Here is a 72,089-nt window from a genome sequence, read left to right as displayed (position 1 = left end):
TTTGCACATCCTGTATAGATTAAAACTAAGAATTCTGTGTATATTTGGCAACGTTACAGACTGGTATTTTACTTACAATTTTGTGTGAAAACTGGATTGAAAATAACAGAGAAACATCATATTTACAGAGAATATAGGTATATGTAGGTGTAACTTGATATCTTGTTATGATCTCCGGCAAATGCCATATGAAGATACACCCAAATTATTGTGTCTGCCACCGGTATAAAAACAAAATAAAGAATTCAGGGAGTAAATAATTAACATAGGGTGGAGAAAAAACCTTAATTATATAGATCGTAAAATTTTATAGAAAATAAATTTCGGAGGTTTTATTTAACCGTGTTTTTTTGTTGACGGTAGCAAAGTCAAAATAAGAATGAGGAATTTATTAGATTTTCCTGAATGTGTTTAAGAAAAACACACCTGGCTGTTTTAAATTTAGTTACCTATATAAAACTGGAAGAAGTCTTTTTTATGATCTTTGCTCTTTTTTTATTAAAAACTAATAATCTGTGGACTATTCTACCGGAAGAAACCCAATTAGAGCGCTGTCAAACGGTGTTATGTCAGAAAATGTACCGACCGGAACAGGTGGGGCCCCCAGAAGCCCTACGCCGACCCTGTGCACCCGACTGGAAGACCAGATGAAGCTTGGGTGGTTTGCCTTTTGGCAGGTTTCTTCATATATCGAGTTGCTAACGTTTTGTGCGGGGTTTACCAACAATATCCTCTATTGTTTTCAAAATGTAGTTGCGTAACTAGTTTGTCATATTTCATTCATAAAAGTACTTCAAGTAAAGTGCATGACCAGGCGATCCGTTATTCAGACAAGATGTTCGTCACCAAGATTTGTCCGTCATTCAGCATCGTCCGTTCAAATGTCCGTCAACTGAAATAATTCAATTCAAACAAATCAAAATTATATTATCTTAGAAAAAAATAATGAGTGGAAGTTTAAAATGATACTATAATAGATATAAAATGGGTGGAGGTTTTTCAGTATTTTTCTTTGGAAGTATTTCCTATTTCCTACTTTGGTGACTAAAGACTAAAGGCGGAATTACATTACTATCACGTCACGTAAATTCACGTGAACATACATGAGCAGTAAATTTGATGAAACCGATGTTTTGCATTTTATTTTATTAATCAACACATCAAGTGTGAACACATTATTGTCACTTGGGGGAGTCATGTGAAATCACGTGATATTGCGAGTTGTTTCGCGCTCAAATATTCCGTTTTAACATCAATTTCGTGAGGCGTGAAAACGTGAGGGTTGGAAAATGGAAGAAATTCTAATAGAAAAAGTGCGTTTACACGAGGTGCTTTACAATAACCGATCAACAAATTACTCTCTTTTCAAATTAATGTCATGAACCCATTGCCTAATTTTAATATTATCAGCAACCACAAGTAAACCACATGCGTTTTCTAAATCTTCTTCAAACTCAGAAGATGAAGATGAAGAACTATTTATTTGATTCATTATTACGTTATGTATAGGACCTAAGTTGTTAAACTTGAGAAGAACGCTGAACGAATGAGAAATGACTTTCGGTTTATAATAAAATGCGCATAATATGAAAGAACGACGTGATACTAATGTGATTCCTTTAAACCACAGGTGAACTCACTTTTACTGTAGTAGCATGTGAACTCACGTGACGTGACAGTAATGTAATTCCGCCTTAATGCTCATAGTCCAGGAGGCAGTGAATGAAGAGGAGGAAATAATTTTCGTTACTTATTTTCCCAGCAATTTTCAGCAAACACCGGTAGTATTATGCGGTATCTTATTATAAGCAAATTTCATATACCGGGTGCGTGTCAAAAGTGGCTCACCCCTATAACTTTTTTATTTTTTCAGTTAAAAAAACGGGATTTGGTATGTCAGTATATGAGTATATGGCCTAAATTAGGACTGATTGACGTATTCAAATGTTTTCAGTAACTTTCTGTTTCACTGGAAATTAAACAACTTTTGATTTTTAAATGGCACCCTCGGTATTTTTTTACTTTATTTGATAGAAAATAACACTCTGAATAGAATGACATATCATATATCAACTTTTGACATTTTGGCATATGGTTTATTTGAAATTATAGCATGCGATTGATAACGAAAATTTGACTCGAGATATCAAGTGCGTGGTATCAAATTATTCGTAAAAGATGCTTTTTTCAAATATGCCCATGAGGACCTCGTTCCATTTGAAAAAATTGAAATATGCTTAAAAATAGGATTTGCGGGCACCATTTAACTGGCCAGTACAAGACACTACAAACATTAGACGATCAATCCTATTTTTCAAGGCTCAAGGCTTCTTGATTAAAAATTACACTCTAGATTCAAATTTAAAAAACGATTTTCTATAAAGCGATAATGTCGAAAGTTGTTGATATGTCATTCTATTCAGAATGTCATTTTCTATCGAATAAAGTAAAAAAATAGCAAGGGTGCCATTTAAAAATCAAAAGTTGTAGTAATTTCCGGTGAAACAGGAAGTGATAAAAAACAATTGAATACGTCAATCAATCCTAATTTATGTCATATACTAACCCAAATATAAAAAGATAAACAACAAAAGATACCAAATCTCATTTTTTTTATCTGAAAAAATAAAAAAAGTTATAGGGATGAGCCACTTTTGAGACACACCCGGTATATGAAGGGGGGTTCCCATGGGTTGAGGCGGAAAATGCGTCCGTCATCTAAATACTTCATTCGTTAATAACTTTGTAATTATCAAAGATATATGAAAGGTGTATTAATAAATGTTAAGTATATGTTGTAGGAAATAACCAAATAACACACCGGTGTCAATTTTTGAAGGTAAAAATTACTATAAGTTGTTTCGAATTTTGAAGGTAAAAGTTACTATAAGTGCGACAAATTTTAATGTAGTAACTTGTGTCAACATATTCACCAGGGACGTACCATATGGGTTTCGATATATTTTTTTAAAAAAATCCTGTGCACTACTGATATTTTTCTCTTGTTAGCAAAATTGTGTAGACCGTTTAATGCCGATTAAAAGTAGTCCCTTGATATTATGTCAATTTTGGTCTCCTTGATGAGATAAACGCATTTTTATTAATTTGACATTTGATCTTAATCCAAGTCTAAAAGCAACCTTTAAAACTTTTTAATGTCATTAAATGGCCAAATTGTTAAATAAGTACTGATTGATTCCTCATTAAAAAATATTAAAAATAGTTTATATACATAACCGGGTGCGTCTCAAAAGTGTAGGCAGTCCGTAAAATCATTTTTCTTTTTTTTTTCAGATATAAAAACGAGATTTGGTATGTTAGTATATGACATAAATTAGGATTGATTTATGTATTCAATTGATTTTGGTCACTTCCTGTTTCACCGGCAATGACTACAACTTTTGATTTTTAAATGGCACCCTCGGTATTTTAAAATTTATAAAAAAAAGTTATATGTCAACTTTTGACATATTCTCTTAATAAAAAATCGTATTTTAAAATTGAATCTAGAGTGCCATTGCTATGTTAAAAACACTAATTCTTAATCAAGGAGCCTTGGAAAAATAGATTTGATCGTCTAATGTTTTTAGTATCTTGTCCTGGCCAGTTAGAAAATTCTCAAATCGTATTTTTAATCATATCTCAATTTTTTCAAATGGAACGAGGGTTTTTAGAGACAGTGTGGTCTCTTTATAGATATACATTATTAATAAACTAATTTATTAATAAAATAGAGATCCGTTATCAAGCAGGGCGCGCGATGAAGTGAAGTCTTGACATCTCAAGACAGCATCCATCCTTGAACCTGCGCAGATCTTGACTACTGTTGGCGCGTTAAGCGAATTTTATAAATTATATAGGGTAGGTGCTAACACGGCCATTCTGCATTTGAGACGTGCTCGGCTCAACACAAATTCAAATGATTGATTGTTCAGGTAATTGATAAGTCAATACACTTATACAATAATAATATTTAATATATATCTATTAACATTATAAGCATACAAACAGTGGTTAATGCGAAGGTTATACGATCCAAATATAAAATCCACATATATACGATGCCACCTCTCGAAGTTTTTCATTGATACGTCATATCCAATATACCCTTCATACTCCATACCCAATGGAAGATTATGTCAAATGGAATAACAAACAATGGACAAATCCCTTATTGTTTTCGAGATAAAAAATAAATTATGTGTAAAATTGATAGAAAAAATAATTTTGAATAAGCATTGGTAAAATCATGAATGTTGAAATTTGAGTTATAACGAAAGTCGGAAACAGAAGTAGTTAGAAAACTAGAATTAATCAATTTGATATTAGGTATCTTACTTTATACAATAATTCAAAGTTGATGAATGATGAATTAATGCTAGTCAAACTTCTTAAATATTATTTTGAATGTAAAAAAAACAGAATATATTACCCTAAAAATAATAGGAGGATAACCTACAAAAAGAAATGAGATCCCATTAAAAACATACAATGCAACAAATGTCGTCCAAACCACAATCCAAACCAAGTCTGGCAACCCAATTCTTCCTCTATAAAAAGTTGTGAGATCTCATGTAAATCCAAGTCAGTTTATTTTATTTTTATTTTGTTTCTTTTTGAGCACATATTCAACAGTTACAAATTGCTAGTATCAATCTTAGCAATTATTTCTGTAATAATTATATGACTTGGCAATTGCACACCACCATAAATACAGGGTGTCCCAGAAATAACTGCAATTATTTTAAGGGGTGGTAGATCTCGATAAAAAGTAAAGTAAAGAAAGTAAAGATATCAGTTAACGTCTCGTTTTTGCTACCAGAGCTAATCTGGACGGGTCTACTTTGTTTACACGGAATCCGAACCGCGGTCGTCGGCCATATCATGGTCAATGGCCTACCGACTTGGCAAGTGTCTAAATCGACTCTTAGGGTACGAACATAGTGGAGGCAGGTTTCTGCTTTCCGGCAACCAGCGCCGTCTCTGGGGACCTATTCTTGACCACATATCGCTCACATCTCGCATCTCCGAAAAAGCCATATAACAATACACGTGATGCGTAACTTTGCGTATATGCCGTGTATTGTTTCGGAAGTAGTTAATTAAGAGGAAATTTACCTGATTAACTAACCTAACCTAACCTAACCATATCCAAACGCCGCTCCCGCCGCGCCGGCCCCGCACATAGGGGTATTTGGTCTATAAACCTGGCCAAAAGTGAAATATTTTTATTTTCATTTTTTATCTTAACTGAATACAAATCTATAAATACTAAATGTAAGCGCGTTTATTAGCTTTTTTTAAGTCGTAAGTTGACTATCAAATAAATAATATATTTCAATTATAAGTATGAATTATCTTGAGTGTATTCTGAAAATTTCTAAGATAATAAAATAGTGGAATTGTTTGTAGTGCTTTTTTTGCAAATTGTTTATAATAACTGTCATGATGGATACAGAGCCAGCTGGCAAGTACTGTTTTATGCCATATTTTTATTTTGAAACGTTTCCTTCTATTCTATTTCTTTATAATGTTTTATATTTAAAAAATCAGAGGCATTTTTATAAGGTGTAAGACTATTCGGCAATATTCCGCATGGAAATTAGTATCCGTTCAGTGCTTAAAGTCTCCAGCTTTGGAATATGTACAAAAATCTTGCCAATATTTGCCACTGCCAAAAAAAAACATTGATTTAAATAGATTCTTAAACGAAATAGTCTTTACCCTATAACACCCATCCTCGCTCAAATATCGTCTATAATATACAAATTACTTTCTTGTTCTAGCCATGTTCTAGCATCCTCATCCAATTGCTTGGTTTTGCACAGAATGGCCCTATTTGATCGGTGGAAAAGGTTTCAGAGTAGAGGAAAAAATATTGTGTAGGAAAAACAAAATGGGGTTCCATATTAGCACCCTCTCCTCTAATAATTAATATTACTAGCAAAAAAGCAAAAAAATCATAAAACATAATTTTGGCCAACTTTTAGTTCTTAATACCCTCTGTGCGCCGTCGGCGCCTGCAAAAGCAGAAATAAATAAATTTTCGTTCGGGTAAAAGCGAGAACGCCGATGAACGCTGGTTGACGGCTCCTACCTGCTTTCACTGTGAACTAGCCGATTTGATAACACGCTTTAATTTTTCAAGGTTATAAGCGCGAGGCGGCGCGGCGCGGCGCTACTATATAACCATATACAGGGTGTCCCAGAAATACGTGCAAGTATTTTAACTTAACTGGTAGTATAGTTCAACCCCAGAAACACGTCTATGAGGTTTTTTTCTAAATATTTTTTTTTGAAAATTCGGAATTTTTTGAAAATATTTTTGGAATTTTTTTGGAATTTTTTTGGAATTTTTTTGGAATTTTTTTGGAATTTTTTTGCAATTTTTTTTAGTTTTTATTTAAAAAAATAATTTTTTGATAATATGGCAACATAGGTAGTAGATTAAATTTATAAGAAAGAAAATCCAGAAAAGATCCAGTGGTTCTCAAACAAATCTCGAAGTATTGGAAAGAATATGTAAGGACCAAGAACTATTGACTACAATAAAACGACGGAAAGCAGCATATTTTGGTCATATTTTTCGAAATAACAAATATAGTTTCCTACAGCTGATCGTTGAGGGAAAGACTAAAGGATGACGAGGCATCGGACGTAAAGGGTTTTCCTGCATGCGGAATTTGCGCCAGTGGTTTAATATAGGAGAGGCAAGTGCAATTATCCGTTTGGCTCAAGACAGGGAGGAATTCCAATTGATGGTCGCCAACCTCAGATGAGGAGAAGGCACATAAAGAAGGTTCTCAAAATTTGAGCAAAAAATCATTTTTTTGGAAATTTTCAAAGTAAAATAACTCCGTTATTTTGGACTTATTTGAAAAACGATAAAGAGAAAATATGTTTCTTTTATCGAGATCTACCACCCTTTAAAATACTTGCACTTATTTCTGGGATACCCTGTTTATAACAATACACGTGATGCGTATACGCAAAGTTGCGAACGATGTCAAGAATAGGTACCCAGATTGGCGCTGGCTACCAGTAAGCGGCAAACCTGCTTGCACTGTGTTCGCACACTTAATCACAAGATATCCGATCTCATCCAGCCTCGAACCGGCATGAATGAGCAGTGTGTGTCAATAGATTTTACACTTTTGCCTTTTTTTTGGACAACAGCATCACGATACAGAGTTTCGAACCGGTCACCCGTCCATCCACTAGTATCGCCTTACATCGCTTAACTTCGGTGTTCTAATGGGAACCGGTGTTTCGACGTATATAGCTGGGCCGTTGCCCTCTCGATAAAAAAACATATTTTCCCTTTATCGTTTTTCAAATAAGTCCAAAATAACGGTGTTATTTTACTTTGAAAATTTCCAAAAAAAAAAAGATTTTTTGCTTATATTTTAAAAAAAAAATTTTGGAATTTTTTTTCGTTTTTAGTTAGAAAACATAATTTACATAATTTCTTGATAATATGGTAACATAGGTAGTAGATTATATTTACAAGAAAATCCAGAAAAGAACCAGTAGTTCTCAAAATTTAAGCAAAAAATCATTTTTTTATTAATTTTCCAAAAAATTGTTTCGCGAAAAAAAATTTATAGGCGTATTTCTGGGGTTGAACTATAAACTATACTACCAGTTAAAATACTTGCACTTATTTCTGGGACACTCTATATACACGTATAAAAGAATAATCTACCATTTCGATTACCTACAAGTAAATCTAAACAGTGCTCTTAAAAATAAAGTTTTTTAATTAGTATAGACTATCATATCGTCTTTGATATCGTCATAAGTCATTATAATTATTACAAAAATAAAGATGACTACTATTGATACTAACAATTTGTAACAAAATTGTTAAATATGTGCTCAAAGAGAAATCTAAATAAAATTTGGTTTTATATGATATCTCCCAACTTTTTGTAGTGGAAGAATTGTGATGCGAAACTTGGCATTTATTTTAAATTCTATGTTTTTGATGGGATTAAAATTACTCAGAACTTTTACTAGGGATACACCCTGTTACATATACGTAAAATAATAAATTAGATACCTAAACAAAACCTTTAAACTTTTTATTGAACTTTTATTTCAGCAACAATCTCTTTGCAACCGTCATCAGTCTGAAATTGATTTCCTTCGCGTTCATACCGCATTTCCACTTCTCCCCCGCCCCACTCCCCCAACAGCAGCAACCCCGTTTCACCGAGGTGGAGGATAATGAAATTTGTCACCGGATCCGTCCGGAATTATACATTCCGGACCAATTGGATTCCGGGAAACGCGACACCGCCCCCAAGAGGGCTTTAATGAAATTTCTGGGCCCTGGGATGACGTAGGGGTTGGGGGGTGAAACGGTTTGAAGTGGGAGGAAGTTGGAGAACGATAGAAAAGCGAGTTCTAGAAGGAGAAACGACAATGTATAGGAGGAATTCACTGAAGATCGTTATAAACTGAATCAAAATCAAATGTGTAACAAATTACAGGCACTTAGAAGTTTTACTTATACCTTATATGTATATGTAGTTACTAAATTTACTTTAGTTACGTAGTTACTTTTTTTATTTTTCTATGTTTTATTTATTTCTCTTATAATAGAGGTACCAGGTACCAGGTACCATATAATCGAAAAAAACGGCGTCAGCGATGGCTATGAAATTAATATCGCTGTAATTTTATATACACGGTGTCCCATTAATAAGTGCAAGTATTTTAAATGGTAGTATAGTTCAGCCCCAGAAACACGCGTATGAGGTTTTCTTTACCGAAATTTTTTTTTGAAAATTCGAAATATTTTGAAAAAATTTTTGGAATTTTTTTTAGTTTTTAGTTAAAAAACATAATTTCTTGAAAATATGGCAACATAGGTATTAGGTTAAATTTACAAGAAAGAAAATCCAGAAAAGATCCAGTTTAGAAAAAATCCAGAAAAGATATCCAGTATATCCATTTTAGCAAAAAAATCATTTTTTTGGAAATTTTCAAAGTAAAATAACTCCGTTGTTTTAGACTTACTTGAAAAACGAAAAAGAGAAAATATGTTTCTTTTATCGAGATCTACCACCTGGTGTCATCTACCATCTCGGTGTCATAAAATTATATGTGAAATGTCATAATTACTCATTTCTAAGTATACTGTATAATATTATTATTTAGTTAGTCCATAGATTATGTGAGGTGTTCTTTTAAAAGATTTTTACGTGGAATATTTCAACAATAAAGGCTGCTCCCTTGATTCCCTCGCGTAATTAACGGACGCGCCCTTTACTTTTAAATTAAAAACCAGATACAAAGTGGTTTCGTATACGGTCTTCGAACTACCTGAAATCGTCAAAAAATAGGACAAAAATTATGGTACAGATAAAAAGAGCAAAACTGTCCGTAATTTGAGACTTTCTTTCACTGAAATTTTGGAAAATTAGTGGCAGACAATGAACAAAAGAACCGTCGAGGTAGAAAATGGGGCTCCATGTGCACGGTGCATGGACCGCATGGTGTCCGGTGTCACGATTGTGATTAGCCTTTTATACATCATGAGTTGCCCACACGGACAAAAGATATTGAAAAACGTAAAATAATTGTTATTAAAAAAATTGTATTGTCTATGTATATATGTTACGGATAAGGTGCGATATTCGGTTAATATCGACATTACCCCCTGTTAATCTCGAGAATAACACACAACAAAACAACCAAAAACCTAACCAGACTCAAACATTAACCTGTTAATGTCGACATTAATCGGACATCGGACTTTAACCGTGACATATACATATACAGGGTGACGCCTCTCATACGACATGGAGGCTCCAAGGAGAACGGTAGTTTATATCGAAATGAAATTTTGGGAGCATAGATAGCATTTTATAAAAATATATAGTTATGCAGGGTGTCCCCAAAAAAAGTTACATATCAAAGTTGTGTTTTTTTAATGGAACACCCTATATATTAATTGATTTTTCGATTCTAGGAAAAAATATAGGTCAATTTTATTAAAGAACTATATGCCTAAACTGTCAGGATTTTGACATATTTCACGTTTTGTGAAAATGAAGAGTAAATTTTAAATTCCAATAACAGCTACCTAAATCTTAATTTATCCTGTATAGCCTGATATGTAATTACAATAACCATTGTATGTTAAACCAAATTAAAATTTGACCCGAAAAGTTATACAGGGTGAGACAAAATTGATATGGAACATTGGTCACTTTTAAAAGCTTTAGTTACTCCTTTATTTTAAATGGGACACCTAGTATATTATTCCGGTGTACAATTGGGAATTTATATATCTTCAAAATATTATTAAGGTTGCCTATCCCTCAGACAAAGATTTTCCTAGATATTTTAATTTTTATGATTTTGCTTCAGTAGATATTTTTTATTTGAAAAAATTTAGGGTGGCTGTGATATCTAGGATCTAGAGTAAAATACTCAACGGTAATTAAAAGATACACGTTTAAAACATATTTTAATTATTACAGAATTAGAACTAGATATAAACCTATAATTATGTGACAAAAATTGGCTAGATGAAATCAAATGCTCAAAATGCTTCCTTTCCTGTTAACTGCATAAAATGATTCCCTTTGCATTTTAAAAGGCATATGTGGAGTTCTACTTCGAAAGCAGCTACAATTATTTCTCTCGTGTTGTCGACAATAGTTGGTCAAGTTTTGTAAACACTGTCTTTAGCATATTCCCATAAAAAAAACAGACTAGATAAAACCAGGAGCAGTTAAGTATTTTATTAATTGGTGAATGCACACTGCAGTCACCATCTAATAGAATCATATGAATTTTCTCTGATGTTTTTTCAGCATTTTCAGCTAATTTCTGACAATTTTTTTTTCTTTTAACTGACGCAAAATCATCACTAGTTGTTAAAGTTGGACTAATTAAACAGCTATGTTGAAGTAACGGCAGACGATCACAGCCACCTAGATTTTATCAAATAATAAAGATATAGGTACTGACACTAAATCATAAAAATGAAAATACCTATCTAGGAAAATCTTTGTTTGAGGGGTAGGCAACCTTAATAGTATTTTGAAGAGGCATGAATTCCCCATTGAATATCAAAATAATATACTGGGCATTCCATTTAAAATAAAATAGTTACTTGCTTTTAGAGGTGACCAATGTTCAATATTAATTTTGTCTCACCTTGTATAACTTTTTGGGGCAAGTATTAATTTGATTTAAAAAATACAATAGTTATTTTAACTACATATTAGGCTATACCCGATAAATTCCAATTTAGGTAGCTTTTATCGTAATTTAAAAATTGTTCTTTATTTTTAGAAAAAGTTAAATATGTCAAAAACCTTACATTTTAGTCATATACTTCTCTAGTAAACTCAGCTTTATTTTTCTCCCAGAAGCCAAAAATCAATATAGGATGTTCCATTACAAAAAAACAACTATGATATGTAACTTTTTTGGGGACACCCTGTAGAACTAGAACTTTCTATATTTTTAAAAGTGCCCTGAATTAACCTACATATGCTCACAAAATTTCATTTCAATACAAACTGTCCTTCTCCCTGGAGCCTCGATCCGCATCGTATAAGAGGCACTAGGCACCACCCTGTACATATATAAAGAACTCTTAGACGGAAGAACTTAGAAAAATATATCTTTATCATAAGCACAGTCATAAGTTTATGTAATACCGATTGCCTTGCGTTTTAAAATCACATAAATATTCTTTTTTATTATGGCTTCATAAACTACGCAGTGTCGGGTAATAAAAAATATGACCGAAAGATTTTCTGATGATGCTTGTCTGAAATGTGGGAAAACGAAACGTCGCGCGTCGTCTGTTTATCACGTCATCGATCTAACTATAATTAATAAAACTTAGCTTGTGTTGCGTGTGGCCTATAAAATTTATGTAAAACGACACATAAGGCATAAGTTATAGGTATTGTACTTAATGATACGTACTGTTTAATCGTTATTACACTAAAAAGCGATTACTTAGGTATACAGGTTGTTATTTTTAAATATCTTAATTATTTTTTAAATATCTAATTTTATATACCGAGTGTTGCATCGTCGGACGGGACATAGGAAATCCCATGTAAATTTTAATGGGGTCAATTATTGGCTTCCCTAATTATTTTAGAGAATAATTCTATTAAGGTTTATTGAAGAGCACTAAAACCCACATTTCAAAAGAATAACTTTAGATATTTTTGATTAGCCCGTTTACGAGTTATCGCCGATTTCTTTTTAATATTTCTCCTTTCTTATGGCCCTGTATTTACTTATGAGCACCAGTCAAGGTAAAGATAACTGTCAAAAACTTGTTTCATTTATCTATGACTGTCAAATGAAGTTGTCATTTCAGAAATTTACGTATTTAGTGCTTTATTATTATTGAAAACTCATTCCTACATCGGAAATCTTATAGATGTATTTATAAATACAAATTAATATGAATTAAAGTAAAATAAAGTAATCAATTACAAGGTTAATTATAATATTATTACAATATTCAATAACTTATTAATTTAGGTACTATTAAATTGTTAGAACTTTAGGATTTAAGAAGATGTTCAAATATTCCTTCATCGACTGCTAGACAATAACCCAGGCGATCATAAAATTCTCTTCTTACATTCGCTAGTTGGTAAACTGAAATTCTATTGCATTCGGCAGAAATAGCATTTTTAACTCGTCTAGATTTGGGTATTTTTTATCCTTGTATATCCTGTTTTTTAAATGGCCCCAGAGAAAGAAATCATTTGGCGAAATATCAGGAGACCTTGCTGGCCAATTTACTGTATGATCTAGGCCAATAACGTTTCCGTTAAAACTATTGTCTAAATATTCCCGAACAGGCAGGGTACTATGTGCCGGGCAGCCATCCATTTGGTACCAAACTTCCTGATTTTCTCTAGCGGCATCATGTAAAGCAGGTAAAATATGATTTTCGAGTAGTTCCAAATAATATTTTGCATTTAAATTTCGCGTAAGAAATAATCGCCCGGTAATATTGTGTCCGAATATCCCTGCCCAAACATTTACTTTCTGTGGATATTGCGTCCTTGTTTCGACAAACCTGTGTTGGTTTTCTTTGTTCCAATATCGATAATTTTGAACATTGGGTTCATTATTTAAGGTAAACGTGCATTCGTCAGTGAAACATAAGTTTTTTAAAAATTTCCTATCCGTGTTTGCTCTTTCCATCATATCAAAACAAAACGCCTGCCGCAGTATTTCGTCCCCATCTCGTAACTTTTGGTGCTTTTCATATTTGAAGGAATAGTATTTATGTCGTTTCAAAATTCGAAACGCTGTAGTGTGATCTATTCATATTTCATCCTCAAGTTTCCTTGTGCTGATCTTTCCATCGTTCTCTTCCACGCACAATAAAACTTCCATGTCGGTATCATTTCTTGCATCTTCTCTTTGTTCCTGCCTTACTTCACATCTGCAGTTATTTATTAGGGTACCTTTGGTCTCAAATCTCTGAATATTCCTTGCGATTGTAGATTTTCCAGGTATCGGTCTATTCGGATACAAAGCAGCAAACATGCCCGACACCTTTTGATAACTATTTCCTTGATAGTACCATTTAATCCTCAATACTTTTTCTTCGGTAGTGTAATTCATGACTAATATGTTCGATGTAGGTATGAGTTTTTAATAATAATAATAAAGCACTAAATAGATAAATTTCTGAAATGACAACTTCATTTGACAGTTATCTTTTACCTTGACTGGTGCTCATAAGTTAATACAGGGCCATAAGAAAGGAGAAATATTTAAAAAGAAATCGGCGATAACTCGTAAACGGGCTAATCAAAAATATCTAAAGTTATTCTTTTGAATATGGGTGTTAGTGCTCTTCAATAAACTTAAATAGAATTATTCTCTAAAATAATTAGGGAAGCCAATAATTGACCCCATTAAATATGTCCCCTATGTCCCGCTCGACGATGCAACACCCGGTATAAAAAATGACAGCCATTTCCATTTCAAAACGAATTGTGCTGCGTTTTTTTTTCAATCGTATATCGTACTTAAGTATCGTAATATAAGTGTGAGTGACATATTATGTCAAAAATTAGCGTATAATGATTTTTATTTGCAAAAAAATTGTTGAAAATGTTACCATTTTCATAACATTTTCCGTTTTAAAATGTTGCATATTTCGACTCTCATCTTTTTATAATTTATCGAAAAGGTGAAAACTGAGAGTTTTCACTTAGAATCCAGTGGCGTAACGTAAAGCTTTTCGCTGGGAGTTGTTATTTTAGAAATATAACTCAAACCAGCTCAAACTCACAAGTATGCTTTTAAAGCCTGTATTTTTTTTATTTTTTTTTGCCTAAACCGTGTGCGTCTCAAAAGTGGCTCACCCCCTATAACTTTTTTATTTTTTCAGATAAAAAAACGAGATTTGGTATGTTAGTATATTGCATAAATTAATATTGATTGACGTCTTCAATCGTTGCGCAATATGCTTAGAACTTTTGATTTTTAAATGACACCCTCGGTATTTTTTTACTTTATTTGATAGAAAATAACACTCTAAATAGAATGACATATCATGAACTTTTGACATTTTCGAATATGGTTTATTTGAAAATGCTACACGCGGTTCATAATGAGAATTTGGCCTGAAATATCAAGTGTGTGGTGTGGTACAAAATTATTCGTAAAAAAATGCTTTTTTTTAATATGCTAATGAGCCACCTTCGTTCCCTTTGAAAAAATTGAGATATAATTAAAAATACGCTTTGGGCATCTTTTAACCGGTCAGGACAAGACACGAAAAATATTAAAGTCTAATTTTATTAAAAATTAGTGTTTTTAACACAGCCATGGCACTCTAAATTGAAATATAAAATACAATTAAACACAAACTAAAATGTCAACAGTTGACATATGATATGTTATTCTATTCAGAGTGTCATTTTCTAGCGAATAAATTTAAAAAAAAAATACCGAGGGTGCCATTTAAAAATCAAAAGTCAAAAGTTGTAGTTATTTTCAGTAAAACAGGAAGTGGCCGAAATTGAATAAGAATGAAATAGTCAATGAATCCTAATTTATGTCATATACTAACATACCAAATATCGTTTCTTCATTTGAAAAATAAAAAAGTTATAGGGTTGAGCCGCTTTTGACTTTTGAACCCGGTATCACCGAGTTTTATGTACGGTGCCGGTATATTCTATACTTATTTTGTTAGATAACACGGCTGTCAATGAGAGTTACTGATATTTTTGAGGTACATGTGCAATAATTTCACTCACAATACTAGCGTGGAATAGCCAATAACCAACCATACACCAAACTTCGCATGATCTGATAATTTATATCTAAAATGTGGAAAATATATTTTTTTGCTTTTATTTTTACATATTTTTCAATTTCTATAATGATTTTTTCGAAACTATTTATTCTTTGGAATTTCTGAAGAATTGGCTACTGTGAGTCCGACGTTATACATTTCGTCTTTTACATAGAAAAGTATTATAGAGTATTTCACCACTTCGCACCACTGTGGCACTTTGTGTCTTTGTATCGGTTTTTTAATCGCGGTGCGATCCCTTTAGACACACATTTATTAAGAATAGTAAAATTATTAATCTGTAAAACGTAATAGGGTCTAATAAAAAAATTTGAATTTGAATTTGAAATTTGAATTTGCACCGTATGTAGAATGTATGGGAGGGGGGTTAATCACCGTGACATTACAGATCTACTGGGTCCCTCTTTTTGAGTTATAACTCATCATACAGTCTCAGGGCTTTGAGAAAAGCCAGTATCTGAGACGGTTTTACAGAAGGTTGTTCTCCATCTCCGATATCAGTCGTACCAAAGTTCATGGCTCGAATAGATGTTATCTTCGCGCGCTTAGTGATTAAGTGTTCTGATGTTTGCCAATTTTCCCCAAAGAATCTGCATTCGCCATTATTACTTAGCCTCAATCTACTGAGGTGTTCGTTGAGGAGACAGGGTCCTGTTAGAAACCCCATGGCAATCCGAAGATTTTCCTTACTTAAATCAAGGAAAATCTTTGATTTGTTCAGTGATGAAGTTGATGAAGTGATGTTCTGAGAAATTTCTTCGACTGTCTTAGACCGTTGGAGTATTCCCATTCCAAGTTACGGATGGAATCTTCCAGATTCTTGAGTTTCTCTTTAAGTTGGTTTCCATTTGAGAAGCAGGACAGTTCTGGTCCACTGGAGTGTTCGATCGTTTTCTAGCTAGTTCGGTTGTTTTTTTATTGCCTTCTGACTTTTTATCCCTTGGTGGGCTGGTACCCAGAGTAGGAGGACTTTATTATCTTTGCTTACCGTAAGAAAATCTACAAAATAAAATAATTATTTTTTGTAAACACCGCTGCGTTAATCCAACGGAGATCAACTTGTCAGCTGTATTTTACTAATAAAGAAATTTCATACCACGTTTTTTTTCGATCACTTTTCCTCTGAAACGTTTTAAACAAAAACTACTATAATGAGGCACTTGTATGCTTATTGTTTCTGGTTGATTTTATTTTTTTGTGTGATATAGTAATAATAATATGTGATATAAATATCGCTCTGTATATATCGTTGTTATAAGCTGGTGTCTAATTAGAGATGAATCTAACGTGTATCAATTAAATTAATTCAATTATCTATAGGCGTAGGGTCGGTTGATGGACCCTTTGTACCCCCGTCGTCTCCAGGAGGGACGCCAGGCGTCGGCGTCGGCACGCGTCCTGGTACGGACAGGGCTCTTTAATTAGATAATTTCCCAGGTATTTTTGCAGGATTTAAACTAGTTATACATCGGATTATCCATCAAGATGTGTAAGACCATAGTCTTATTTTATGATTAAACCTACTTATATCTCCTACGTTAAAACCTCGATTTAAATTAAATATATTATCAACTTTGTCTTGTTTAGGAAAAACTTTTTATTATTGACATTTTGAGAAAAATGATGTTTACACTTTTCTAAATTTCCATATCGTTTTAGAGAAAATTAAAAAAACATACTATATACTATATAGGGGAAAGGGGGGCACTTTCGGCCATCGGGCACATTCGGCTACCCCAATTATTTCATAAACTGTTTTGAATTTAGTGTCCGTTTTGCTCGTTGAACATTGATGGTGTATAGGATGAAAGAAAATATTTTGTGAAAAAAATTGGTTTTACAAGCGATTAAGGTAAGATTTCCCCCCCCCCCTACATTTTCTCTTATAAGTTGTGCATTTTTTGTTCGATTGACGTGGTTTATAAGTCATATGTTAGTGAAGAAATCTCGTTCTTGATTTCTAGCAAAATTATAACCTCAAAACCTCTGTTTACAATTTTTTCGTGTTTAAACCTTATTTTGGTCGGGTGGGTAACATTCGGCTATGAAAGGTGGGTAACATTCGGCTATGGCCTCGGGGGTTGCTACCAGTACTACCAGTATTTATTTACCCGCGACTTAGAAATCCAGGGGAGTGTATTTAGGTGACGAATATCCCACTTCTGCGATAGCTCTTGCAAACAAAAATGGATGGATGACCGCAGAACTTTTTCCCAAAGTGCTTGAACATTTTGCTAGTCACGTAAAATGCTCCTTGGATAATAAGGTTCTCCTTATTATAGACAACCACGAATCACACATATCTGCTGACGCCATTAAAGTTTGTCGCGAGAGAGGAATTGTGCTATTAACAATTCCTCCTCACACCACACACAGATTACAGCCCCTGGATACGGGAATCCATTACTCATTGCAAAACTATCTTAGGATCGCTCAGCACGATTAGTTACTTGCAAATCCAGGAAAAGTGATAACAATTCGTCACTTGGCACGCATGGCAAAAGTTGCTTATGAAGGGGCTTTTACTATGAAAAATATTATCAGCTCTTTTAAAAATACCGGTCTCTGGCCTCCCAACCGACTTCTATTTTCTGATTCCGATTTCATGCCGAGTGAAGTAACTGACAGGAAGTTGCCCAATGATGAGCAAGCGTCGACTATTGAGCAAGCATCGATTGTTGAGCAAGTGGCGGATGAGCAAGAAATATTCATTGAACTCATTCATTTATCACCACTAATGGAAGAAGCTTCTTCGTCAAAAGGTTCAAACTTATTGACCGATATAAAACCCGTTCCAAAAAAAAAGTCGGGGCAAAGAAAACCTAAAAGACAAGGCAGATCAGTTATTTACACAGATAGGTACTCCGGAGTATGAAAAAAGGCAAAGCTTGGAAGAGGAAAAAAACGAAAACGATCTGTAAAAGAAAATAAAACAGTTAAAAGGAGCATCACTATAAGTGATAGAAAGAGGAAAATGTCATCATCCAGTGAATCCAGTGTTGATATTTATTACAATGAGTCATCCGATGACAAAGAGTTTTTTGAAAAAATAGCAGAAATATCCGAGGGGGATGATATTGTTAATGGCAATTTTGTGCTCGTGAAATTCGTGGTTTTTAAGTCTGATATTTATTATATTGGGAAAGTCCAAGGGTTACCTGGTAGTAACAAGAGGACTTTGAAGTATCATTTTTAAGAAGAAAGGGGACCTCAAATAATTTTGTGTTTCCTGATGGTGAAGACATCGCCTTGATAGGAAAAAAAGAGAGTAGAAATATTATTATCACTTATCCTTAATAATCTTGTGTTTTATGTCTATTTTGAAGCTTATTATAACAGACAAGATATTCTTTCCGAATATTAAAATATTTGTAACGTTATTTTTTTTTATTTTGTGTTATGCTTTAGACAAATATGAAACAATGCCGAATGTTCCCCACCACATAGCCGAAACTATTCCACCAGTGGGGCACATTCAGCTAAATGTCAAAGAAATTATAATCTTAAAATTTTACTTAAAATTTCTTTTTTACTTAAAACAAATTCGCAGTAGACAACACTTCCATCACTTCCAATTAGTTTTTTCTAATTTTTTACTGTTTTGCCAAATTTGTTGCCCAAAGCTAAACATGCTGAAAGTGCCCCCCTTTCCCCTAGATAATTTTTAGTTGGTAACTTCCCGTACCTTTTCTGTTCTTTTTTTGGAATAATCAGATTTTAAAGCGCTTAACAAAACGTAAGCAGACCAAATATAATTCAAACGGGAATATCGGTTCTCTATCTTAAAAAATGTTTTCATTTTTAACGACCGAACTTAAATTAATTTAAAATTTATTTATTTTTTTAAGCTTTTTATGAAGCTGATTGTCGAATATAATTTGTGATACTATCATGAAATTTCATATATTCGCCAACTAGATTATTAGCGCATATCTAATAGATTCTATGCGCCTACATAGATTGATGTGACAAGAAACATTATAAGTTCATTGGAAATAATCTACCTCTATATGAAAGTGCTTCGTTTTATTTGTCCGTTAGAAGCTGTTTAGGCATCAAACTTTACAAAAATAAAAACATTTTTTAAGATATTTTAGATATTAGGACACCCTGTATAATATTTATTATACAGTCAAAAACTCTCATATTCCGGGTTCGTCTCGAAGGTAGGTCAACCCTATATCTTTTTTATTCATTCAGATAAAACGAGATTGGGTATGTTAGTATATGACATAAATTAGGATTGATTGACGTATTCAATTGTTTTTGGTCACTTCCAAACTATTGAATTTTAAATGGCACCCTCCGTATATTTCTACTTTATTCGATAGAAAATGACACTCTAAATAGAATGGCATATCATAAATCATATGTCAACTTTTGATATTTTCGCTTAGAAACAAATCGTATTTTAAATTTCAATCTAGAGTGCCATGATTGTATTAAAACACTAATTTTTAATCAAGAAGCCTTGGAAAAATAGTTATATTGGGACACCCTGTAAGTATTATGTATTATACAGTCAAAAACTCTCATATTCCGGGTTCGTCTCGAAAGTGGCCCAACCCTATAACTTTTTTATTCATTCAGATAAAACGAGATTTGGTATGTTTAGTTGTTTAGTATATGACATAAATTAGGATTGATTAACGTATTCAATTGTTTTTGGTCACTTCCTGTTTCACCGGAAATGACTACAACTATTGATTTTTAAATGGCACCCTCGGTATATTTCTACTTTATTCGATAGAAAATGACACTCTGAATAGAATGGCATATCATAAATCATGTATGTAACTTTTGACATTTTCGGTTAAAAACAAATCGTATTTTAAATTTCGATCTAGAGTGCCATGATTGTATTAAAAACACTAATTTTTAATGAAGAAGCCTTGGAAAAATAGTTTTGATCGTCTAATGTTTTTCGTGTCTTGTCCTGGCCGGTTAAAAGATGCCCAAATCGTATTTTTAATCATATCTCAATTTTTTCAAATGGAACAAAGGTGGCTCATTAGCATATTGGAAAAAAAAACATTTTTTTGCGAATAATTTGGAACCACACACTTGGTATTTCTTGGTCAAATTGTCGTTATGAACCGCAAAGTTGATATATAATATGTTGATCTATGGCTATGGACTATTCAGAGTGTAATTTTCTATCAAATAAAGTAAAAATATACCGAGGATGTCATTTAAAAATCAAAAGTCCTAGTCATTTCCGGTGAAACAGGAAGTGGCCAAAAACAAATACGTCAATCAGTCTTAATTTATGTCATACACTAATATACCAAATCTCGTTTTTTTTTATTTGGAAAAATAAAAAAGTTATTGGGGTGAGCCACTTTTGAGGCGCATCCGGTATGTATATTTCTTACACAGTATAAAACATCGTAAGTAAAAAAATATCGGTGTCATAATTGTTTTTATAGCAAAATTAGACAAAATAAAGTGTTTTAACTCTATTAATTCTAACAAGCACCGAACTGTCATCGTCCTAACTACGATTTATTGTATAGTTGTTTTTCACGCTACCCTGTCAAATTTAATAACAAGGGAAAAGGGCATTATTTGTCCTCCCCCAGGACTGAAAATAACAAAACCTCCAGGGCATAATGCCCGGTCTCGTTATTCGCATTATGTTTTTACCCTTACCCGTTTGTAATCCCTTCTATTATCATCTTTATTAAGACGACACCAAATTGCCTTGTACCAAATTTTTTTCGCCACCCCATCAATGGCAATTACCACCCTAACGACCCTATTTCGCCTGATAATACCGTACGATCGAAAAAAAAACTGCTTCAAAGATGGCTGGGAAATGACAATCGATGATAATTTGGGCGAGGTCAAGCCTATACGTCATTCATTGGCCTTTATTCTTCTTTATTTTTTAGTGGCGCTTACTGCCAGTTGGCCTTAAGAAGGTTGTAATTTATTTTTATATTGCTAAAAATTGTTTTTAAATGGTGTAGTTTAAAACTCGAGAAAAATATTTTTTTGGAAATAGATTTGTGCCTGAAAACTTTCTATCCTTTTTTAGTAAATGGCGTTTAGAGAATGACCTTGCCAAAATTATGATCGATTGTAATTCCCCAGCCGTCTTTGACGCCGTCTTTTTCATCATAATATTGTTCTTTTATTTGTAAAGTCCAATTTACAAAGGCTGTATTCCGTTGTAAAAGCAGGTCAACCAGGCTGGAACTACGGTAAGGATCAGTTCTTGAAAAATATCGGTAAAATACAGAACAGTTTAATAATACTGTAGAAATGTCACATATCGACGTTTTTTTTAATCAATATTCTTATTATAGAAATTTAATCCTCATCAATCCTCGAATCTTTTCAATTTTCAAAGAAGTTTTAATGTTGAAAAATACTCAATAAATGAGCTGTTAAACTCGTCAGACACTTATTCTAGCGTTTTTGCAACATAAAAGAGAATTAAATAAATAAAATAGTAAATAATTATTTAATAAAATTGAATGGTAGAAAATTGACAAAAGAATAATAAATAACTTTTCTTTTATTAATAACTTATTCTTCCTCTCAATACTACCAATTTTTAAGTTTGCGTAAATAAATAGAAATAAAATAAAATTCTATGTTGTACTCCATAGTGACTCCATAGTAATAGCCTTGTAGATAAAAAAATAATAGACAAAATAGATTAATAAAAACTATACTTGTACGTTATGTCAATCATTATGTCATTACGTTGAATGGTGTTATTTTTGCTTTAGTTTTGTCCTAAATATTTTAGAGCTATGTTTTTAACCCAGAGATAACATATATTTACAAACTGGGATATAGGGTATTATGTAAATTAGTGGGAGGGGGCAAATAGACGCAACTAAAATTTTGTCGCCTACCCAGTCACACGGGTCACGAGCCGCCACTGCTGTATGATGGAAAAAACGTCGGCCAGTTCCCCCATATAATTTTACATATAAAATGACAGTGGTCTGATAATATGTTATCTGTGATAGTACTTATCTGGGACTAAGAAGGTAATAAAAAGAAACCTTTTAAGAAACAGACTGTAGAAACGCAATATAGCCAAAGAAGAGCCAAAGCAAGCCAAAGTATATTTGACGTATAGCGACGCCAGGCGGTGAAATTCGTAAAGAGCTATGCATTAATTACAGATATCTATTATCAATGTCTCAAACTCAATAAATTTAATCTTTAGTCATTGCTCAAATCCTTCTATAAAGGCCCAAATCCTTGTTTGTATATACAAGCCTACAATGCTCATACTAATTGAAATTTTTAAATAACAGAAAATTGTATTAATAGAAACTTTCTTAGTTTAATTCAAATATAATAGATGGCGCCTCAAAAGAACACTAGAATGACCTCTACCGGTGAAGTATAAAATTCTAATTAGTTACAGATTACTATACTACCATACTACTTAGATTATTATAATTTCTGGAAATTTAGTGTTAACAGTGTTATGAGATAAACACAGACTAGTTTTATCTATAGACCAGTTAATCTATGACTATGGAGGGCTATGACTAGCCTCCATATATGTGACAAAGACCATTGTCTAAATGCGCATTCACACGAATCGCGTACTTGACAAACATTTGTAATTGGTATACAGGGTATACACGGTGCGTCGGGCATCGATACAGAATTTCTAAGTTATTTATTATAGGAACTACGCCGAACTACTTTGCGTCTATAAACAAAAAAAAAACAGGATTATACGAGAGTGATTTTTGATATATAAAAAAGACGCTTTAATCGCTTTCCACGCTAAAATGCTTTACTCGCTTTCTGTGTGGCAGTCACAGATGTAGCTCATGATGTAGCCGTGGTCTAACTTAGTTAACTTTATGTCCTTCATAACAATAAATACCAAAAAAAAAACGTCCAGTTAGTTTGAAAATTATATCGTCCTATTGCTGCCAAAAGTCACTAACTAACATTTTTCCGAACAACCAAATTCAATCACGAACTATGTTTTGAATAGGAGAATCGATTGCAAAAGTCATTAACTACGATTTCTGGCTATTTATGTTTTATTTTAATACCGAATAGTTACTAACTATAACATTATCTTTATGCAACGCAATTCATCTTTAGACGCATTTTTCTCGGAAGTAATAAAAAGTTAAAAAGTAAGTTAGTGACCTTGGCAGCAATGGGACGATATGACAACATCGATGACAAATGCAGAATTATAATTTTACATATAAAAGCTTTGTTTTGGTTCGAATTTCAGGACGATTCTAGAATTGCGCAGAACAAATTGCGTACTAGTTATTATCTCGGATCGGTTCGGAATAAATTCGAAAGAGCCATAAACCAAAACACATCAAAGATTATTATTGTTGCGCATGTGCGAACTGTTAATTAGTAAACCGTCCCTACTGAGAGGCGCGAATCGTTAGGACGATTCTAGAACTGTCCAGAACCAGTCCCAGCCAGAAACCAAAACAGCTGTGTAAACATTCAGAATCAATTCCGAATGAACCAAAACATAAAACGCTTACGAGACATGTGCGAACTGTCCTAACGCGTGAACCAAAACAAAGCTAAAATAACAGCGAGCTTCATTTCAAAGCCATCGGTGCCAACGTCGTTTTTATTCAATTATGTTTTATAAATAATATTAGGGTTGATTCTCACTATACCTCCCATATCAGCTCCCTTCCGTTTACATAAAATATTGCATCATGTAAATGAATAATGAATAGGACAATGCACACTGTCCGTTCCGTTTCCCTTCCGTTCCATATATTCATTCCATACATTTTTTGGCGGAGGGACTGAAGCGTGTCGGAAACAGCTTTATCAAGTTCTTACATTTGTACCAGCTCTGTTAAAATTTTACTGATATTTATTTATTTTTTCACCTCTTAATTAAATCTATTACCTTTTGAAAAGATACAAATTTTTAAAATAAAACTTTCGTAATGATATAAATTGTACAACAAAAAGTATGGAACTAATACGGAACGGAAGCTTACGTATAGCGTCAATACAATAAAAAATACGGAACGGATATGGAACGGAAGATATATAGTGAGAATCAACCTTTAGACTCCTTTTAAAAGTCCGTATACATTGGTGTCCAACGCACAGCGCGCGCGCCGAACGTACGAATACAGGCGAATCGTGGCACGCGCGGCGATTTCGCAGCGCAGTGCGCTAATGTATACGTACTTTAATTATGAACATTCCAAAACAAAGATAGTATCAATAAGTTATATTTTTCAAACCTATTTCCTGGTTAATATTGAGGTTAAACTGTTCCTTTATGATGGTACAAAAAATACAATATATTTTTAACAAATAATATTTATTGTTTAATATTTAAAAAACAAAAACAGTAATATATATATGCGGATTTATAAAATAAATCTCTTTTTCATATTGCTCGTTTCATAACATTCAATAACTCTTCTAAAGTAGTTTTTCATTTATATAATAGACTATATAATAAAAATAGGGGTGGCGCTCTCCGAGAACCTATTCAATTAAATTAAGTTAGTTAAATAATCACATTTCAGCAGTTTTTTACCACTTTACAAAACCTGAATATTCCTTTAAAAATTATATAGAAAAAACCTAAGTTTTTTTGAGAGGTATATAAAAACCAATTAATTAAAGTCAGTATGTTTTAAAATCTATTTGTCATTCAGGAGAGAAAAAAAATCTTAATACTAGGGGAAAATGCACACAGTATACACAATAAAAGTTTTAGATATCACCATTAAATAACTGTTTGTGATTTGGTTCAAGTTTTATGAGTTTTTATATTTTTAAACAGTATGGCAATATCTAAAATTCATATTTACTGCTTATTATATTATACCTACTTAAATAATATAAAAAAAAGTTGACAAGATATGTATGTAAAAAAAGTGTGCGCCAAAAAGGGCAATTAAAAGTATCAAATATAAATTAACTCTATAAATTGTTTGATATAACAATATACAGAGCGATCAGACCTTACACAAATATGATAGTTAAGTGTTTTCTTTAATCACAAATTATAGACATAACAAATGTTTAGGATCTGATAATTCTGTATTTTTTAAGTAAAAATATACTTATTTATTTAAATAATCTAAGTCGTGCATGACTAACACATCTATATATCACTAAAAAATATATAAAAATATATTTTTATGCACATTTTATAATTATTGCACTTAACAATATACTAGACATTTTGAGCGTTTTTTTTTAATTAAATATATTTATATCTAAGGCAAGTATAGTTTTAAGCATGATTTTTCATGTATAATATCCCTAGTTTTTTCGTGCAGCCTTGTTTTAGAGAAATATCAATTCTACAGGGTGTCTAGAAAAAATAACACTCCCTCATAAATAAATTCTACTTTTTAAAAGTAATATTTTTAATATTAAAAATTACATGGAAGACTTTTGATGATATGTTGTCGATTTTTGAGCTATAGCAGCCAAAAAATATAACATCTAAAATTAATTAAATAGAAAATATATTTATATTAATTTCCTAAAAATAAATTGACTAAAGTTCCTAGTAAGAATAGTAGTAACACTCCCCGGCGCGAAAAACGGGCACCTTAAAACTTTGATGTATTTTAAAGTTTATTATACGATGGAAAACAAAATGTTGATATTTTGGTAAAAGTTTGAAACATTATCTGCCAAACCAAACCAAATCAAATAATTTAGCTACAAATTGCTTAAAAAATCATCAAAATCGGTCCACTAGAACACAATATAAATATAAAACTTCAAAATACATGAAAATTTTAAGGTGCCCGTTTTTGGTGCCGGTGAATGTATTTTTACAGTCAGTTGGCATGGCTTGATATTTGTTAGGGATTTTAATTTGTTTGTCCAAAAAGACAATATCGAAATTACGAGCCCCAAACCAGTCAAACTGGCTTTAAAAATACTATAGTTGTAACTAGGATTTGTAATATGTAGAAAAAGAAAGATGAATGTTTCTTTAAATGAGTTGTATGACTGGCCAAAACTTCATAAAAATACCAGCAGAAAAAATAAGTTAATAACAATAATAAAGCGAAGTGTAGAAAAAAAATGTCAAGATTATAAAAAATCTTACGAGTTTTTTTTAACAACTAATAGGTCTGGGAATACTTTCTAACAATCTGGCATCAATTGGTGGCAAGTTTTGTAAGGCAGCAGTTGCCATAGGCGTAGGTAGTCCCAGACATTCAGGTTGAATCTAAGAAAAATATCATTATAATATTATGGGTGATAAATCGTATTAACTTTCACAGTTAAAAAAAGCTCACAAGTACTCACGAGTTGCGGTTGTTGTTGCAGACCCTGTCCTTGATGCGGAGGCCCCAAAGGTGGTCCTGGTGGACCCTGCATATAGTATCCTGTAGGAGATACGGGAGGGCTGGGATAGAGGGGCCAGTAGAAGATTGGGGTATGCAGATACTGTCTTGGTTGCATTGTCGTTGTTGCAAAGTGCATGGGAGCGAATCCTGCCGGAGCATAGCCTAGACTAGCGGGGGGAGACAATATTGTACCACCTGTGAAAAAAAAAATATAAAATTAATGGCTTTTAGATTTTTATTACACAGGATGTCTCCTAAAAACGTTTAATATTTTAAGATGTAGCAGATCTAGACAAGCATTATTTCTATTTGTATACAGGGTGTTTCAAAAAACATGTGCCATCTCTCGTGGGGAGATTCCTTATCTAAAAATAAGATTTATTTTTCAAATCAACATAGGTCCGATTCTGCATTGTTTCGTAGCTACAGGGTGTTAAAGTCTTAATAATCTTTCGATTTATTATAATTTTCTTCCCATTACTTTTAATGATTCGATTGAATGCTTGAGGGTAAAAGTTACTGTAAGTGTTACATATTTTAATGCTAAGAAAGTGTCTAAAAAAGTGTAAGAAAGATAAATTCATCAGAGACATGCATTAACTCATCATGATTGCGTTTATCTCATCAAAGAGGCCGAAATCGACAAAATATCAACTGACAACTTTTAATCGCCTGCTTACACTATTTTGCTAACAAGATAAAAAAAATCAGTGGCGTACATGCTTTTTTTAGAAAAATATTCCAGCGATAACCCATATCCACGTCCCTGGTGAATATGTCGACACTTTTTTAGCTTCAAAATATGATGCATTTACAGTAACTTTTACCCTCAAAATTTTATTAGAAACGCTAAAAGTACTTGGAAGGAAATGATAACAAATCGAAAAAATATTAAGACTTTAATAAGCTACGAAACAAAGCAGAATCGGACCAATGTTGATATGAAAAATAAACCTTATTTTTACGTGAGGAATCTCCCCACGAGAGATGGCACATGTTTTTTGAAAGACCCTGTATATTTCAAATAATTTAATATCCGTGTTATTTAAGTTTGAAATTTTTAAAAACTTATTTTATGAACATTTTGATGCCCTGTGTTGCCTCAGGAACAAAAAATATCTAAACTCATCTTGCTTGAAAATTCTGCAATATTTCTAAAGATTTATTCGATCAACTGTAAAATGTAAAATTACTGTGTGAACTTATAAACAGACAGACAAATATGCAGGAAGTAGGTAACGTACGAGGGCGACAACAGTGCAGGTCTTCGATACACCGTCAAGAAATTTCAGAACCTGCGGTACTAAAAAGTTCTTTTAGAACTTTCCGGAAAATGTCTAGAGAAATGTAAAATTTTCATGTTAACATTTTCCTGCAAAAAACTTCATGCTTGTTTCTGTAGTGTCGAAATATACTACAAGTAAATTTAAGAGACACCCTATATAAAGTATTATTCCAGTTTCTTTTTGTAATAGGACTAAAATACAAAAAAATAGAGTAATGTGTGTTACTTAAGGCTACAAAATATAAAGGTGTAGGTATAAGATATTGAAATGGTTTTTTTAAGTTATACGATAATGGTAATTACAAGAAAAGGAAAATAAGTGTTTGTGAGAGAAATAGAATGAACACAATAACAGTACCAAAAAAGTGGGTAAAACTCAGAGATATAAGTAAACTTAGAGAATTCAGTTAAACATCAATTATTGTTAGTTTTTCATAATAGATACTTTCTAATGCTGATATTGAAATTAGCACAAACCATTGGTTATTTATATATTACAGTTTATCTATATATACCTATGTCTCTGAGGAGTAAAAATGTTAAAATAAGTAAAAAGGACTCACCACAGTGCGCTAGAATACTGAATTAAAACCACCGACTTTTTTTCCACACCAAATTTCACTGTAGCACAGACACCACCATGACAGAATCCGTAACCCCTGGATACCAAATAATCCACTAGATACCCGATATGGTGCTGATATAGTCCATTTTCCATTTGGAATTATATACGGTGCAAATAAATAAGTGTAAAAAAATCAAGAGGTCTTATTTTTTCATGCTTATTCATTTACACCTTGTATAATGTATAAAGAATATATAAAAAAAATAATACACGCAAACAAAGAAAAGAAAATGGACTAGACCAAACATCCCCTCCAAATTATAACAATAAATAATAAATGTATCGATATAAAATAAAGGAGGAGGAAATAAATAATTATAATAAACTAATAAACAACAAAACCCAAAGCATTATTGTGACATAAACATTTATTTTAATGTGTCAATCAAAATTAATCAAAAAAATATTAGAACAAATAACTTGACTAAAAGAGAAAAAAAAAACATGAGATTGTACAAGTGAACTGAAAGGGGCGGGGGTAACAGAACAGAGGCGTGACTATTATAAAACCAGTGGCGTACATAGAAAAAATCGTATTTATGTCACGAAAAAAACTTCCTCAAAAAAAGTGGGGATCTATGTAAGCCACTGTTTTTGTCCTAAATTCGCTAGATAATGAACAAGGCATTGGTGATGGTGAAATCAGCATGCTCTGATGAATGGTTAGTTCCAAAAAAGGTGTAAAAAGACTGGAAGGGATGTAGGATCATTTCTGGGATATATTTAGCCTTCAAGTAGTCGGGCACATTTATAAAAGCCTCCACTGTACTATATGTTAGTGCTTACCTTGTTTTTATTGACGTAACCTATCCCAATTTTGCTTATTTAAATCATTTAGAAACTCTCTGTATACGGTCTAAAATATTAAAGACATTCAAAATTTGTAAACTGTATTTTATAAATGTTTAAAAAACATTTTATCAAAAATTGTGTTATGCCTTCAGTATTTTAGAATATTTTAACCACATAAACTAAATTTTATATAGTAATGTTCTTTAGAACCGAATAATCCCTATTCATTATTAACACCAACTTTATAATTTATTTATTTTTTTTAAGTGTTAGTAAAAATACAATCACCAAACCCATATTCAAAATCTAGCGAAAGCAATATAGATGTAGCGATCAAAAGGCTTAAAAAATCTAAAAAAAATCTACATCTCCTCGATTTTTTGGAATTCCATTTTAAATCAATGATTATAAAATAGCAAAACCATGTTTGAAGTACCTAAATTCCAAAAAATCGAAGATATTTTTTTAAATGTATTCTAGTTTCTAGTATAACTAAAAATGTATATATATATATATCCCAATATATATATATATATATATATATAAATTAAAACAATTATTACACGCAAAAAATTTGTACAAAACATATCAAAAAAGAAAAATTTTTTTGCGTAAAAAAATATTTAAATAAACTCTTACTTACTATGTTCTTTTGTAAAACGTACCAAAAAATACAGTGTAATTCAAGTTCAACCCCCACCATTGGGATTTCCAAAACTATAGGGGATACCGAGGATGGTTAAATTAGAGCAACGCTATGCAGTAATGTGCCTACAATGCAACTGAAACATTTAAAATTCAGAGTAGTTCCGGAGATATTTGAAAATAAAAATTGAAGATTAATTAAAGTAAAAATCTAATATGGCGCCTATAAGAAAACATAAAAGTTGATGATGGTAACCAAAGCCGAAACGTCGTGTGACAAACTTGAAAACACTGTTGTGTACTTAAAAAAAATGGCAATGGAAATGTGCTTTTAGTTTTGTCAAATCATAAAATAATTAAATTAAAATATTCAATTATCGGGCTTATCTCTTGAACTACTCGGAATTTAATGTTTGTAAACGGCATATTATTAGGCACATTAATGCACAATTTTGACCTAATTTAACCATCGTTGTATCTCCTATAGTTTTCAAGATCCCAACAGTGGGGTTTGAATTTGATTACCCTTATTTATATTAAAGGGAATAGACCTATGAGAAGCAAACTTTTAGACCTCCCCCTATAAGATCCATCCTTTTTTTAACAACACCCATCTCCAATAACAAGAAACATGGACATTACTTATAAAGCCAACTTCACTATACCAAGACCATACGATTTTTTATGTAAAAATACTTTTAAACAATCAGATATTTTCGTATAACCCAGGTATTATTTATTTTAGGTCATATTTAGATGCACAGAGCGAAATATAACCTATACCAAATATAGTAAGAAAATATCTATCTAACCTAAACCCAATTAATTACAGGGTGATTCCAACGGTCGATGATACGTTAAGACATTTATGGAGAATGGGTGATTATTTCAAAAATTTGGATTTCTCACCAATTCTCTATTCATGTATAAATCACCGTCGCTGTGAATTACCCTGTAGATTTCGTTAGTCTTGTTATTGACATGAAATAAAAGCAAAAATATTGTCCAACAAAAAAAAACACTATAGAATTATGGAATGTACATTCAATCACATTTGGTTAATATAATATTGGTCCCAAAAAACCTAACCAATAGAAAAGGTATTTATTAACGCCTATGTTTCAATTATTTGTCACAAAATTATTAAATCCATACCCTTTTTACTTAAAACTACAGTAAAAACATCTCCGCAACTAGCCCCTCTGAAACGCAACTCCTGCAAATAATTCAAAAGAAATTATTTATTGAACGATTCTGGTACAATAATCTCGTCGTCATGGAAACCGAACACTACGGGGTATGATTGAAAAATTTCGCACAAAATTTCCTTAAAAGTTAAACATTATCGACTAGAGACTTAAAAATATATCGAAGTATAAAAAATAGAGCTACCATCTTCAAAGGGTAATTATAACAAGTTATTAGTATATTCTAACATATTGTCCTGTTTTTTTTTATTTTTTAAACCACTTTCATTGAGTGTTCTGTATTTTTATAAAAAATAACAATTAGCTATATTTACAAAAATAAAAAAGTATATTCTTTAAGCAGAATTCTAAAGTATATCCTGTGTATATAATACAGGAAAGCACTGAACACAAGTAAGGCACTTTAAAAGGTTTGACTTACTTTTTCTAATGGTTGTAACATAAGGCCTATAGAATTTTTATTTTAATGTTAATATCAATATCATTTTTGTCCTGTCATTATGTCCGAAATTCATTGTTGGAAAATGTACATGACTAAATGTTTTAAAATAGTTATACTTAAATAGTGTAAATTTCATAAAAAATGACTTCAAGAACGACGAGACTATTGCATATTAGGATAAAAAGGCTGATAAATCTGAGCAGGACCTGCCGCAGCCGTAGTAGGCACGTAAGCTCTCTTAGCAGAACCTGCCTGCTCCTGAAAAGCATCCCCGTAGCTTCTCTTAACGGCCACATGCTGCACCAGCGGCATTTGTGCAGCCCCTGTCAGCAAATGTGGAGCGTACGGCGCCCTGGTTTGCATCAACGGCAACCTAGCACCAGGCGGCAGCATAAAAAACTGTCCCGCACTAAGAAGTTGCGGCATCAAGTGCCCTTGAGTTTTAGCAGCCCCTGGCGATAATTGCGGCGGAGGGGCGACAGACGCCTGACCCGCGAAGGCGTGATGCGCCATCAGCAACATCTCGTTATGAGCCTGCGCAGCCGTCTGACGCGCCAGGAGGCTCTGCTGCGCGATCAGCTGCGCCTGTTGCGCTTGTTGCTGTAGTTGCAAGAGGGCGGGGTCCCAGAGGGGCGGCGGTGCGGCAGTAAGAGCGGCCGCTCCTGGCAACGGCAACATACCAGGCGGTGTCAGAAGGGCGGCAGCGGGCGGAGCGGGGGCGGGCGCTGTGGTTTTGGCGGCGGCGGTGGCGGGTGACGGCGGACCAGGAAGACCTGTAAAGGTGCGAGAAGTCTTTATTTGAACAAAGAACTTTAAGACGCCTCGAGTCGACACAACTGGGAGTATAAAAAAATTCTTAATGAAGTTTGTAATATAGGCTTGGTGCATTCTCCGCCAGTGTTGCCACCATCGGATAATATCGTAAACAATCGATATATACAAATACACAGGTTTAAATAGCGAGTATACGAAAAATTTATTATTTACATAATTATTCTAAAAGTTTTAGGAAGTATAATTTGTGAAAATTCTAATAAAAAAGTAAAGACACTTATAAAAACACTTTTTAGATGAATTCAACTATGGTAGCGAGCATAGTTTTAATCACCGGTTTTGCTAGTGGGGCTATTTTGGCTATAATGAAATTTTTTAAGGTTACATAATTATAATTTTAGAAGATGTTCATAAAACATTTAATCTAGTTGATTAAAAAAAGTATATCATTAATATTGCAAATTATATTTTATCCTCTCATAGTTTATGTCTATTTATTTTTAGCCGACCATACCAATAGACGGTAGACTATTAAGATCGGCAAAAAAAAGTATTTTTAATTTCACTCAAAATGAGTTATTTGGGTCATAAATGACCTAAATACAAAATATTTTCATGGTGTCTGTCTGTCTGTCCGTCTGTAACACGATAACTCAAAAAACGCTAAACCGATTTTAACCCAATTTGGCACAAAAATACTGTGGCATCCGAGAATCTGGCCATTAGTTTTTAGTGGGGGTGGGGGGTTGGTAAGGGGGTATGGGAGGGGGTTAAAAATTTTAAAAAATCGTAACTCCAAAATTACAGTAGCTAGCAAAACGCGGTTTTCAATTTAAGATTAGGAATATTTGCAACAAAATTTGTAATAACATCAAAATCAGTCAAAGTCGCAGGTTTTGAGATAAAAAAAATGGAAAAATTCCTTTACTTTGAAACTAAAAGAACTGCCTACCAACTTTTTATTAACATATTTTAGTGTGGGCGGCTATACGTGCCTCCCGGCGCCAATTTTTTTGATTATGTAACGAGCACTTTCTTTACTCACTTGTTTCGTCGAACTGCTTGAATCTTGAATTTATTTTTGTTTTTGATCAAATCGGTGTGAGAAACTATACCTATAAAATGTTTTTTCGGGAGAGTTGAATATATATTTTTTCGGCAATTTTATTAACATTTTTTTGTTAATAAAATTGCCGAAATTGTCACAACACAATACAACGCGACACCTAGTTCGAATTCTTTTTCATTTATTTTTTACTACCCGAAACAGCGTTACATCACACAAACCTCGTACCTGAGTGTTTTATAGTCTCAATAACTGCACTAGCAAAAAACTAAAATATTTAAATATTATGACAAAATCACGATTTCAATATTATTTTAATGCGATCAATATGACGGCGGCGTGAAGTACATAATGATAATTTCTGATTTCGGCCGTTGAAGCGCTACGGTCGAAATTTGTTGAAATCAACTGAAATGAACCAAGCCTATAGATAAAGAAGAATACTATTAATATGAAGGGCGGCTCTATTTTTACTCTACCAATTTATATTTATATTAAAGTATTAAAACTTGGACGGACCGCGCTCCACTATGATAAGAAAGTATACATGAACAAACTATGATTGTGTTAAAACACTGTAATAACGCCGAGCAAGATTGTTACCTCCCTTGTTTTTTGTTTGTGTTTCTTGTCCTATTACTACTACCTTGTTACTATTGATTATATAAATATCATTAATGCACTCACCTCCTGTCAGTACTAGACTCATATCCTCTCCAGAACATTGAAATACCTCAATGTATCTCTGTTTCTTCCCAAACACCATGTACCTATGATGCTTGTGCTGAGCTGCCGAGAACGCCGATGCTTCCGAGTCCATCTGGATAAAAGCCTCACCACTGGGCTGTCCTTGAGCATTATACACCATGTGCACTCCTTGAAACACTATACTCTTAGCATGCTCCCCCAAAAAGTCCAGAATATGTTCCACCTGAGCTTCATAGGGTAAACCACGGAGGCGTACACAGTCCTTTCGTGTTCCTGATGTTATGTAATGCTGAGGAAGTAAGGGAAACCCAGGAGATGGTAGCTGAGGAATAGGAGGCAGAGACTGGATATTAACAGCTGAAGAATTCGAAGATGGTTCCTGTAATGACCTATTTAACACTTGCTGGACTTCCGCGGTTGTTGAACGGAATAGTTCGATGTATCTCGAACCAATGACGTCTCTATGCTTTGCTAGTGCTTTAGGGGCATCAGACTCATCAGAAAATAGCACAAAAGCATCACCCGTTGCTCTACCATCTCGTTTTCTAACAAATAATACTCCTTCAGTCCCGTCAAGGACTGTACACGAGTTCTCTCCTGCGGCAAAAAAGTCTAACACTTGCTGCGCAGTGCAATCGTAAGGTAAACCGCGCATACGGACTATAACGGATGCACCTCGGCTTAGGAAGGCCAGGGCTTCCCCGCTGCTGCCTCCTGCTACTGCGAGGAAATCTTCGCCGGTTCCTCTGTAGACTTCGATGTAGCGCAGCTCCATGTGATGTTTGTGTCTGCGCAGAGCCATGTCGCGATGCTCTTGGGATTCGAATCGGACCAGGGCTTCACCGTTACGTCGGCCCATGTTTGACAGACACAAAGCTACGCCGCCTCTGCAAAGAGTTTTTGGAAAATAATGATGTTAATACTGATTATGAAAAACATTTAACCAGCGCTAGACCAAGTGATATAATTTAAGAACACTTATTTGTAATATACTTTTAAGAACTAACTCGGAAAAAATCGATTAGATTTAGATGTTGAGTATTTAATATAATTAATATAAAATTAATATAAAGTAAAAAATCAATTTGTAACTATAGAAAATAGCAGGTATACAAAAAACAGACGTGTACTACAGTATGAACCTTATCAATAAATAAACTTTTACAACAAAATACCAATCATTCCAAACTACCTTGCTATCAGTTGAATACGATAATATAAATGTTTGCCCTAATGTTAAAATCTTTAGTTAATTTAAGAGAAAATTGAAAATCTAAAAAAATTAAATGTAAATAAAAAGTTTAACCAATTTTTTGGTATACATAATTTAGTTCCTAGTAGTAATATAATTAAAAAAAAATCTGGTGCCTTTTCTAAAGTTAGGAGCTGTCAAATAGATATCAATATACTCACTTGGCAACATTGAGACCTCTGAAAAACTTGGCAATATCTTGATCACTGCTTTGCCAAGGCAAGCCTCTCGCTCTTACTACGCAGTTTGTGTCAATTTCATCGTCTTTGGATCTATAATATAACCATTACGACACTACATCAGCTACATAATATAGCAACAAACCATATAACGTTATCTACATATTGAACTGTTGCCTAAGAACATTTTGTAAACTTAAGAAACATTAAAATTTATAAATTACGTGTGCTATAGGCCGATATAATTATCTATTTAAATTTTTTGAAAATTTTATTTTTATCTTTTTGATGTATTTTAATTGTTCTTTTTTGGATACCTTACGGTCTAAAATGGGTGATGAAAAATTGTAAAAAAATGGTTTCATCTGAGTCTAGAAATATGAAATATTACTTTGGGTTTAGATTTGTTTTTTGGTTGCGGGAAAAAAAGGGGAAAAATATTAAAGAATAACATTTAAAATAAACAAGTGTAAAATAATAAATAATATATTAAAGACTCACCGCAGAAGATTCGCTTCAAATAGATAAATAAAACGCAGGAAAAACTATCAAAACTACAAAACTTAACTTTGTATTGATGCAATATAAATTCCTAAAAAAAACATTCTACACGTCTTCACACGATGTCTCTGACACTCAAAACTAAACTAAAGAATCTAAGAATGATAAATGATAAAAGACAAAGTAAAAAAATAATATAAAACTATCTTTCTTTGTTTAGTACAAATGAATTTGACGCGAGTGTGAGAAAGAATGAACCATATAAACATACTGATATGAAATTATCTGTGATTTAAGGGGCAAGCAAATGTCAAATCGTGTGTTCGATTTTGGTCGAAGCGATTGATAAGAAAAACAAGATTTGGAGAATATATACAGAGTGTCTCCAAAATAATCTCACCAAAATTATACCGAATTTTTGGGTCATAAATATTTTTGTCGTAGGTATATACAGGGTGGCGCACCTCATTCGCCTCGGTTGATTATACGAAAACGGAAAGATGTAGAAACAAAATATTTTATGGATATATGTGGGTAGGTAATGTGCACAATTTAAAATTATTTTGAAATGTACAGGGTGTTTCAGAACTAAGATCCATACCAAAGTTATATTTTTTCTTATGGAACACCCGGTATTTTATTTCATTTTTGGATTCTTGGGCCCAAAAAAGGTATTTATTATAAGGGTTAAATATGTTTACAATCTTTGGTTTTTGAGATATTTAAAAATATTTAAATTTGCATACTACAATAGAATAGATTATTAACATCCTGTAGGTACATTACTTTTCAGAATTAATTCTTGTGCTGAGATTAAAGGTAGAGAAATAAACTTTACAGAAAAATGTTATTCCTTCCTTAAATGTATACAGGGGTATCAAAAATTGCTGGTCTATTTTAAATATTTATTTTACATGAAAACTTCGTTATTTCAAATGCAACATCCTGTATTTTTTTAAATAAGTCGAAGCAGATTTAAATTCTCTTTCAAACTATATTAGGGTTTCCTATACCTATCTGGCTCAAATTTTGAATAAAAAGCGATTTTGAATAAAATTGTAATCGAGATGGCTAGTGTTGTCGTGGCAAGTTTCTAGTGACAGTTAGTAGCTATTTTCATCGAAATTAGTTTATGGACTTATTTAAATTTATACTAGTTTACTTTTATTTAATTTACCTACAATCGTTTAATAAATAATATTTATTAAATATGTGTTTATTATTCTATCAAGAAAAACGAAGAAGTAGTTCTTTGAATTATTTTACGATGACTTGTAGATATATGAATTTTCTATAAAAGAGCCAATTACAGCAAATTCATTTTCTTCACTTCCAACGACAAGTTTCTGCCTAATAGGTTTTTTATAAACTACACTACCAGCTCTGCGAAATAGGACAAGCAGTTTTTCAAAGAAACGCTTATAAGGAAGATTCCTATTTGGATATCTTTGGGCATAAGCCTTCGAAACCAAGAAGCAATTTTTCTTACAAAATAGTATCACTAGTAACATATCTATGCGTTCCGCCAGCAGACACTGCTTTATTTTTCTTGATAAAATACTGAATATTTACTTATTCAACTACTGTAGGTAAATTTAAGTAAACTGTTATAAATTATAAATAATAATTAAACTAATGTCGACTTTGAAAATAGTTACTAACTGTCACTAGAAAATTGCCATGGCGACACCAACCATATTGAATGCAATTTTATTTAAAAATCGCTTTTTATTCAAAATCTGAGCTAGATAGGTATAGGAAACCCTAATATAGTTTGAAAGAGCATTTGAATCTGCTTCGATTTATTTAAAAAAATACAGGGTGTTGCATTTGAAATAACGAAGTTTATATATAAAATATATCCTTAAAATAGATCAGCAACTTTTGATAGCCCTGTATAAATTTAAGAAACCAATACCATTTTTTAATAAAGTTTATTTCTCTACCTTTAAACTCAGCATAAGAATTAATTCTGAAAAGCAATGTACAGGGTGTTAATAGTCTTAATTATATTGTAGCATGCAAATTTTCATATCTTTAAATATTTCAAAAACTAAAGATTTTAAACACATTTAACCCTTATAATAAATACCTTTTTTGGGGCCCATGAATCCAAAAATGAAATAAAATACCGGGTGTTCCATAAGAAAAAATATAACTTTGGTATGGATCTTAGTTCTGAAACACCCTGTATATTTCAAAATAATTTTAAATTGTGCGCATTGCCTTCCCACATATACCCAAAAAATATTTTGTTTCTACATCTTCCCGTTTTCGTATAATCAATCGAGGCGAATGAGGTGCGTCACCCTGTATATATGTATATAAACGACTATAGAAATTTTTGTTTAAACAAAATTTTATATCAACATATAGAGTCAAAAATAGTTCGTTTTAAGCACACTAGGTTTTGAAATTTTAAAACGAAAAAAAATTAAAGAAAGTACAAATTTTCGTAAAACAAAAATTAACCTGAAACCGTTTTTCGATTCAGAATATAAAAAGAATTGGAATTAGTTTTTGACCACTCTATATACTCTTCGAAAGACATCCTTATTTGTCAAGCACTCCAATTAGTAACATTAGTGTCGCATTAAGATATTAATCTGTTCCAAAATACTTGAAATGTTTAAAAATAAGCATAATCAGACTACTGAAGGACCCATAAAATTAAAAAAAAAAATATGATCGAAATAACTGAATGTTAACTTCGCAAATAATATTTTGAATTTTTTATACACGATTTTGCCCGGTTTTTGTTTAACTATTTATCTATAAAGAATTAAATAATTTGACCCTGTAAAAATATATGTACAAAATGAATTTTCTGATTATATACATATTATGTAAATTAATAAATATTTTGAAAATTCGAAATATGTATCTATAATTTGGCAATGTTGCAAATTTATTAAAACTCTATGTCAGTTCATTCAAGACAGTATATAAAAGTTAAGGTGCGTTTATATGCATACGTAATACGTTGTCCTTCGTTCCGTCACTCTAACCATATTTAAGTATGAGCTGTCATTTTTGAAATAAACCAATGAAATTGCATAAAATCAACGACGGACGACGCATTACGGATGCATGTAAACCCGCACTTATTCTATTATTAAATAAAAAATGCATCAAGTACATTATACATATGACGCAAAGAAACCATAATAAAAATGTCAAAAAAGAATTTAAATATTATAATATGTACCAATTTAAAATTGTATTGAAGAAAGAATCTATTATACTATGATATAATATATTAATGTATATTTTTTTATCAACTGCTTACGTAATATCCAAAACTGTAAGAATTATTTTTCATTAATATTTTGTCCATCAATTAATTATTATCTATCAATTTATTTATTTGTAAGCAAAAAGAATGAGAAACCGTGATTGGGACTTTGGACGTTAAATCATAAAATAACATAGACGCGTTTTAAGTATCTTCTAGCCACATGAACCTACATTATTTGACGTCACTTGAGGGCATAAAAAACTATCGTGTTTTGTTTTGTTCTATTAGCTATTTTACGGCATCCATATGCATGGAAAAAATGTATTGGTTGTGTCTATGATTTTACACGTACCCAGAGCTTTACAAAAATTACCACTATTTTTTTAAAAACTAATAATTTTTATGTACATTTAGAATATATCAGCATTATTTGCAAACTTATACATATTAGCTTCGTGAAAAAAATATTTTTATCAGGCCTGTATTTAAAATAGCAAAATAAAAAATAATGTTATAGTTTAAAATTATTACAAAAAGATACTTACAAAATACCAGGCTCCAAAACTAGATTTACAGTCTCTAAAAGTTCAAATCTGTGACCTGAAATGAAGAAAACGAAACAATATCAGTACCCAGCCTTTTTACTGCCCTTTGATTCATGGTACGACATTCTTATCGTCTACTAGATAAATTAAAGAGCTATCTCAAGCACTTTTCGAATCTATTTCTTATTTACCTTAATTCTAAAACTAATAAATCACAGGTTCGAGTATATAAATACGAATATTTATGCTTCTAAATAAGGTAGTACCATGTGGCACTTTTAGACGTAGTTAAAATGGTACCTTAACGCGGAAAGGTAAAACAAAAACTACTAGAGCTAGTGTAAAAAAGCAAAATTGTCAAGTGGACAATATCAACGTAGTTCAATCAACTTGCTGATACATGCTAAAAATCCACATAGCGCTGGAAAAAATGCCTCACACTTTGGTTTCACATTCGATGCGGCGTTGTCAAGTATTCAATATTTTCCTGACAGTGTCTGAATTATATATTCCTCGATTTTTGTTTATATATTTATGATTTAATCACTGAATAGACTAAGAAAAAAGTACTAAATAAATATGTACTCCTTCAAAATGTAGCACTGTTGCAAGACTTTCAATAATACATAAGTTTGCCAACAAAGGACGACTAAATTAACTAATATTTTCTAACTCCTCTAAAGTTACTAATTTCTATGAGATTTTGTTATTAAAAAATATACCACGTTGCCAAAGATACGTTGCCAGTTGCCATATACAGGGTATTTGTATTCTTTCTAGAGAACTAAAAGATCTAGATCGATAGTTTATATCCAAATGAATTTTTGGGAGCATATGTAATATGTATGTACGTTAACTGAGAGCATTTTATAAAAATATATAGAGTTCTACAGTGTCCCCCAAAAAAGTTACCCATCGAAGTGGTTTTTTTTGTAATGGAACACCCTATAAATCGGTTTTCGGATTGTATGAAGTTTTGGGAAATTTAGGATTTTGACATATATCACATTTAGTGAAAATGACGAATAAATTTTAAATTTCGATAACAGCTACCTAAATCTTAATTTATCCTGTATAGCCAGATATGTAATTACAATAACCATTGTATGTTATACCAAATTAAAATTTGACCCGAAAAGTAATACAGAGTGACACAAAATTAATATTGAACATTGGCCACTTTTAAAAGCAAGTTACTCCTTTATTTTAAACGGAACACCCAGTATATTATTTCGGTATTCAATGGAGAATTCATATATCTTCAAAATACTATTAAGGTTGTCTACCCCTCAGACAAAGATTTTCCTAGATATTTTCATTTTCATAATTTTGCATCAGTAGATGTTTATTATTTGATAAAATCTAGGTGGCTGTGATATACTTTTTGTTAATTTATCAAAAATTAAAAAATATAGAGTAAAATACTCAACGGTAATAAAAACATACACTTTTAAAAAATATTTTAGTCACTACAGAATTAATACTAGATATCAAAAAAAAAATATATATATGACAAAAATTAGCTAGATGAAATCAAATGCTCAAAATGCTTCCCTTTACTGTTCACTGCATAAAATAATTCTCTTTTCAAAAAATATTTTTATGTTAAAAGGCATACTAAATGGAGTTCTACTTTGAAAAGCAGCGATAATAATTTCTCTGATGTTGTCGACAATCGACAATAGTTGGTCGAGTTTTGTAACCACCGCTTTGAACATATCCCCATAAAAAAACAGACTAGAAAAACCAGAAGCATTTAAGTACCGTATGATCGAATAAAAACGGCAACGATAGCTATGAAATGAAGATCGCTGTCATTTTATATGTAAAATTATATGGGAAATGTCATCGATCGTCATTTCCAAGCCAACTGGACGCTGTTTTTTTTCGATCATACGGTATTCTATTAATTGGTAAATGCACACTGCAGTCACTAACTAACAGAATCCTATCAATTCTCTCTGATGTAGCATAATTAAGTTTCCATTTTCAGCAAATTTCTTATTTTTTTTTATAACCGACACAAAATGATAACTAGTTGTTAAAGTTGAAGTAATTTGACAGCTATGTTGAAGTAGCGTCAGACATATCACAGCCACCTAGATTTTATCAAAGAATAAATAATATACCTACACTAAATCATAAAAATGAAAATATCTAGGAAAATCTTTGTATTTGATGTGTAGGCAACCCTAATAATACTTTGAAAAGACATGAATTCCCCATTGAATATCGGAATAATATACTGGGTAACCCATTTAAAATAATTGTACCTTATTTTTAAAGGTAACCACTGTTCAATATTAATATTGTCCCTGTAAACCAATCAAACTTTTATTTTTCTCCGATAATCCTAAAATCAATTAAAATATATATAGGATATATTCCGTTGCAAAAAGCACAACTTTGATGTGTAACTTTTTTTGGGACACCGGCACCGTATAGAACTCTCTATATTTTTAAATGCTCTAAATTAACCTACATATACTGACAAAATGTCCATACGAACTGCCGTTCTCTACTACACCCTGTCTAAAAAATTATAGCTTTTAAAATAAAAAATAAAAAAGATCTTTAAATGCTTGTAGTTTTCTAAAAATATTTAATTGTGGTTTGTGGTATATCTTATTTGCTATTAGTATTTTTATTTAAAAAAAAAAGATATATTTTCAAAATAAAAGTAACCAAAAAGTAGTAAACAAAAATTTAAGAGAATAATAATAACAATTGATGTATGTTAAATATAATTTTTTTTTCATATACAAGATGTTTATTTTTCTGCTTAAAATAAAAGAAAAAGTATGAAAACTGGTAAACTGGTTTTTCATCTCATTAGAAAAAAGATTTTTTTATTCCGTTTTTTGATATATCATGTGTGCTCAGTATTATAATAATATAGCTAAAGTAAAAGTAACCAATGACATCTAAATAAGTGTTATTTTATTTAGATGACCCCATTTCAAGTTTTACAATATAAATCAATATATTTGGTTACATCAAATTATGATACTGTATTTTAAATATTTTGTTATTTAGTATCGAAGATACAACCGATTGGAAAAACATCCTAAATTCTAAAGTTTAAAACGCGTTACTTAAGGTAAAGAAATAAGGATGTCCCAATATACAGGATGTCCCAATATTACGCGGACATAGAACTACCACGTATTTTTGAAATCATAGTAAGTTCATTGGACTCTATTTAACACTATATAAGAGTACTTCGTTTGTCTGTTAGAGGACATCAAACTTACAACAAATAAACACATTTTTAAGATATTTTAAGATTGCAATCAATCGACTGACTCGTGAAGGATCTGGCCGCTAAGGGTGCCCTAAGATTAAGGGAATCCAATCTGTGGAACCAGACCAACCACGGTCACTCGAGAATATTGCCAGTGATATGGAAAATCATGGTGAACACGAGTCCACATCTGCTAGACCAGAAAACGGACTATATGCTCACCAAACATGATTTTGGAGAAAAGATAAGGATTCGCATCCCAACAAGAGAGGAATGAGAAAGCAACCGAGTAATGAACACTCAAGAGATAGCTGTCTATACAGATGCTTCCGCAAATTCAGGGCGCACAGGTATAGGCATCTTCTCAGAGAAACTAGACATCCGACGATCTTTGAGGCTATCGGATGGCTGTAATGTTCTACAAGCAGAGGTTTACGCCATAAAGGAAGCGACTAGTTGTATACGAGAGAAAATTGCTGATAGACCAATAGGGGATATAGTGATATACTCTGACAGCTTGGCCGCTTTAAGAAGCATCATCATGCAATCAGTGAGATCGAAAACTGTGATGGAATGATGGAATGCCGAGAAGCACTGTCCTGGCTGCGTCGGGGCGGGGCTACTCTGTGCTGGGTGCCAGGCCACAGCAATGTGGTGGGCAATCAGGAAGCAGACAGACTCGCCAAAGACGGGGCCAGGGGAGAGGCCGTGGCAGATGACCCACCAGTTGTGACGATCAACACACTGAAGGAGGCTATAGGAACTGCCATCAAAGCCAAGCAGCAAGAGACGTGGCAACACCGTGAGGACTGCGCTACAGCTCGAAGACTCCAGTGGTAGATGGCAAAAACAACTACTAGAGCACAAAAAGGACCTAGTACGCATAATTGTAGGTGTCGTCACTGGAAACTGTCCCACGGGGGTAAACCTCGTAAGATGGAAAGTTTCCGACGACGACTACTGCAGAGAATGCGGAGAGGAAGAAGAACCCATAGAGCACCTGCTGTGCCACTGTCCGGCACTGGAATACCGACGCGCGACGCTTAAAAATTTTAGAGCAAGGTTTTTTGGAGGGACTAGAGGAAGCAGCAGAAGCCAACATCAGCGACATCGGGAACTTTGCAAAGAGCTGGAAGTGCTTTAACGCAAAGAAAGAATGAGAGGAAGGTTTGGTAAAACAATACAGGGGTATGGCAATGAGTGAGGGATCAAATATGATCCCAAACCCCAGCAACCTAACCTAACCTAAAAAACGCCACCGCGTATACTTTTCACAAATAATATTTGTTTAAGGTTCGGGTTTATTTTTGAGTGATGCCCCCTAACGGACAACTGAGCTCTGTGTATATTTTACAAAATATATATCTTACCTGCAGGTCTGCTTTGCAAAAAAAATCTCTCTCTAAATACTAAGGGGATCAAACCAATTCTGAACCGTCCTAGAACTGTGATGAACACCTGCGCAAAAGAAATTATGTAGCAATTTTTTATCTGCACATTCGCTGTAAAGTTCTAGGACGGTTCTGAATCGGTAATAAGAAAAACCCGTAAGTAAAGTAAGCTCTTGTGAAACACTGGAGCGTAAAACAGCTCCGATAGAGACTAGACACTTCTAGTACAATCTCAGCCAGAAGCACCCTGTATATTCAAAACCTTTTTAGAGACTAAGAAAATTACGTTTCATGTTTAAAATACATTATACCTGTTCCATTTTTTAGCCACATCAAACTATCTTGAAATATTTTAGAAAAATTCAAAATTTTATTATTGCCGAGTTTATCTAAAATGGCTCTGACAAAAAATGTTATTTTTACGCAAGTAAAGTATAAAAATTAATACGTTATTGTTATATATTGAAACAATTGTCTATAAAATAAAACGATTATATTTTTACAATTCAAACCTTAAAATAATATAAAATATTTCCTTTACCTTCCATTATTAACCTTTGCACTATGTTAACCATATCTTTAGCTTCTTTCTTGTAAAACTCGTTGTCTGTCTCTGCTTTCACTTGTAACACTGAATTCAATAGTTAAGAAAAAACACCAACAACTCTATTATGTCAGAGAAAAAAGTAAATAAAATTTAAAAAATAAACAAATGGTTTTACTCATATAAAAATTGTTATAAAAATAATGATTTTTAAAATTTCTAGTCAATTAAACAAAATAAGTAAATAGTATTACATAATTATTACTAATGTGTATATCATTTTATTATTTGAAACATAATGTAACAATATTATAAAACAAATCATAATATTATTTAAAAATGCTGTTTTAAACAAATTTAATATCCACTGAAAAAAAAATCAATAGGCGCCATCTGTTTTGCGCTAGTTGAAGTACTAGGATATTCAGCTGTCGCTCTCTAACTGTAGTACCGTTAAATCCTGCCAGGTGGCTCTGGCCTACTTCATAGGAAACAGTGGCGTAGTAACATTTTTTTTAAAAAGATTTAATTAAAAAAATCATTTTAATAACTTCTTTTATAGGCATATGAAAAAAGGATACATTCCAGAATGTCAGCAATGCTACTAGGAACTTCATCTTTGTGTAAAAACGCGGCAACTTCTTTCCGGACATCGTGAAATGAATTATAATAAGTAGGTAGTTCAAATTCCTTTCGCCAAGCCTCCGGATGGAGACACTGACGTATAGGAAGTTGTCCGTCAGTTATAATCCTGTAAAAATACACGAAATATCAAAATTTGAAGAAAAATATATAGAAAACTACGGTAGGCCTGTCTAAAAATATCGACATATCAAAAATCGATGTCGATTCGTCGAATATACATAAACGAACAAAAAACTCACCTAAATAAGGGGCTGTACGGATCAAGGTGTAACGACGAACAGTATGCGTCAAATTCTACCAATGCGTCTTCTAGTCTTCTACCGGCTGTTCTTATGACATCGTCTGTCAAAGTCGATTCTGTCAAAAGTTGTTCGCCTATGATGGCGTTTCCGTTGGGGTCCCCTACGCCGTTCTGATTAGGGACTCCGGTGGGCCTCACAGGGTACTGTTGGACTCCTACAACCTGTAAAAAAGCATATTTTATAGTACTACTAACATAATAATTAAGAGTATAATACTATTATAATATCCTATTATATGTATATGCATTCTTCTACAGTATGTCCCCGCCAGTCCCCGGATTGTCTTTACAAGAAGAAAAACTTTTTTATTATTGGCATTTTGAGAAAAATGCATTCTTCATAAAAATTATTGCTTGTTCTAAAATGGCTAATCCCGTTTATACTTTTCCAAATTTCCACACCGCTTTAGAAAAATTAAAAAATCATGAAAATATGGTTGAATTTTTCAAGTACTAAAAATCAAAAGGCATTTCCATTGTAATTTCATTTCAATTTCATTCTTGAGATTGTTATTGGTAGATTTTTTTTCATTTTTCATATTTTGAGTCATAATTTGTTCTGTTTTAAAATGTTAAAGAAACAAACTTTATTTAGTTCAATGCTACGAAAAGGGAAATAATTGTTATCGGAAAATGTGATACTTTAACAACAGCAAAACTTATGACGTTAATCAAAATTAATAAGAACTATACAGGGTGGTCTGAACTGTATTCCGGAAACTTCCGCAGCATATTCTGCAGATAAAAATAAGTAAAAAAGTTCGTATAGATGTATGTCCTAAAATCCTTAGTTTCAGAGATACAGGGTGTAGAAGTTTCATTTTTATTTCGATTTTTTCGAAATACTTTCTGAAATAACGTCAATATTTGGATGGAAATTGGTATCTGGAGGTTTTTTGACATGAAAAGATTGATTTTGATGTCAATATGACTCCTATTTGTAGAGGGCGCTACCTACATGTGTTCTAACTGTTTTGAAGAGTAATAACTTTTCATCCATACCTGTATAAAACTACAGGGTGAAAAAATGTATATTTCCGTGACTTTTTACGTAAAAAATGTCTCTTGGTAAAAATCGCTACGATCAACAGTTCTTAAGATATTTAGAAGAGAAATAGTCATTACATGTCATTATTGACAAAAAAATAAATACGTTGAGTAGATAATTATTTGACTGAAATAATAAATTTGGAAAATTTTTATTTTTTTAAATTAATCATAATTTTTCTACGAAAAAATGATGATAAAACAGTTTCTGTTGAACTTTTGGCACAAAAACATTTCAAATTTATGAGTTTAGTTTAATAACTGTTAGTCAACATGTTCAATTTATGTCAATGATGATAGGTCTTGATAATTTCGATTCCAAATATCTCGAGAACCATTCCTTGTAGCGATTTTTACCAAGAGATCTTTTTTACGTAAAAATTTTTGTAAATTTATATTTTTTTACTCACTAATTTTATACAAGTACGGACGAAAAGTTATTACTCTTCAAACCACTTAAGAATATGTAGGTGGCGCCCTCTACAAGTAGGAGTCATATTGACATCAAAATCAAATTTCTCATGTCAAAAAACTCGGAGACGCCAATTTTCATCCAAATATTGACATTACTTCATAAATTATTTGGAAAAAATCAAAATAAAAACGAAACTTCTACACCCTGTATTTCCGAAACTAAGCATTTTAGGACATACATTTATACGAACTTTTTTACTTATTTTTATCTGCAGAATATGCTGCCGAAGTTTCTTGAATACAATTCGGACCACCCTGTATATAAGGAAATAAATTTAGATTGGAATGTCCGTCAAAATTTTGGGTTGCGACCGTTGTACGCAATCTGGCGCTGCTATAGCGGTTGCTAAGAACAACCGCAAACAAAAACAGAAATAATTTTCTCTTGTCCATATCTCTTGTCAAAGTCAGAATCTTCAAAAATTATAAAATCTTTCAAAATCTAAGCCGCTCTCATTGAAAAAATTCCAAAAAGGGTTTAAAGCGTCCGTTTAAATCTTGTGAGTTTCATTTAAGTTTTATTTACTCAAATCCGTGATAATTGTGAAAAAGTGGCATTAAAAACTTAAAAAGCTGTGCTGTGAACTGTGAGCTGCAAAAACCATCGTGGATCGTGGCATAACGTCGGTTTCCAGTATTTCATACATGTCCTTATATAAAATAAAGCTTATTGTATGCAACACACTGTATTTTATTTATAAAATTAAAAAAAAATAATTATAAATTAATTGAATAAATAATATTTGGCTATATTCGAATGAAATCCAAGTGAATTAATTATTAATTTAATTCCGGAAAAGCCGAACTGCTCCGAAATTCTCAAAAGCTTTGGGTCGCGACCGTTGCAAGATAGCGCCAAATAGTGTTTACATTGTCCTTATGGGCACTTTCCAATCTAAACTCGTTTCATTTATCTATGCCATCTATCAAGAAATCCAAGTGATATTACCATAGAAACGCCTTTTCATTTTTAGGATTTATTTTTTCTTACTTACTAGGAAAAATTCAACCATATTTTCATGTTTTTTTTTATATTTTCTTTAAAGCTGTATGGAAATTTGGAAAAGTATAAAGGGGATTTAGAACAAGCAAAACTTTTTATAAAGAATGCATTTTCCTCTAAATGTCAATAATAAAAAAGGTTTTCCTCTTGTAAAGACAATCCGGCGGCATACTGTATGTTCGAGTTAGAGAGCTTTCAAACACGCCGACAAAATCGGTGTCTTACACAGTTTTAGAGATAATATTAAAAAATGTAAAAATATGGTTGAATTCTTCCTAAAAGTAAAGAAAAAATAAGTCCTAAAAATGAAAAGGCGTTTAAAAATGAAAACGGTTCTTATTAATTTTGATTAACGTCATCAGTTTTGCTGTTGTTAACGTATCAGTCACATTTTCCGATAACAATTATTGTACTTTTCGTAGCATTGAACTAAATAATTTTTTTGAATCAGGAAAGATTTCGACAGAAGACATCGATTTCAGAAGACATTTCGACAGAAGACAAATGACGGAGACAATTGTCAAAAATACAGACTACCTATAAAGAAATCATTTATGTAAAATTGTATGGGAAAAAATATATTCTTTCAATTACGTCACTATGTCCACTTACAGACAAATAACTAGGTGGTACCGAACTAGAAACAGTAATTACATGTTCAAACGAACTGTGGACCCCATTTCAATGAAATATGTAATTAGTAACATGGGACATCGTCGATAAATTACTCTTTTTTATAGACTTACATACACATGCATGTAAATAACTTTTAACGATATTAAAAAAACTTATTTATTTAATAATAATTATAATAATTTACATATGTACATCACATGGTTCAATGGTGGTCACCAAATAAGAATACTTAAGCATTTCTAATTGGAACTCTCAATAGTAGAAAGTAGTGGTATTTTTATCACAGATTCTCTTTTTCTAGGTTTACTGGTTCTTGATAGTTTATTTTTGCAGGCCGAACACCTATAATAAAATGTATAAGATATACTGGGTGGTCCACTTTTAAACAACAAAACTTTAACGGTCGATATAAAAAAATTGGCGCCGGGAGGCACGTATAGCCGCCCATACTAAAATATGTTAATAAATAAAAAGTTGGTAGGCAGGTCTTTTAGTTTCAAAATAAAGGAATTTTTCCATTTTTCTTATCTCAAAAACTGCGACATTGACTGGTTTTGATGTTATTACAAATTTTGTTGCAAATATTATTCCTAATCTTAAATTAAAGACCGCGTTTCGCTACCTACTGTAATTTTGGAGTTACGATTTTTTTAAATTTTTAACCTCTTCCCATACCCCCTCACCGTTGATTGAAAGAATTGGGAAGATACTCAACCTAATGGGCGAATTCGTGACAAGGCTGATTTGATTTCCCCTTACGTCTCCAGTGCTGTACGGTGGAGACACCAATCATTCTGCGGTCAGCCTCATAAAACACTTATTTTTTCTAATTCAGCCAGCAAAGGCATATCGAAGATGGTACGCATCTGAAAGCGACAGTGTTGCCATATTAAAATATGTAATATATGTAATACGTTTGACGAAAATATCTTTGGATAAAAAATCCGCGTTTATGTATTGAAAATGTATTCATGTTAAACATAGAATAAACAACAAAGATAAAAATTCTTTTATAGGTACTGAATATGTCGTATAATCGAAAAAAGTCGTTTAGTTGGCTTGGAAATGACGATTATTGCAAAATAAAACACTAAATCACCACAATACACCAAAACACTTTTACTTTTACACTGGACGCGCGTTTCGCTAACCATGTTAGCATCATCAGCAGATATAAAATGCAAAATAAAACACTAAATCACCACAATACACCAAAACACTTTTACTTTTACACTGGACGCGCGTTTCGCTAACCATGTTAGCATCATCAGCAGATGGTTATAAACTAAAGTACAATCTACAAGTTGAGCGTTTATATACTCGCTCAGTGGGCACCGTGTGGGCGTGACAAAATCTAGCCAACCGAGTCAGAGCCCATTGAGCGTAACAGTTAGATTTTCGCCACTAGAGTAGTAGGAACAAAGAACTTGAAGGAATTGGACCGTTGTCTCTGTTCATACTATCTTTACATTTATTAATTCTGATGCTTTCATATGCATCTAATTGCCTGTAATTTGAGACTTGTTTAATTAATTTTAAATTATTAAGATGTATACAATGTTCTTTATCAACAATATGTTCGGCAAGGCAAGATTTATCCGGTCTACCATATCTTATCTGAGCTAAATGTTCTTTAAATCTAGTTAATATTGATCTTCTAGTTTGCCCAACATATTTCTGATTACAATCTTTACAAGAAACCTCATAAATACCCGACCTTTCCAGTGGAGGTCGACTTTTCAAGTGGAGAAAGATACGTCTAAATTTTTTTCAATACCGTTTGATAGAGAGTTATCCCGTGGTCTAAAAGGAATTTTTAAGAATGTCAATTATAAACTTGTGTATAGTGCTAATAATAAATTACAACAATTATTAGGTAATCCAAAGGATAAAACACCTCCACTGGAAAGGTCGGGTATTTATGAGATTTCTTGTAAAGATTGTAATCAGAAATATGTTGGACAAACTAGAAGATCAATATTAACTAGATTTAAAGAACATTTAGCTCAGATAAGATATGGTAGACCGGATAAATCTTGCGTTGCCGAACATATTGTTGATAAAGAACATTGTATAGATCTTAATAATTTAAAATTAATTAAACAAGTCTCAAATTACAGGCAATTAGATGTATATAAAAGCATCAGAATTAATAAATGTAAAGATAGTATGAACAGAGACAACGGTCCAATTCCTTCAAGTTCTTTGTTCCTACTACTCTAGTGGCGAAAATCTAACTATTACGCTCAATGGGCTCTGACTCGGTTGGCTAGATTTAGCCACGCCCACACGGTGCCCACTGAGCGAGTATATAAACGCTCAACTTGTAGATTGTACTTTAGTTTATAATCATCTGCTGATGATGCTAACATGGTTAGCGAAACGCGCGTCCAGTGTAAAAGTAAAAATGTTTTGGTGTATTGTGGTGATTTAGTGTTTTATTTTGCTGTGTAACACCAAAGCTTCCAACCCTCAACTGTAATGACGATTATTGTTTGATCAACAAACAAAACAAACTTTGTTTGATCATATAATATTATATTCAATTCTTTAATGATAGAAAATCGGTATTATTAACGTACTGTACCCAAAATCCGTAAATCTACAAACCAATCAGATCAGCAGGTCTGGCAATACTGTCTCCGGCAACCACTCACTCAGTCGACTGAAAGCAGAACTACGGTACAATATTCTTTATCCGCTGCGCTGTAAACGACTATCAGCGCGCAGCGGCGCGGCGCAGAGCTAGACTAAATCTCGGAATTCTCGGACAGGCTGACGGTAACGCCAGCTACATCTCGGACAGGTTTTGTGCCACGAAATCACCCATAATGTTGCGCATCTTCTTATTTCTTCAATCAACGATACAACTTAAAAATTGTACTTAATATAATTTACTTACCCCCATAAAAAGGATAAGTTACAAATATCATTGTAATTATTGTTTTCGATATAAATATTATTTTTATTTTAATTTGTTGTTTTTCTCTCTTTAATTAAGTATTAAAAATAAAGTAAATTTTAATATAATTATTATTAAATTATTATGCGTAAAAATTATTTCTATAGATGTTTTAGATTTATAAAAACAATACTAAAATAATAATATATTATTATTTAAAAACAAATAACCTTATCATTATATATTTACGCTGATAAAAAAATATTTAAATAACGTAGTGAGATAAGGAGATAAATCTTGGTGCTCCATTGATTCGTCTTGGTTAAAATTAAGGCAAACATTTATTAAATAAAATTAGAAAAATATACACGTACCTATAGATTTCCACTAGTTTCCATTTCTCAAGACTAGAAACTCCACTCATACAGACTAAAGGATACTTAACAACTATTTTATAGATAATTCTTGGAGGAAACGTTTCTCCAAACAACTTAAAAATAATTTTACAAGAATTTCTTTCAAAACATTCCCAAAAACAGTCATTTGCGGACCTCAAAAATACTTTAGGGTCTTTATATCTCAATGTTTTCAAAGTATTTTTCACATTTTTGAATATTTTCTTGTTCCTATTCGATATCAGAAATCTTTTGATCACTTTTGACGCAATTTCTTTGTCAAGAGATTCTGTAACAGGCAGAGAATAACTATCACACAGATTATAGATTTTCTTTAGCAAGTTTTCACATTTGAAAAAAGGTTTAATATTCCCCGAACGTGTGAATTCTTCAAAAGGATTTAAAAAATCGTTGTGATTGTGGTTTAATATGTCAAAAACACGATGACAATTCATATTTTTGACAGATGTTATAGAATGTCATGATAAATGGAACAAGTTTAGATTGGAAGGCCCGTCAAAATTTTAGGTCGCGACCGTTGTACGCGATCTGGTGCTGCTGTATAGCGGTTGCTAAGAACAACCGCAAACAAAAACAGAAATAATCCTTATATAAAATAAAGTTTCTTGTATGCAACACACTGTATTTTATTTATAAAATTAAACGAAAATAATAATCAATTTGAATAAACAATATTTGGCGATATAATTCCGGAAAAAGCCGAACCGCTCCGAAATTTTCAAAAGTTTTGGGTCGCGACCGTTGCAAGTATAGCGCCAAATAGTATTTACATTGTCCTTATGGGCACTTTCCAATATAAACTTGTTTCATTTATCTATGGTCCCACTCTGGTCCATATCTCTTGTCAAAGTTAGAATCAAGTATCTTCAAAAATTATAGAATCTTTCAAAGTCTAAACCGCTCTCATTGAAAAAATTCCGAAAAGTGTTTAAAGCGTCTATTTGCAAAGTAATTATTACTATCTTGCAAGTTTAATTTAAGTTTTATTTACTCGAACCCATGATAATTATGAAAAAGGGGCATTAAAAACTTAAAAAGCTGTTCTGTGAACGGTGAACTGAAAAAACCATCGTGGATCGTGGCATAACGTCGGTTTCCAATGTTTCATAGGTATTTCACATACATGTCCTTATATAAAATAAAGTTTCTTGTATGCAACACAATGTATATTATTTATAAAATTAAAAGAAAATAATAATAAATTTGAATAAATAATATTTGGCGATATAATTCAGGAAAAAGCCGAACCGCTCCGAAATTTTCAAAAGCTTTGGGTCGCGACCGTTGCAAGAATAGCGCCAAATAGTGTTTACAGTGTCCTATGGGCACTTTCCAATCTAAACTTGTCTCATTTATCTATGTATGTAGAACTGTAGAATGTTTCATTGAATTATAATCAGAGAGAGTTCAAGAAGAAACCACAGAAACATATGTTTTCAAATATAAGGATGGAAATCTGAAGTACCGCTGAACCGAAAACCTCGCATGCTTTTTACAAACCTAATTAAAAATGCCTATAAATTCAACACCCAGTGTTAAAATACCTAATTGTGTCCAAGATGTCACACGTCTTCAGATGAGCGTAAAACAAGCCATCTGAAGACATGGAGTACCACTGTCCCGAAAACCTGGCATACTTATTTTTTAGCGACTTTTTACAACAAAACCAAATAAAAATAAATATCTATAAATCAAACACCCCCTGCTAAAATACCAAAGGATGTCCAAAAAGTCATCCATGTCTTGATATGAGGTGGATCATGTTATCTGGAGTACCACTGAATAAATAATAATATTAGCTACTATATAATAATTTTTAGGGACTTTTCACAACAAAGCCAAATAAAAAAAACGCGCTGTAAAAATGCCGAATAAAAAATATCTATAAATCAACAGAACACTGTTAAAATACCAAAGGGTATCCAAGAAGCTATCAATGTTTTCAAATGAAGATGGAACATGCCATCTGGAGTAGGGGATAGTGGGACAAAATGACGAAAGAGTATGGTCAAAGTTTACTGAATCAAATGGTAAAGAATCTCTGTTATTTCATGGATAACTTTGAATAACTAATTTAGTACCGCTGGCGCTAGTGCAAACCTTTCGTACCCTAATATGTTTGTAATGCCGGGTCCAGACCAAGAAGACAAAACAACGACAAGACACAAACATTCATGTTTTACGAGAATATTGCAATAAATCCAATACATTTCTGCGACATTTTTGTCTCATTTTTGTTTTGTTTCAAAATTCGGAGACTTTTCAATGTCTCGTCTCGAGTCGGTAAAGATCAAAGTGTCTATGTTTTGTTCGTATATTTTACAAGTTGTCGGCGCAATGTGGATGGCGTGTGCTGCCAACAGTAGGAGACCAATGAAATCACACATGGTTAGTAAAACTCATTTGCAACAACTAAACCTTTGACTTTGTTGCACTTTTGTCCTTGCGGTGTGGACAATTTGTCTCAAGTTTGTCTTGCCAGAATTCCAAATTTTTTGTCGCAAGTTTGTCTTGTTTTTGTCTCAAAATCGTGTTTACTTTTTGTCGCCTTGGTCTGGACCCGGCATAATATCTGAATCCAGGTGGCATAAAACTTCGCTTATTTTGAAACGGCGGCGATTCGTTTGCTTCGATAAGTGCCGTTGTAATATTTTGTTGAAAAAATAAGAATTGTTATAAGAAATGACGGTAAGTTTGTCCAATTGAATATTATAAGCTCTTTATACATAATATAATATGTTAGAAGCATAAGATTTAAGATAAGCAATGAGGCATTAGTGATTTTACTGAACGAAAGTATAAATTCCTACTTTCGTGGCAAGTTGACGGAACCAAATTCGTCAAGAGTTCGTCAACATGCCATGTCCCAATGATTCGTCAGTTTGCCCCCAAACTTTATGTTACATTTATTAAATATTTCCAGATTCATATTTGATCTACCAGAACCGAATTTAAAAATATATGCAAAAAAGCAAAGAAACAACGAAACATTTCCTGAATCTGGCGAGCGTTTTAAATGAACCCTTACACACAAACAAGAAAAAGCCTTGGCGAGCTACATTATAGAGGTCAATGCAAAGAGATTTGGATAAATATCGGAACAATGTAGAAAGATTGATTTACTAGTTCAGTACTAAACAGCAATTTAATAAGACGCTGAAGACCGCAAATTGAGTCTCAGAACGCCTGAGTCGACGAAGAAACGGTAAAGACTAGAAAAAAAAAGTATCAAAAGTATACTAATCAAATAAAAGTTGTAAAGCGTCCAATTTTACTTAAAAATGGTCTCTATACTTTTTTGCTGAAATCAAAATTAACCGAGATAGGGTGGCTAGAAGCTAGGAGACAGCTTTCATTGAAACATTTTTTTCAAAGTCCTTACCGTTTCTCCGAAATTTGAAAAAAAACACTTTATTTATATTTTTCACCCTTTCTCGGGATGAATTTAAAAAGATCTTAATTGAAATTTATAATTTTCCAAGCAAATTGAATAAAAATGTATATGAATTTATCAGCAACTTATAATTTTTTTAAATTTCTATTAGCATCCCCTAGCTTCTAGCCACCTTATCTCGGTTATTTTTGATCTGAGCAAAAAAATTATAGAGATCATTTCTATACAAAATTTGATGCTCCACAACTTATTTCGACTTTTTTTTCTAGTTCTTACCGTTTCTCCGAAATTTCGAAAAAATAATTTTATTTATTTGTGTCACCCCTTCTCGAGGGTGAATTTAAAATAATCTTTCACAACTCGTTTTTAGATCTTTCAAAGTAACTCATATCAAAAATTTACCAAAACTTCGTATTTAAAGCCTATTTTCTTGGACTAAAATACATCTAATTTAGAGACACAACTTTCACACTTAAAAAATCTACTTTTATTGTAAAAATAACTTTTCAATCGCCCTGAATATAAGTGTTAAGGGAAGTATAATTCTATAGTGTTACTTAAGTGATTGATTTCGGTAGTAAACTTGATTTACAACTAAGAAAACTATTCACTGCAAAGTTGTGAGTATCTAGAAACTGTAAAATTCATCTTATGCAAGATTCTTTCAGTTCAAATTTCTTCATTTTTTTTTGCTAAATTCACTGACAAGCATATCCAAAGAGTTTTGTCTAGGCAAACACTGCAAAATACAGTTAGCAACAGTTACTATTTTATGAAGCACGCCGTCACAGTAACTGTCTCAACTCAGTGGCGTACTGAGTACTGAATATAGTATTTGTAGAGATTCGTGATTAAATTAAACTATTAAAATGACTAAGGAAATATTAGTAATTAATCATCACAAATAAATTAATAAAGAATGTAACTATAGTCTAAGAGCTGGATACATAAAAACCGTATCATCGTTACGTGGCTAATTTTTCTTGCGAAGTATCCATTTGCGTAGTCATTATGAAATTGTCATGTCTGCCTGCGCGATCCCGTAGCTTAAAGCGGGGGCGGACAATCGAAAGGGTAAAATTTTGACACTAAAAATATTATAAGGTACGAGTTATAATTGCGAAAATAGCTTTTATTTATTATTAAGAAACGTGGAAAATTATTGGCAGACGTCGCTAAAATGCCGACAGGCAACGCGAAAGAGGCATGAAATTTTGAAAAAAAATGATCGCATACATGCATGCCGATTGGTGGAATATCATATTTAATTATTTAAAAAGCCATATACAAAAGGGCAGACAAAAAGATCGTGGCTAAATCAGCGGCAGATAATTATCAAAACCGCGATATTACTCTAGCGCTTTCCAGGTAACGCTCGCCACCTCATCCATTTAAGAATAGATAAATCATGTATACAATTATAAATATATTTTTTTATTATTTCAATAACAGATATCATACATTACTATTCTGTCTCACTATATGTATCTGACTCATCGTACTGCAGATCCTCGCTCTCGCAAACGAATCTTTCTCTCAAAATTTTTGTAGCCTTACATGTATTATGTTTCAATTGGTAAGGCGGCGAGCGTTTTCTCAAAACGGTTATAGGCTACAGCATAAAGTAACTAAAATAAAAGAGTGTTTGAAAGGTTGTCTAACTTGGCCATAATGTTGCATAGTTCAGTTAGGGCTCCAAAGCGTCGCCACCTGCTACCTGTCACGTGTCATGACAAGATTGACAAGTGCCATGACAGCAAATTATTTGTATTTTGCAATTGTTTATAATTTTGTTTGAATTTTGGAAATTTGTTATTATTTTGTGTAGCATATACTGGCATATACTTTGTTTGTTTGTTTTGTGTTTGTGCTATGTTATGGAGAAAGTTTTATTTCCCGAGGAATCAGGGGTGGAACTCTGTAACGAAATAGTGATCGGTAGCGATAAAGAATACTGTCGCTTGCCGTTTAGTTTGTACGACCAAGGTCAGTATTCTTCATCGCTACCGATCGCTATTTCGTTACAGAGTTCCAGCCCAGAGACCTTATATTTCTCTATGATTTGAACTTTATGTTTTGTACTATGTGTTGTGCCGTCATCATGTAATATTTTGTTCAGCCGATGATGTGATTTCAACACGATCCAGAAAAGGGTATCATGCAAAGCAAGTTCGATATATAAAGACATTGCCTATCTATGAACTCCGTGAACGTAAAACGAAATGACTATAAATTCGCGCCTTCATTTCACAATGTTGAACATTTGCTACCCAACTGAACTTCAACTGCTGAGTTTATAAATCCAACTTAAAGGTGAATTAATTTTTGATGATGTCTTATTTAAATCTTAATGTGTTATAATGGCATAGATTGCAAACCCTGCGATCTTATATGCTTTGTTAGTGGCGTTGTTAAATACGTTTTATAATACTATAGGTTAATCGAGGGGTAAAGCTTGATTTTCATACATCCGTTGTCCGACGATACGTTGATACGATATATTAATTTCATTGGTTGTATTTAAAGGCATCGATTGGACAACCGTTTCTAACCAATCGAAGTCTTTAAATTCAACCAATAAAATTAATATCGTATCATCGTATCGTCGGACAACGGATGCATGAAAATCAAACTTAAACCGCTGGTGTATTTTGGTGTACAAGATGTTGGTATTTTTGGTATTTTCGTGGTATTATTGGTATTAGTACGAAATTAATTGGCATTATTTTGGCATTAGTGTACAGAAATTCATCAGCGGTTTAAATCTCGAGGTTAATTCAGCATATTATATGTTTTATATTATCAAACTTAATTTAGCATTTAACTGTAAGCATTTGAAAAGTGTACAATAGTTTATACTTTTCAAATATTCCGTTTTTAAAAATAATTTTTCATTATATTTTTTGCAGTTTTGATTTCGTAATATTTTTAAAAATACATAAAATACAATCACATTTAAACTGCCTGCCTTTTTTGTTGTAGGTAATGCAGATACCTATTTTTTCCGATTACGTCTGTCATATTTCCATTAGTTCAGTTAGGGCTCAAGGGTGCTACAGTCGATCCTCATTAAACGTGTTGCCTATACTTTTGACTATGGAAATGACAACTCTTTTATTTTATATTTCTCTATGGGCTACAGATACAGGGTAAGTCTTAAATAAGTGCCATATACTTTTAGGGGTAATATATTTCGACCCCAGGAACACGTCTACGAGGTTTTTTTTGCAAAAAAAATGTTGAATATCGTGATTTTTTTTTAAATTTTCCTGTATATTTTAGAAAACTTTTTAGAACTGTATAACACGGTATAATTATTTCTTTATTATATCACCAAATGAATGAATGCAAATTCAGAAAAAAAGAGGTGGCTCACAAAATTATTTAAACATAAATCAATTTCTTTTAAAATTTTAAAACTTGAATAACTCGGTTATTTTGGATTTATTTGGAAAACGGTAAAGAGGAAATATGTTTCTTTTATCGAGATCTACCAGCTTTGAAAATATTTGCACTTATTCAAGACTCACCCTGTAGAGTAATATCGCGCTTTTGTTAACTGTCTACAGCTGATTGAGCCACGATTTTTTTGTCTGCATAATTTTTAATAAATAAACATGACATTCCGCCAATCGGCATGGCTGATTGCGATGATTTTTTTTTGTCAAAATTTTATGCCTCTTTCGCGTTGTGTGCCGGAATTTTATCTACGAGAAAAATGTCTCCCAACAATTTTCCACGTTTCTTAATAATAAATAAAAGTTATTTGGCAATTATAACTCGTGTACCTTATAATATTTGTAGTGTCAAAATTTCACCCTTTTGATTGGCCGCCCCCGCTTTGAGCCACGGGATCGCGGACACGACTATTACATAATGGCTACACAAAAGGACACTTCACAACGATGATAAGGTTTTTTATGTAGCCAGCTCTCCGTCTATAAATAAGAGGTTAGTTACGTATAGAAATGATATATAGATATGCAAATTAATAGATAATATAGTTCAATGAAAACTAGTTAAATAAGGTCATATTTATATGTAACAAGATTCAGGGTGCATCCACACCATCCTAGAAAAAGCGGTACGGCGCACAATGGATCGAAGCATAGGAAGATAGGGATATTGGCTGTTTTTGAAGAGTTCCAAATTTAAATATTTTTTTACATATTTGTGTTAAAGAGATATTCTAGTCTTGTAAAACATATACAGTATGTCTGTTTGTTATTTACTTATTGAGCATATGAGCACCATTTGAAGTAAATTGAAAAATCATTCAAATTGATGTATTGCCGATATAGGTAAGTATATTCGTCGAAGAACATTAGAGTGGGACTGAATTATACTACAATACATAAGGCATATAGGTTGAAAGGCCCAGAAATGTTTTCGTTTTGGTATTCGGTATTCGGCAATTGAATTGGTATTCGGCAATTTGTCGAGTTTGCCGTGGACGCGCATCACGCGTTGCTTTGCAGAATATATTTGCAATTTTATTTTAGATTTAGGGAGGAAATGGGTTTGATAGTCGATGTCGTTAATCAGGGATGGGGCACAACTAACGATGGAAACACTGCGAGAAGATTTTTCCGAAACTTCGAAAAGTCATAACAAATTACAGGAATCGATGAATTGATTGCTGGAAAGACTATATACATTACTCCAAGTTTTGGTTTCAGGAAAAAAAAATAAATGCGGAAAAGTTTAATAAATTTGCAAAAGAGACTGCAGAAGAGTTAACCTTTATAGATGGTATTACATGCCATCTTCTCTACACAAAATTTTGATACACGGAGCAAAAATCATCAGCAATTTTTGGTTTCTGATAGGGCATCTGTCTGAAGAGGCCTCAGAGTCTAGGAATAAATACTTTCTTCTTTTGTGAGTCACCCTGTATATTTTGTTAACTATTTGGTACAAAAGGCCACATTAATTTAGATTTAACAGAGAAAGTAATTTCTCATATGTTATAATGTTTTGTTTTCTTTTTTGTTTATAGATGAGCTCTTTTTGTAAGACACCCTGTATATTTGTTAAAATATCTGGTACAAAAGGCCATATTAATTTAGTTTTAACAGAGAAAGCAATTTCTTTTTTGTTATAATATTTTTGTTTAGATATTAGTTCTTTTTTTGAGACACCCTGTATATTTTGTAAACTATATGGTACAAAATGCTATATTAATTTAGATTTTTGTTGTATTTATTAAAGTCGTACATAAAAAACAGTAAAATAAAAGTATTAATTTCGAAATAAGTCAATGTCCCTATAATCCTATATGCTTCGATCCATTATGCGGCGGCGTATCAGCGAAACGACCTTGAATCGATTTCCAGCAATTCTATTGGCTGAAAATTCATCTGTCAAAAATTTCAGCCAATAGAATGGATGCACTCTCAGTTTCTGCATTTAAACTATTTTTTCCTTAAATATTTTTCTCTGTATTTGTTTTTAACCAATAAAAAAATGGAATATTTTGGATATTTAAATAAGAATTTTTAGTATTTTTAATTAGGTAGTACTAAAAATATATTTTATACATATACAAGATACCTACAAGCTAATTTTATACCCATAAGTCAAATTAAATTAAGTGTGAAACCATGCAAGGCTGTATGAACAGGTCAAAAAAAGGTATTAGAAAAGAGGCCATGAGCGTACAACGAACTTTTCTCCATATTTTAACTAATTTCCCAATGGCGTAGAAATATGATTTTTAGATGTATATTTTTTTATTTCCTGTAATCTTAAGCATATGCATATTCTAAATGCACACAAATACCTATTATTCTTTTTATTTATAATGGAATTTTATATTATAAATATTTTTTTAGCAAATATATATATTATCAGCCATATAGTATATTGTATAGGATTGTAATGGCAAATTTTAAATAAATTTATTCAAAATAAAAAGTAAATAGGCTTAATACAGCCCGATCTATTATTTAAACACCATTTGTTTTAAAGAGTTGCACTTTTAAACCCAAGATTTTAAAAACAAAGTACCTAGGCACCGTCTGAATGAAAATAAAAAAGATGTCTGTTATCACAGATATAATCCGATTGTCAAGTCTTATTTTCTGCCCTGAGATAACAAATGCAAACAAATCCATTTGATTTTATTGTAAATTTTGAAAATGAATGTGTACGGGGCAAATATAAGCAGTAAAAAATTTTAAGAATTATTATAAGGAAAAATATCAACTTTCATTATAATTTATTACTCTGTATAAAATATTTCTACCGGCATATTTCCATAAAAACCCATCCTACGAACATTTAAAACATATTTATAAGTAATTTATATATAACTACCAATAAATTCCACACATAATGGACAATTTTGATACTAATTCCTAGAGAAAGTAGGTAATAGAACAGGCAAAAAAGGACTGTATATTAAATTTTACAAAGGACCATTACCTAAAGTCATATTCTAATATTCATCATCTCTTTGTCTGCAGAAATATTAGCCAATAATGATGTACGGGAAAGATAGCTTGACCCCAATGCAAATAACTATACCGCAACAGTAATAACAATTTTCTTTGTCTAAAGGTTTGTCTTAAGTGTTTTTCATATAAATCTCAAGTAATGTGGCCTGTATACGCTTAGACGAAATTTAAGTTACATGAAAGAGGAATACTCATACTAGTCATATAAATATAAATTTAATATCTTTTTGCATATAAACCTCAAACAAATATCATAAATAAATATTACTGATCAAAAAATCCAAAAAAAATTACAAATCAATATACAAAAAATGATAGAAAGTACAATTATTTGACTATATCGATTTGGTTTTTTTAGAAGTTTGGTCTGGATTTTTAAGACAGAGAATAATATAAATGACCGTTTGACAGACAGAGAGACAAAATCAAAAGCCGCATACAATGTTGCCGGTTTTTACGTTTATAGTAAAATTTGTATAGAAAAAAAAAATAAACTATTTTAAAAACTTTCATGTACAGTGTGAGTTTTAGATAAGTGCAAATATTTTCAGGGCCGGTAGATCTCGATAAAAGAAACATATTTTCTCTTTACCGTTTCTCAAATAAGTCCAAAATAACCGAGTTATTTTACTCTATAAATAAAAAAAATATATTTTTTGCTTAAATTTTGAAAACCACTGAATCTTTTCTGGCTTTTCTTTCTTGTAAATTTAGTCTACTACCTAGCTTGTCATATTATCAAGAAATTATGTTTTTTAACTAAAAAATCCATTTTTTTCCGAAAATTTCGTATTTTCAAATTTTTTTTTTGCGCGAAAAAAACCATAATCGTGTTTATGGGGTCAAAACATAGTACCTCTAAAAATGTTTGCACTTATTTAAGACTCGCCCTGTATACTACTGAAATGAAGATAATATATCTAAGTTAAATATAATCTATTACATCTGTAGTAAAATAAGTCAATAATTAATTGTGAAAAATAAGGTTCCAACCCTAGATGTAGATGCAACATTTTCCATAAACGCCTACTTGTGCGGTTTAGAAAATAGAAAAAATGTATCAACCCAATTTTTATCTCTTTTTAATACATTTGATTTTCCATTAAGCTGCCTACATCACTGTCTTACACGTTAAAATCCAGACCACGCTTCTAAAATAACCAAATCGGTATATGAATTAAAGTCGCAGACACAACTGTCGCACCCTCTCGTTGGCAGACTTTGTACTGTTATATTTGTTTTTTTTTCTGTAGATGTTAAATTTCATGATATTAGTCCTTTAACTTCTATTTATGATATGATAGTAGTAGAGAATAGTAAATAGAGATATTTATTTATTTAACAATCTTTTTCTGCTTTTTTGGAGTGAAACTACACGCCAACGCAAATGAGCCAATGATGTCAAATCTGATATTAAGACTAAACTCACACAATCTTAATCATCTGCTGATGATACTAACATGGGTAGCGAAACACGCGTCCAGTGAAAAAGTAAAAGTGTTTTGGAGTATTCTGGTGATTTAGTCTTTTATTTTGCTGTCTAACACCAAATGAGGTTCCAACCCCCAACTGTAATCATAGTGCACACACAATTTTTTTCTACTTCTATACGCAAAATATAAAAGGTAACACAGGTACAAAAGCGCAAAGCAGCTCGAATAGCTACCTCTAGTGCTTTTTGTGAAGTTCGTTAGTTTTGTCGCAGAAAATTTGTATTGACGTCCCTTTGTATTACCGTTTCCCTCGGGGACGACGTTATGGTTTCCGAAGGAACTTCGCTATCTTCACTTAGAGGTGTAGAGGAGCCCTTGAGCTGCTGTTTGCAGAGCTCTTACTTTCAAGTTAAAGATAAGTTTTATGCCCAAAATGATAGTCTAACCGTTGATTGAAGAAATAAGAAGATAGTAGCTGGCGTTACCGTCAGCCTGTCCGAGATTTAGTTTAGCTCTGCGCCGCTGCATGCTTTCACTCGGCAGAGTGAGTGGTTGCCGGAGACAGCGTTGCCAGAACTACGGATTAATCCGTAAATTTACATATTTTGTAAAAGTACGTTAATAATACGGATTTTCTATCATTAAACAATTTAATATAATATTATATAATTAAACAAAGTAAATGTGTGTAAAATATTATGGTAAATGTCAATAATTCGTCATTTCCAAGCCAACTAAACGACTTTTTTCGATCATACAAAATAATCAGTACCTATAAAAGAATTTTTATTTCTGTTATTTATTCTATGTTTAACACAAATAAATTTTCAATATATAGGTAAACGCGGATTTTCCATCCAAAGATATTTTCGTCAAACGTATACAGATATTACACATTTTAATATGGCAACACTGTCGCTTTCAGTTCCACACCGTTTTTGATATGCCTTTGCTAGCCGAATTGGAGAAATCGCCCATTAGGTTGCTGATCTTCCCAATTCTTTCAATCAACGGTCTAACGATGGGTTCCTTACTCTCGATAAGGATCAGTAGTAGGTACATCGCTGACCGAAACATTGTGTAAAAGTAAAATTCTAAAATTAAAAACAATGGCAGTCCAAGAAGATATATTTCATTACATATAACACTAAATTGGACGACTTTTTTAGTTAGGTGGCGCGCCACTGGTGAAATTTGACACCGAAAATGTGTTTTCATCGTTTTACAAGAAGGTGGCTCCCGAACAGTCTCAAACGAATGCTCATTCGTCAGCTAATTTAAAACAACTTTTCCTATTGGTGGCAGTAAGAAAAACAACACCATTTAACATATATTAAGTGACAACTATAGGATAGCGCCTTACACCAATAATATTTAGAGACGTTTTTATATTTATATCTTTCAAGTGTGTTGTGGGATGAAAGTAGTTAATTATGGTAATGCAGAACAAATTTAGAACACGATTTTTATGTTTATTTGTTATATAGAAACAAATTAGAAATAGTTGAAAGTACCTGGTACCAGTTATAACTTATTTATTTTAATTATTTAATAAAATTAACAATAGCAATTATTCAAAATAGAGAAAATAATTATTGGCATTACATCAATAAGTGTCTGTAATAAAATTCAGTAAATTTTAAACGGGTTATTACTGATACAATATAATGTCGTTTTCTTAATTTCTATATGAATGCATATTGGTTTATTACCGTTAGTAAAAGATTACTTCTAAGTATAGATTGTCTAGTAAATTATTTATATTATTAACCTGTTCTACAAGCACAAAGGATGTCTAAAACATGTTTTATCTTTATAGTTTGGTAATTTAAAATTAATATCAAACTAATTTTTATTTTAACAGAAAAAATATTTATTTAAATATATGTATAGACAAGTTTGAGTTAAAATTTTATACAGGGTGTTTCAAAAAACATCTACCATCTCTCGTGGGGAGATTCCTCATGTAAAAATAATATTTACTTTTTATATCAACATAGGACCTATACTGCTTTATTTCGTAGCTAGGGGGTGTTAAAATCTTCATTTTTTTTGGATTTATTATAATTTTTTTCCAAGTGACATATTTTAATGCTAAGAAAGTGACGATAGATTCTCCAGGGACGTGCATATGGGTTATCACTGAAATATTTTTCTCAAAAAAAACTATGCGTCAGAGAAAAGAGCTTTTTTTAACACAGCTTAGTAGGCCATTTACTCATTAAAAGTTGTCTCTTGATATTTTGTCGATTTCAGTCTCCTTGATGAAATAGACACAATTTTATTAATTTGCCTTAATCCAAAACTAACAGCAACCTTTAAAAAAATTTAACGTTATTAACTGGCCAAAGTGTTAGAATTTAGAATTAGAAGAAGAATTATTATAATTTAATTTTATTAATAAAATTTGCGTTTATCTCATTAAAGAGATCGAAAAGGAAAAATATAAAGATTCAACTTTTAATCGGCATTAAACAACTTGTACAATTTTGCTAACAAAAGAAAAAAATCAGTGGGGCACATGTTTTTTGAAACACCCTCTGTATAAATTAACACCGTTTTTCCAAAAAAAATAGAATAAAAAAAACAAAAGAAAGACAACCAACCAATGAATAAATAATTATTCAAAAGACATTTTGAGACAATCTATACTTATGTAGAAGTTATCTTTTTCTAACGGTAATAAACAAATATTCATTCGTAAAGAAATTAAAAAAAGGCATTATATTGTATAAGTAGCTAACTAATTAAAATTTACCAAACTTTATTTCAAATGCTTAAATAAATTAACACCATTTTCGAAAAAAAAAAGATTAAAAAAATAAAAAATAATAAATGAAAGACAAAAATCAACCAAGTATAAAAAAAACAAAACAAAGACAACCAACCAATGAATAAATACTTATTCAAAAGACATTTTGAGACAATCTATACTTAGAAGTTATCTTTTTCTAACGGTAATAAACCAATATTCATTCATAAAGAAATTAAAAAAAGAGCATTATATTGTAAGTACCTAACTGTTTAAAATTTACCAAAACTTTATTTCAAATACTTAAATAAATTAACACTATTTTTGAAAAAAAAAGATAAAAAAATAAAAAATAATAAAAGAAAGACAAAAATTAACCAAGCAGAATAATGCATATTTGAAAGAATTTTTCATACTCTGCAGATATCAACAGAAACATCACTAGACTCGCTAAGAGAAAATGGCACATCATGAAGGCAAAAACTTAAAATAACGGTTCAGACATAACCTCAAAAGCAAATGGCAGTCTGTCACTTGGATTCTCTACCGCATTCTTCAAATATTATGCGCTTAAAATCTGAATGAAATACAAACGTCTAATAAGAGATTTAAAAAGCATGTTTTCGTTTAATAATAAGAATTATTTGAAAGTAAGTATATCCTATATCTAGATACTTGGTATAATTGGCATAATTGTGAAGACGATTTTTCAAAGCAATCAGTTCAAAATTCAATTATTTTATACTTAATATCTACCAAAAAAAGTTGAAAAAATTAAAAATTAACCAAACAAAGAGCATTTTAGACCATTCCAGTATTACATATAGGTTTTAAAATAATTTATTTATATTAATATATGAATTAATAAAAATTTTAGAGAACATCTTTTTTGTTTACTAACAACAGCGAAAAACGCTATTTTCGATTCTTTACCTAATCTAAATTTAAACAATCTACCTATATATAACGGTAAAATTTACTAGTTTATTTATGTTACACGATGATCAAACATAGTGCAAATGATACAAAACCCCGTATTTTGTTGCGAATCAACACAAACTTAATTTAAATAAATTTGGAGAAGAGATTATTTTTACCTTATTCTGTATAACATCCACTATCACATAAATTAAGAGCACTATTTCTTGTTCATCAGACCCCATCAGAGCACCCTGAAGCCCTGCCGTTGCTAAATACAGTACGCACACGTGGTTAGGGGACCCCATCATGTTCAGCCCCTTGATACTCATTCTAGGTACTCTTATTTCCTCTAAAACCTCTATCAGTCCTCATTCTCTTTCGCCTGGATTTAATGTAAATATTTTTTTGTTGTACCGGATAGTACTGTAGTGGAAGAGTCAGCCATATTTGTTGCCACGTGAGAGGACAGAATAACAACAACCTGTTCGAACACCCCGTTATTCAGCACACCTGAGAATGTACGACCTTGGGAGTCGTACCTGGAACACTAACCACGAAAAAAACACTACAGAACCGACGATAAAACACTAAACAACGTACGAATTTTTGTAGAAAATAAATTGGCGTATTTTCGGGCTTTAGTGGAGTCCAAAATGGGGCCCAACCAGGTGTTTCGCGTGGTGATTCGAACCTAGAACGACTGTTGAACGTCGACTGGTTTGGTTTGTCGTACCTGAACGATTTCGACCAATGGGAAGGCCGGTAGACAAGCGCGTAAAGGTGTCTAACTGTACTGGATACTGCATATGCTATCGTTATATAATTAGGAGACTTTGTAAAGGTAGATAAGTACCGGGGAAGTGAAAAAAGTAGGCAGAATTTACCCGTAGTAGGTACCGGGTGTAAGCGAAAATTATTATAAAATGCATAATAACAATAAAGAAACCTTAATGAAAAAAACAGCGGCTCCAATCAATCAGATATACGTCTGTGCCATCGCCGACCTGAAAATAGAAAATCCCATGTAAGTTTTAAAAAATCCTAAATAAAAGTGAAATAAAATTTTGTTTTACAGAAAAAAAGGGTCAACTTTCGTTTAGCTGAAATCAGTTATTAGAAAAAAAAATTGTCTTTAAAAAGCTACTGTGAACCACGGAAAACACAAATTTTCCTGCGAAAATGCGTAATTTCCAAATTTCGCACTTTATAATTACTGAAATCTGCTATAAAAAAAATACATTTTGCGTTTTATTTTTAGTATTTTTCTGAACATATAAACACAAAAATGTTCCTGCGGAAATAAGCTGTTTTCATTTTCTAAGGCAATTTATTAGACTTTAGAATAGCTGAAATCAGTTATATAATAAATAAATATATTTTTGCCTTTTAGAAGCATTCACGAATTGAGGAAAATAACAATTTTCCTGCGGAAATAAACTGTATCCATTTTCTGAGGAAATTTAATAGACTTTAGAATAGCTGAAATCAGTTATACATAAAAAATAAATATATTTTTGCCTTTTAGAAGCGTTTACAAACTCAAGAAAATAAAAAATTTCCTGCGGAAATGCTTGATTTTCATTTTCCATTTTTGTAAGCATAAATACATAAAAAATTATCTTTTTATCACTTTTGAACCAAAAAAAATCATTTAATAGTGTCTAAAATGCTAACCAATCTAATAATAAATCTAATAATATTTTTACAAAATCACAGTTAATTATTAAAATATAAAAACCACAGCTTATCACTTTCCAACAAAGAAAATCATTTAATAAAGTCTAAAATGCTAACCAATCTAATAATAAATCTAATAATATATTTGCAAAATCACAGTTAATTATTAAAATATAAAAACCACAGCTTAACACCCTCCACAATGAAAAGCTAACCAAAACAACCCGAATGCTAACCAATCTAATATTTTTACAAAATCACAGTTAATCATTAAAATATAAAAGAAAACTGCATGATCCAATGATTTTCTGTTTTGAATCAGCCCTATTTAGGCACGTAAAGCTTTAATAAAAAACAAGAATAAGTGCAACATTCCGAGGTACTTATAGGGTTTACAAGAACCTATAATATACTATCTACAAGAATTGTTATTCCTCCGAAAGATGTTTTACCCCACCCAGCACCCTTATTCGCTCCCGGGTCCCGTAAGCTTCTAAACTGAAAAATGTATGAAAAACAAAGTGCACAAAATGACATTGACGCATTTCCGCAGATTTTTTTTTTGTATTTCTTTGCTCGTAAAGGCTCGTATAAAACAAATATAAGTTAATTTTTCATGTAACTGATTTCGGCTATTCTAAAGTCAAAGCATTTTTAGCCGACCATACCAATAGGTATGGTAGGCTATTAAGATCGGCAAAAAAAAAGTTTTTCTAATTTCACTCAAAATGAGTTATTTGGGTCATAAACCATAAATGACCTAAATACAAAATATTTTCATGGTGTCTGTCTGTCTGTCCGTCTGTAACACGATAACTCAAAAACCGCTAAACCGATTTTAACCAAATTTGGCACAAAAATACTGTGGCACCCGAGAATCTGGTCATTAGTTTTTGGTGGGGGTGGTTGGTAAGGGGGTATGGGAGGGGGTTAAAAATTTTAAAAAATCGTAACTCCAAAATTACAGTAGCTAGCGAAACGCGGTTTTCAATTTAAGATTAGAAATAATATTTGCATCAAAATTTGTAATAACATCAAAACCAGTCAAAGTCGCAGTTTTTGAGATAAAAAAAAATTGGAAAAATTCCTTTACTTTGAAACTAAAAGAGCCTGCCTACCAACTTTTTATTAACATATTGTATGGGCGGCTATACGTGCCTCCCGGCGCCGATTTTTTTTATATAAAATAAAAATAAAAAATTTCCGCAGACACTTTTTTGTGTTTTTATGTTTAGAAAAATGTCTAAAACACACCCCGAAGACTAGTTTTGATGTAACAGATTTCGGTTATACTAAAGTCCGAAAAATGAAAATGACGCATTTCGCATTTCGAAAATTTTTGTATATTTGTACTCCTAACGCCTACTAGAAAGCATATATAAAGTTATTTTTTATATAACAGATTTCAGCTAAACGAAAGTTGAGCCGAAAAAAATATTTGAAACTTTTTAAAAAATTCATTATAATGAAAGGAATTGATTATTTTCAATAGCCTCTACGATTTTTTTCTTTCTATGCCTATAGCTTCTAGACTTTTTGGAGTTATGAAAGATAAAAAAAATACAAATTAATCGAAAAAGTAATTCGGTCCTGATTGGAATAACAAACATGCCACCTTCAAATTTATTTTTTAATGTCATATCGACTTTATACGTGCCAAAAATGCCAGAATTTATTCCACAAAAACTGCACAATAGCACAATAGCCCTAATTGTATCAAAAATACAGCACAACGCAGACAGTTCAATCCGTTCAAATAGATGAATAACCGAATTTTACAGAGGGGTTCCCCGATGAAATATTATCTCAATTCGTATATGTACTTATATGTTACAGTGAAAGTCGGAAATTCCGTGATCGTTAACATCCACTAGAAAATGTTAGCAATTACGTATGGGATCAGTGAATGTGGTATTTTAAAGAGATTTGTCGACTTTTTCTAGTAATTTCTAACATTCACTAGTGAAAGTAACATTTACTAAAGGTTGTCAGTAAAAGTTATTCTATTGTGTGATGAGGAATAGGGTTGCCACCTGTCCTTTTTTGAAAACGACAGTCCTTTTTTGGAACAAATTGTCCTTTTGGCTTTTTTTGTCCTAAAATGTCCTTTTATTTATTTACGCATTTTTCCTGGGAAAATTATCCACAGCAACCAGTAATAATTCTTTCGTCCAAATTTAATTAGACATGTTATAAAATTTATTAATAAATGTTTTTTTTTTCAAAAGTCAGAAAAGTATTAATTTTTGAGAAGTTGATTGCAATATAAAAAAGTTCTTTTAACGCCTAAGCACAAAAGTACGAAAGTATATTATTAAACTGACATAAAGTGTATTACTTTTAAATATGTTTATATTATTTTCAACGTTTGAAATTGTTTAAAAAATTATATGTAATATTTGAAACAAAATATCACGTTCTATTCGGAGTAAAAATAATTTTTTGTGCTTCGCCTGTATGTCGTCAGCCTCGCCACAAAATGTATCATTTTTACTCATAATAAAACAATATACTATTGTTTAGAATGCGCAACATTATTTAGAACTCCCTGTTTAATCTCAAATGATAGTTTAGGATTTATTATTAACCAATTTGATCTTAAAATTAGTTTTTCAAAATTTTAAAGTAGCGATTTATAATCGGTGGTTCGCAATCAACAGCACCCCCCCCCCTGGTCTTTTTTCATAGTCCAATGTTCTTTTTTTGTTATTTGCAAAAAGGTGGCAACCCTAGTGAAGAAGAATGTTGGTGGAAGTTAGAACAAATAAAACTTTTAAGAATATTGGATTGCCTCAATATTCAAGCTGATCCACATTATCTTAAAATTACAATTTACTTCTTTAGAATATTTATTAAAAATTATATTATAGGAAATATCGACATAACCTCCTAAATATTAAAAGGGAAAACCTAGTAAAACATTCATAAACCTA

At 32.0% G+C, this 72,089-nt stretch overlaps 1 protein-coding gene across 3 annotated transcripts; it reads right to left on the bottom strand.

The window, feature by feature from the left end:
- Positions 1 to 25,536: 25,536 nt before the first annotated feature.
- Positions 25,537 to 68,271, bottom strand: LOC115882432 (RNA-binding protein fusilli). 3 transcript variants are annotated; one of them, XM_030900500.1, is made up of 10 exons: positions 67,656 to 68,266; positions 45,982 to 46,205; positions 45,679 to 45,848; positions 45,095 to 45,184; positions 39,919 to 39,973; positions 35,617 to 35,727; positions 34,183 to 35,090; positions 32,336 to 32,428; positions 26,618 to 26,853; positions 25,537 to 26,537 (listed from the first exon to the last, which is right to left on the bottom strand). In XM_030900500.1, the coding sequence occupies exons 1-10, from the start codon at positions 67,806 to 67,808 to the stop codon at positions 26,424 to 26,426; spliced, it is 2,154 nt and encodes a 717-aa protein (XP_030756360.1). In that variant the 5' UTR covers positions 67,809 to 68,266; the 3' UTR covers positions 25,537 to 26,423. The 3 variants fall into 3 exon arrangements, with proteins under 3 accessions (XP_030756360.1, XP_030756367.1, XP_030756355.1); XM_030900507.1 differs by having other exon boundaries at positions 26,419 to 26,537; positions 26,608 to 26,853; positions 67,656 to 68,267; XM_030900495.1 differs by lacking the exons at positions 25,537 to 26,537; positions 26,618 to 26,853 and having other exon boundaries at positions 29,921 to 32,428; positions 67,656 to 68,271.
- Positions 68,272 to 72,089: the final 3,818 nt, after the last annotated feature.

This window comes from Sitophilus oryzae, unplaced genomic scaffold (genome assembly GCF_002938485.1).
Source record: "Sitophilus oryzae breed Bouriz unplaced genomic scaffold, Soryzae_2.0 scaffold_1112_pilon_pilon, whole genome shotgun sequence".
Lineage (NCBI taxonomy): Eukaryota > Metazoa > Arthropoda > Insecta > Coleoptera > Curculionidae > Sitophilus > Sitophilus oryzae.
Note: the sequence above shows the minus strand (reverse complement) of the source record. Positions and strands in the feature narration are given on the sequence as shown.

What these genes read in the sequence shown, in the direction of transcription:
- LOC115882432 (XM_030900495.1), bottom strand. Translation starts at nt 67,808, where the DNA reads ATGAGTATCAAGGGGCTGAACATGATGGGGTCCCCTAACCACGTGTGC. An exon ending in AGAGGTCTCAATGTTGCCAA is followed by an intron (nt 35,091 to 35,616) that starts GTGAGTATATTG and finishes AACTCTTTGCAG; the next exon opens with AGGCGGCGTAGCTTTGTGTC. An exon ending in GAGTCTAGTACTGACAGGAG is followed by an intron (nt 32,429 to 34,182) that starts GTGAGTGCATTA and finishes GCACCTTTACAG; the next exon opens with GTCTTCCTGGTCCGCCGTCA.